Source organism: Hippoglossus stenolepis, chromosome 7 (assembly GCF_022539355.2).
Source record: "Hippoglossus stenolepis isolate QCI-W04-F060 chromosome 7, HSTE1.2, whole genome shotgun sequence".
NCBI classification, from domain to species: domain Eukaryota; kingdom Metazoa; phylum Chordata; class Actinopteri; order Pleuronectiformes; family Pleuronectidae; genus Hippoglossus; species Hippoglossus stenolepis.
In genome coordinates, this window is record NC_061489.1 from 4,095,235 (window position 1) to 4,167,323 (window position 72,089).

The window sequence follows — 72,089 nt, forward strand, 5'->3', positions numbered from 1 at the left end:
GTCTGAAGTCAGATCCAACACACACAATTCATTCTCGTTTTCCTCTCGCCCCTTACCCTGATGTCTAAACCGCAAACCATACTCACTCTAATGTAAACCCTATCTGACCTTAATCCAAGTCTTACTCCACGAAAAACCATTTGAAACCAACCAAAAAGCTCTCACTACAAGGGTTTTATACTGAAATGTGTCCATTTGACCTTAGAGACTCTTATGCAAATGTAACAGGCACAACAAGCCAAGTCACAATCGTCACCAAACCATGCTCACATACACTCGGACTAGGACGACACACACTCCTTCACACCACAGGCTCTATCCTTCACACACACACACATACACAGTGAATACACACACTTCCCACATGGGCGCACACCATCCCTCCTTCGTCAAACACCCTATGAACATTTAATTGGGCTTAAAGGCTTTGTGTGTCATGTTATCCTCCACTCCTGTGATCTACTTCTTACGGCTGAGCCTGTTCATGGAGTGAGTGAAGATGCACTTTGTGCTTGTATGTGAGTATGACATATTATTCAGCGGTTTAGCTGTCTAGTGCAGAACCCTGTTCACCAAGAACACATACGACAAATATTGCAATATGCTGTATTTATGGATAGATGGGGTGTGACAATGGGCCACTGCAATGTAAAGTGCATCTTTAAAAATGTCTTAAACAACCCCAATCTCCTGAAATTCTAATTACATTTACTATCATTACTGACAATTATGTTTTCTATAGTTTATCATGGTTCTTATGTATTAATTTTGCTACACATTAGAGTATTATGTCTTGTGTTTGGCTACAGTCTTACATTCATTCCTCTTTTCATCATGGGCACTGTATCCAAGCAGAGTCTCTGACATTTTTATTGCTTCTAGAAGTAATTCTCCTGTGTTTGGCTAGAATGTAAAAACAACTGGTGTCAAAATCTGCATGAGAGCCTGCTTAAGCAGAAGGTTTCATTCATTTTCCAAGTCTTGTTTTTTGTCTTAAGCTGCATTTGTTACACTACATGGTAGTTTCCAATTGTGAAAACAGCTGCGACAGCTGAATTATTTTCTGTGAGTAATTTCATATACTTGAAAAAGGCTAAAAGAAACATTATGTGCTTGCATGAAAAAATATAGAGGAACACTAAGTAAGCGTTTACAGCCAACTTGTTTGGTCTCTAATATTAGCATAGTGCTGCTTAGCTTCATCTTATTTTAGTCTTTTGACATGCTTACCTTTGCTACCTTGCACTTAATAAGTCCTTTATTAGTCCTGCAATGGGGAAATTTGTAATATAACAGCAGCAGAAAGATATCAGCAGTAATAAGTAGAAATATGAACAAAATATATAGAAAAATAATAATGGAATTAAACCGGTATATACAGTGTAAAGAAGTATATTGTGAGAAAATATGTACAGTGAATGGATTGCACATGAACCGTTTATATTGCACATAAAAATATGGCACAGTGAATAATGCACAGTTGAGAAATCTTAAAGTGCAGTCCATAATGGCAGTGCATTTAGTTTTTACTGGGAGCAGAGCTGGTTGTACAGTCTTACTGCTGCAGGAAGGAACGACCTGCGATACCTCGCCTTCAGACACTTAGGGTGAATCAGTCTGTTGCTGAAGGAGCTGCCCAGTGCTGTGATGGTGTCCTGCAGGGGGTGGGACTGGTTGTCCATCAGAGAAGACAGCTTCACCATCATCCTCCTCTGTCCCACCACCTCCACTGGTCAAGCAGGTATCCCAGGACCGAGCTGGCCCTCCTAATCAGTCTGTCCGGTCTCTTCCTGTCAGCAGTGGAAATGCTGCTGCCCCAGCAAACTACTCCAAGGAAGATGGCAGATGCCACCACAGAGTCATAAAAAGCTTTCTTGTGGCCAGAGATGGTTTTCCGGCCTCTCCAGACACCGCTGATGTTGTTGTGCTGCAGCTGGTCCTCCATCTTCTTCCTGTACCTGTTCTTCCCCTCCCTGATCCTCCTCCTCAGCTCCTTCTGAACAGCTCTCAGCTTCTCCTTGTCTCCTGACCTAAAAGCCCTCTTTTTCCTTGAGGAGGGCCTTTATGTCCGGATTAAACCATTGGCTTGTTGTTAGAGAAGCACAGTACAGTCTTGGTGGGTAAGAGTCTTAGTGTTCTCCACACAGAAATGGATGTAATCCGTGATGCAGGTGGTGAGGCTGTCGATGTCCTCCCCATGACCCTCACAGAGTTCTTCCCACTCAGTTGACTCGAAACAGTCCCTCAGAGCCTCATCCGTCTCGTCGGACCACCTCTTCACTGTGTGGGTCACAGCTGGTTGCCTGTGCACCAGAGGTTTGTACACAGGCAGAATATGGACCAGGTTGTGATCAGATCTCCCAAGGGGGAGAGTTGTTGAGCCTGCTCACCACAGACTGCAGGACATCACAGGCTGCATCAGCGTTAGCAGAGGGGGAACATACGCAGCTATCGCAATAACATGCAAGAATTCCTGCAGTAGATAGTGGGGTCTCAATGTCCCAACAGCAGTACTGTTCTTTAATATTGAATTAAAGAACAGCACTGCAATGCCGCTAACTTGTCCATCTTATTGGGTAGAGAGAGCTGCTGCAACAGGCACCACTAGGGAGGGGCCATTTTACATCTTACAGATGGGAATTCCATTAAATTTATCCTGAACGGGACTTTGTATCTGAACCAAGTTTCATAACAATCTACAATACTATCACATTTCAACCTTGTGGTGGACCAATCGATCTAATAATTCCAGAAATCGCTGTCTCTCTCTGTCTCGTATATTTGAGAACCCTTCTTCTTATCGGCTTCAAATGCTGTCATGTGTTTTGTTAAAGGCCCAAGGAAGCGCAGTGTCGAATTTAGCGAGATTTGGACCTCAGGTAATACATTCAATACAAATAAACTTTGAATTAATGGCCGACCGTCTCTCTTTAGCATCAGCGCCCAGGACACATTAGCCGCAGGAGTTTTTTTTTTAAAGATATTTTACCATCCTTCAACACCTGAGGGAGCATATTGACCCGTTACATGTGCAACTTTAACAGGATGCCTTCGAAGCCGGGGATTTTACTTTTTTGGAAAAGTTGGGGGAAAGAATTTAAGTTGGTTTGTCCTTGCCCATGAAGATGTGGATGATAGGCACCAGTCCCAAACATTCATTCAGTAGTCAAATAACCACCCTTTACAAAAAACCTTAGTAAAGTGTAAGAGGATATCTTTGGTTGAGTTAGAAACACTGGATCCCTCTGGATCAGGATAAAAAATGAGCCCTGCCTAACCTACCCCCGAGGCTGATTTCAGAAAGGGCTTCTGTGCTATGGTGCACCACTGCTTTATAGATATGGAAGAAGAATTGAATCAGAGATTAGACTTTAATCAATGTGGTTACATACTGTGCCTTTCTATCACTTTTCTCCTTTCGAAGAATCAGTAAACCTTCAGCACACTACTGAGAACAGATGATGAATGGAGTCAAAACATTAAGTCGGGTGAAAACTGCATTTCAATTGTCTATGTCAGAGGTCTTCAACAGGGGGTGTGCGGAGGTACTGCAGGGAGGGTCGCGACATTTTTGGTTGATTAGACAACCAGATTTTTTTTTTTTTTCAAACAATTTTTTTTCCACAAATTTAAATGTCTTTAAATACACATTAACATGAATCCAACATATTGTAGCGAACGGATAAATGGAGGCAGAAGACGTTATCTTTCAGTCAGCAATACACACATTGCAGCTCCTATACCTTGCACATGTTTAAAATAAAAACATGAATATATGAACCTGTGTATTATTTGAATAGCTTAGTATTGAATGCACAATAACAGGGTAACTATGTTTATACATGGCACTAGGCCCAGTTTAATATAAAACACAATTTTATACAATATATATAGTAGGGGGTCCCTGCTCCATCTCTCCATCAGTTTGGGGGTCCTTGGCCTGAAAAAGTTGAAGACCCCTGGTCTATGTTATAAGATAAAATGTTTAAAATTAATCTGAGAGTTGTGCTTGTTGAGTTTCTCATTTTCCAAGGGACATTTGTAAAACATGCAACACAAACCATTTGTGAAGAGACCTTTTTAACCTTTGTTAATGCTGAAAACCACTTTGTATTTTCTAGGTGGCCTCCCTTCCCCTTCCCCCCAATTGGATCTCCCAGGAATAACAAACTCCTTAAGTTTTGTGTTGGAAAATTTTGTCCCTGTTCGTCCAGATTGAACAAATTGATCAATAGACTCATGACAACATAAAAAACAATGACCGTGTAAAGCCTTGTTTAAACTAGCACAAGACACCATGGTGTGGGCCATGCATGCACTACAAACATGCACTCAGCAGTTTATGGTCAACACGTTGCAATATGCTCCAACCATACAAAGAAAATAGTCTGTGAATAAAGACCCAAGAAATGAAGGAAAGTTGACTGCCCAGTAATCACCCCAAATATTGCATTTGTGTATACAAATTATTTTTATGGTTGCTTATCTCCAAGCCAAAGTAGTTCCACCAGCTCCTCTTTTCCAAATGAAGGGGTGATCTCTTTCAAAAAATGTAGCACCATTTGATTGTCTGTGTGGTTACTGCAGTTGTACAGGTGCATGTAAAGGAGAACCTGCTCTGCCACTCTTTCCTCAAAAGGTGCCCATGTTGAAATGAGTCCATGCTACAGAAGCCGAGCTTAGGTACCTAACCAAGCACTGCAAAAGGTTTTGGAGCCCATACACTCGACATGTAAAATGCCGTAATGTCATTTCCGATGTGCGCACCCTCAATGGTTTATATTTGTTAAGGCGACTGTAAACCAGCCTTAAGAGGGGTCATGTAAAGTGAAGAATCTATAGAGCATCGATCATCCCACGATGTAGCTCCCCCTGGTTTGATGTAGCTTCATAGTGAGTTTCAGCTCAACATTTTACTGTCTGACCCACAACTTAAGTATTTTGGTTCACTCTCACTACTCTCAAAGAGCCAATTAGGGTGAAAAATCTCTGAAGGCTTTGTCCACTTCCTGCTCAGAACCAAACAGCAAGTGTCATATTGTCACATTTAGCAGCTAAGAGACAGGACTTGGTAAAAACCAAAAACACAGCTTTGCTCAAACTTTCCTGAAACTCAACCAAGTGTTTTTTAGTTGCCAAAACCTAACAATGCATCAACAGCAGGATATTAACTTCAATCTCTTGTGTAAAAATCCTGTGCTTTGTGCATCAGCTGAAACAAATGGAGACAGAAATTTCATGTGCTTCAGGATGTACTTGCAAAAGAAATTAGTGAAACTATAAAAATATCTGGTTTGGTCTTGGCAAATGCTCCGGTGCTTATGAATGATATTTTACACACTTTAATATCTGCAGTGGTGTGTGTGTCCCCGTGTGTGTGTGTCGGGGACTAATAAAGTCTCTGATGCTTTGCCTTCTCTGCATTCATTTATTGAACAAACAAGGAGCTAAATGGCAGGAAAATTCATCTCCTAATAAGCACACTAACACAGGGATTTTCATGAGGGGAAAAAATAATTGCCTGTTCAAGTGCTTTTTCATAAGTTCCACGTAATTTGGCAACTCATGAAGTGTGTCATGAGAGAGAGAGGAGAGAGGATCACAGCTCTCGCCTCCAGTCTACACTTCACCCAGAAAAGCCTTTGCCTTCTTCTGCATTTCCTACTTTTGTTTTGCTTTGCTTTGTCTTTTCCGCCCTGAATTGTCTATTTCAAAACTCACCTTCAATCAGATGTTTTTACCTCAGAGGCTTCTCCCCTTTTCACACCCCTTGTTCCCCCACTGACATCTCTTTCAACAGCAACACAAAGCTTTCTTCTTTGACTTTCGAGTGTGCCGGCATGTTGTTAGCGCCTCTTTTTTTTCTCCATGCTTAGTCGACAGCGGAAAAAAGAATGCATGGTGAAGAGCTGGCACCAATGAGTGTCAGCACGTCGTCTAAACTGTTGCGGATAAAGTATTATACAGCCGTTGTGGTTGAAAAAAAAGCTGCAAAGCACATCATCTTCAGTTGATCATCCCTCCAAATCCCCACGGCGCGGCGGTGGCAGCAGGCAGGCATGCTGGGGAATTTTGAGAGGTCAGGACATGAAAAAAGCAAAGGAAAGAGAAGTGTCAGAGGGATGAGGCACAGAGGAGAGGAAATGAGACTAAAGGCGAGGGAGAGGGAGAACAGGGATATGAAGGAGAGATGAACAGTGTAAGAGCACAAGGATGATAACGTCAGGGGAAAATTTATGCCGAGAGTAACAATCCGGTTTATTTGTGCTTTGTCGGCTGTGATGTACACCAAAAAAGCAGTGATCTGAAATCACTGTGATGGCAAGTACTGCATAAACACAACAGCAGGGGGTTGAATACATTAACCAGTGGGGGCAAGCTTCATATACATGATAGGCAGAAAGCCTTAGACAGCTAGCTGTGATACACGGGAATCCATTATTAGCACTGACCGCAGCGCTTAAGCACGGATGGCTTTATCACACAGCATATGCTCCAGATTTAAAGATGCCAGGGGTTGAATGTGTTACCGGAGGGAAACCGCGTTCACATACAGAACAGTGTTGTGTAGTGGAGCCTGACACTGGCAGAAGCTGATGCATTTATCAAGAGGGGAAGCAGCGGGTACATACAGAGTAGCTCTGCTTACAGGAGCTGTGTGTTGGTATCGATAGGATTTCTGTAGAATGCTAATTCAATGACACAGCAGATGTTCCTAAAATGGGGTTTAATATATCACTGAGGGAGCAGAGTGGCTCCAGATAGGAATTCTTACCTACAGGAAATCTATGTATTACAATAAAATACAATTATTACAACTTGGGGCTTTTTGTGGCTTTGCCCATAAATAATGTTTTACAGTCACAAAAACGTTGTAGTCTGGCATAAAAAAACAAACAGCCAAGATCTGGGACGACGTTCACATCACACGAACAAAGACAGACAAACAAACTATTTAGCCTTTAATGGCTGCCAGTTGAATTTAGGATTGATTTTAAGATTCTTTCGAACATTTTAAAGCTGAGCAACTTCTGCCCCAGTTAATTCATGGAGTTTCTAACCAACTCCCTTTGCTCCAAACCGTAATCTAAGATCTTAAGATCCAACGAACACTTGCTAGTCATTCTTAAGTCAAGGCTGGTAACTAACTGATGTTTTATCCTAAGGGCCCTGAGGCTCTGGCACTCTTTGCCTCAGGAGATTAGACTTCCCAGCACCTCACCTGTTTTTAAAATCATTGCTTAAAACATTTGACTAGAAAAGCCTTTATGTGCCTATTTTTAAATAGTTTTTAATATTTATTTTAATGTCATCTTTTTTTTGTTATCTGTTGTCAAATTTTAATACATTTGTAATCTTCTGTAGATACATACTGTAAAAAGAAATTGTTATTATTATTAATATTATTAGGTAAAGTTCAAAGTGACTGAACCCAAATGTGTGTAATAAAATACCCCACTCAACTTGAAAACCATGTACTCAACTATCATAAGTCAAATCTGAATGAAGCTAGTCCGTAGATGCTTATAACTTTACCACTTGTGGCCACTTCCATAACATCTCTAGATCTTAGCTGAAGAGGTTGGTCCTAGGGCTGTTTGATATAACCCAGAGGTGTTTTAAACTGTGAGGGCTTCGTCCCTAGAGAGGCATGGGAGAGTTGGGGGGCAATAAGGTAACAGGAAAGTTGCCATGTTGTGAATTGAGTTAGTTTATGCTGCTGCCATGGCTCACATCAAAATTCATACTCCTTCTCAGAATCAGAAACAGAGACAATATCCTCCTATCTCCGCCATAACAACCTTCTTGACTCTCACCAGTCTGGTTTCAAGGCAGGCCACTCAACTGAGACTGCCCTCCTTGCTGTCTCTGAGCAACTTCACACTGCTAGAGCAGCCTCTCTCTTCTCTGTCCTTATCCTTCTCAACTTTTCTGCTGCATTTGACACAGTGAACTACAAGATCCTTACTTCCTCCCTTCAGGACCTGGGGGTCTCAGGCGCTGCTCTCTCCCTGCTCTCATCCTACCTCAACGACCGCACTAACCGGGTAACTCGGAGAGGATCTGTGTCTGAACCTTGTCCTCTCACTACTGGGGTCCCTCAAGGTTCCGTCCTGGATCCCCTCCTCTTCTCTCTGTACACCAACTCTCTCGGCTCCATCATTCACTCACATGGCTTTTACTACCACAGCTATGCTGATGACACCCAACTAATCCTCTCTTTTCCCCAATCTGAAACACAGGTAGCAGTACGAATCTCTGTCTGACTGACATCTCTCAGTGGATGTCCGCACACCACCTGAAAATTAACCTTGATAAGACTGAACTACTTTTCCTTCCAGGGAAAGGCTCTCCCACCCACGACCTGACTATTACCTTTGACAACTCCGTGTTAGCCCCCACCCAGACTGCTAGGAACCTGGGTGTGACACTCGACAGTCAACTCTCCCTTACTGCCAACATTACTGCAACAACACGTTCCTGTAGATACATGCTGCACAACATCAGGAGAATACGTCCCCTTCTCACTCAGAAGGCGGCGCAGGTTCTGGTCCAGGCCCTGGTCATCTTACGCCTAGACTACTGCAACTCCCTCCTGGCAGGTCTACCTGCTAGTGCCATCCGACCTCTGCAGCTCATCCAGAATGCAGCAGCTCGACTGGTCTTTAACCTTCCTAAGTTCACTCACACTAATCCGCTCCTCTGCTCCCTTCACTGGTTACCAGTGGCTGCCCGCATCCGCTTCAAAACATTAGTTCTTGCGTACTGTGCTGCGAACGGATCGGGTCCAGTCTACATCCAGGACATGGTCAAACCTTAAACCCCAGCCCGTTCACTCCGCTCTGCATCTGCCAATCGGCTTGTTGCTCCCTCACTGCGAGCTACACACTCAACAAAATCACGACTGTTTACTCTCCTGGCTCCTAAATGGTGGAACGAGCTCCCCAATGACATCAGGACAGCAGAAAGTCGACACATCTTCCGCCACAAACTAAAAACACATCTCTTCCGACTACACCTTGAAAAAAGAAAAATAATAAATTGTGATTTATTAGCACTTACCTATAGCACTTTGTAGTTTGGCTTTCCTTGAATAAAATTGTACTTTCTTGATTGTTGTTGTCAGTCGCTTTTGATAAAAGTGTCAGCTAAATTAAATGTAATGTAATTTAAAGTGTGATGTCCATTCCAAATAGACCTCAGAGAAAGTTAGGTTTCTTAGTTTTAGCCCAAGCCCCCACATGGGGGTTTGGTAGTGGTCACAGTTGGTTCTGTTTTGTTTCAGACAATGTCAAACCTGAAAACCTCTGCAGATGTGTCATCCATTACAATCATGATTCATGCATCTTGTTGGATATTACCTCCTACATAAGTATGACTGTATACCTTTTATTTTGCAGTGTTTATGGCACCAGCAGCATTATCAGACCTTCAATTTACTGAGACATTGCCTGTGTTTGATGTTAATGTCAGCTTAAGGCCTCAATTAGACCAAGCACTTTTTGCAGTCTTGAAAATATCAGGTGTATTAAAATGCAATTTAAAAAAGAGTAGTGCTGTTTTTGTTTTTTGTTAGGCAACCACCATCACCTGTTCTTAGCCTAACCATGTTATTGTTGTGAAGTGCACTGATTAGTACGTGTTAGTGGTAAATATGTTACACACTGAGGATACTTGCTCTGGCTCTGATTGAATGAATGCCATATGCTAAACACAGGGAAAAAGAGATTGTGTGGGTACATGAGAGTCTAGTTGGTTCAAGGCTTTTTTAGGATGAGTCAGGGTATGCTGTAACTCTTTTAAACGGAGGTGTGTGTGTGTGTGTGTGTGTGTTCTACAAAAGCACAAGATAAAAACAAAATGAGAGAAAACCACATGAGTTCAGTATTACATTAAGACATAAATGTGTTCAATTAATCAGGACTTATGATGAAGTATAGTCTATTCGTAATAATATATATATATATAATATCCCTTGAGTTACATATAAATTATATAATAAAAAATACTATAATAAAATAATACCTTTACTGTCCGAACAACAGCAAGGATGAGAGTGAACACACATTCAACAGCGATGTTGAAATCAGATTTCCTCTGTGTATTGTGTGTATATATACTGTGAACACAAATTTGATACTTAACATATATACAACATACACAAAATCTAACATGAACATACCATTTATATTAATAACCCAAACATTTCAGAACTGTCAAAAATTGCATGCATATAGCCAGTTCCCAGCGTTTATTGACACTGCCATACAGAAGTTATTCGTGTTTCCTGCCCACCACTTTGCATGGCAAGTGAACCTGTGGCTCCCCAGAGTCCGGTTTGCGCTGTTCATTTTTTGGGAGGGGATTAAAGCGGAGGGCCCCAAATGCATAAATGTATCCAGAGACCTTGTTGTAAAGTAAAAATCAAGTTGAACCTTACCTGCTCTTATTGAGCTAATTAATCCCAAGCGTCTATGTCATGCTCCTCTTAAATGCCTTGTTTGTTCAACCTGATTATTTATGTCATTTATTTTCAACCAAACAAACATTTCAGTAAAACATCTGGATAATTTTCCCTCTTTGAGAGTCATATGTCTCCATACAGCAACGTCAACACAGATTTTTACTGGAGTGTTAGTACTACCAGCTTATTTACCATTGCTGTTTGCTACTGGCTGTATCTATACAGTAGACATGTGCACCTCTGTCACCATTGCTGGACAGCAATACCTTCTTGATTAAAAATGATATGATCCATTTTTTTTCTCAGTAATGAGTGATAGTAATGATTCATGGGGCACTGGCCCGAGCTTAATTAGCACTTAGTTAGCTCAAAGCTATAGAGCTAACAGTAAAAAAATTAAATGTGAACCTTACTGAATCAGGAATCGTGCATGGGTATTGAACATATAATTGGGCCCTCTGTGTAAAGTGTGACCTCTTTATGGCCCCTGATTTAGAAAAATTCTACATCTCCGGTTCGAAATGAAGAATTGAAGGTATTTCATCTTGATAGTTATTACATTGCATTCACTATTCCAGTAATGCTCGTGTTACTGTTTTTGTGGGTCCACTTCTTGCTGGACTGGAAGGTTGACATGAACTTAATCCGGGATGTATTTGGTGTACGGTTTGGAGGTGGCCAAACAGGTATTAAAGTGGATGTATGTAATCGCACCCTCCATCTACCTGCAAAATTGTCTTATTTGCATGTTGCAACTTGTGACCTGGTCCTCGTAAGCCTGAGCTATCTGTCGATGGCTGTCATCTCCCAACACAAATCCTCCTCATGATCCTTATTCTAAGAACTTCAGCTTTCTTTCTTGCAGGGTCAGATGCAGGACTGTTTCAAGTTGGATTGATTAAAATGTCATAACTGCACAAACATTATGTAAATTGTTTATTATCACATAAGTAGGAGTGCATTAACAAAGTTTAATTCACAAAAGTAATTTGTTAAAAATAATTTTACACTATGGAGATTGAACTCATTGTTAGAAAAAACAAGTAAAGATAAAACGTTGTTGCTAATGGTATTAGAAAATAAGAAAACCTACCTTACCATTGATCCATGGTTCTGACTCTACAAGGTAGTTTCATTGCTTCCCCAGGCGCCCACACACCAATCACAACTCTAAACGTGAAGTGATTAGTTGGTGATGAAGTAGTCAATTGTCTCTCTTTTGATAATTGACTAACAATTGAATTCCTTTTTTTAATCCACACTCTTTTGATGTTATCCGTCTTAAATTTTTAAAACAAGAAAGATGATCGCTACACTGCAATGTTTCCATCCTTTGACACCATACGTCCACATTCCACAGGTGTTTGGGAAAACAAGGTAGAGATTTTGATCACATTGACTTGCTGTGTGCACTTCTTCAATGGTTCATGTTGTTGTACATTGTTTGGAACAGTGGGTCTTCTTTCACAATTACTGTTTTCATGAATCTCTTAGAGTGTGTTTTTGTTTGGATCCAGCTCCTGCAGGAGTACCTTGTGTAAGCATGCATTCACTTTGTGTCGAAACAAACACTTTTATTTATCCTGTCTCTTTCAATATAAGATTAAAAAATACATTTTGAATCAAACTTTAAAAAGCTAAATAAATCAGATGATAAAAATGTGTTAAGATACAATAAAACATATTGAGGATTAAAATGAAAAATACATTACAGCTGGAGAGCAGTTCATTTCATTAAGGCTGTGGAAAAGAGAAAAGTTAGAAATGTAAGTTAGTTCAATGCCACTGAAGGAGAGAAACAAAAGAAACTTATTTTCCAATAAACAGTTTTTAACAGTTTTCTACACTTCACCTCTGAGATCATATGTAGCTTGTGTCAATTGTTATTCGACAAAAGCATTTCATTGTATCAATTCTCCATCATCTCTAAACTCTAAACTGCTTGGAATATTGAGCAAAATGTATCGACTTTCACTTTGTCCATTTCTTTTTCAAATTGGACTCATTCATTATTCATAATTTGAATAAAAACAACTCTTGAATAGAAGACAGAACAACAGAATTAAAGAGCACGGGATGGTGTGATAGAGGTGATGTGAGGACACTGGATATATCTACACACACTTGAGCTAACACACACTCACACAGCAGATGACAGAGCTATCTGTTTGGACCAGAACAAGGTCATGTGCTGACCGCTGGCCCTGTTCCATCTTACTCTTTTTTTTGACCCTCTGTTCCTCTGTATTTCTTAAAGAAATACACAGAGCTTTTGGCAAAGACACAATTTGATGTACTGCTAGGTGACAAGATGCCTGTAAAATGCAAACATGGGTCTTGATTGAAGATTGCATCAGAACTGGTTTCAGATTTAATTGGACTCTCAGATGGTGAAGAAGTTAATTTCATTAAATGTTATTTCGCTTGCTCCAAATCAAAACAGACGTATTATTACTTTAATGTTATAGAGAAACCACATAGTTCCCACAATGAGCAAGCACTTGGTGACAGAAAAAAACTAAGAACTCTGTGTCGCAACCAAGTTCTTACTAATCATTGGGGTCTACAGGTGTTGTCCCTTTTCAGCAGTTGGTCCGTGAAGTGAACAGCATAACAGATTAACAGCTTCATGTAAATGTAATGCAACTAATGAAAACATCTTAATCCAAAAAATTCTGAATAAGGTCAACTGTTGGAATATTGGAGTCCATGTAAATGCGATCATTGTAGCTATGGTAAAAGCGAGGTGATGAGGTATCCGTACAGTATTCACATACAAAGTCACATTAGACCAGAGAGTCTTTGTCCTCATGCTCTCAGTGTCCTTTAAATGGCGTCTGGCAAACTCATTTACCTATTACTCAAAGTGCCCTCTGTCTATCCACTCTAGCATAACGGTCTGATTGATGGAGAGCTGGTGAAAGTATTCTCACATCACTGCAGAGGACTCATAAAGCTCTGTTCGAGTGGCCATTGGCTTCGTGGTTATCTCCCTGACCAAATCCCTTCTTGGCTGGTTAGTCAGTTTGGGTGGACAGGTGATGGTAAAAAATGCCCTGGTGAATCCAAACTTCTAAGATTTTATTTTTAAGGACAAGGGACTCCAGGGAAATCTTAAGAATGGTTTTATACCTCTGCCCTGATCTATTCCCCGCCACAATTGTATTGCGGAGGTCAACAGAGTATTTTATGGGCTTCATGGCTTGGTTTTTCTGCTGACAATGGGTTTTAAGTGCAGGGCCTGATACACAGGCCTGTGTCCTTCTGAAATATGACCAATCAAAGGTGAACAACACAGTTCTTAAACAATCTCAAGCATAATAAAAGCAAAACAGGAGGCATCTGATGACAAACGGTAAGGGTCTGAATACTGTTGTAAACGAGACATTTTAGAAATTCTAACACTATTTTGTCATTGTAAATTAGAGTGTAGATCAATGGGGAAATTTAGATTTTTCTCCATTTTCAATTAATAATTATATGCAATAATAAAGTTTGCCCAAATGTGAAAAGGTCTGAATACTGTCTCAGACACATTCAAAGGACAACTGCCCTCACAATCCATAAAACTGTAACTAATTGTGGCTAGTTTGTCGAGAGGGACTCCTCCACAGGTCACAGCAATACAATATGTAGAAACCACTCTTTGCATAAAGGAATAGTTAAATGTGCATTCATTCACATAATAATGAACTGGGGTAAAGTTAAAAACACATGAATGAGGGTGAACACATTGTTTAGACGGCAGATGATCAACACATGGACACCTTTATTCTAGACGAGGAAAACACATGTTAATGCTGAGCGAAATGCAAAATGACTGGATTGGCCAGAGGACATATGAAGGTGGTCTGGATTAGTTTAAATCACAACGCACCTTCCTAATAGTGGAACGAAGGCAAACCTGCCAGGATGCTTTGTTATTAGTGGAGCAGTTAAGTTCAGTAACATTGCTGCTATACACGGGTTCAATGAAGTGCAATGTGTATCTTCAAAGAGGGGGTTCAACATGAAATTATATTGTCAGAGAAGTTTTGACATCAACCAGCTCATGTATGTTTTTCGGATCAGGAACAGACAAGACAGTTGGCCAGGGAGAGCTTGTCTGTGCTGTAACCCACAAACTGTGAAAGCCATACATCTTTATTATGTACAGCTGTAAAAAGTTGAAAGTAGGCTACAGAGTTTCACCCCACACCTGCAGGCACCACCCTCAGACGGAGAAGGTCTGGATGGGGAGCCGCTAAATAATGCTGAGCTCTCTGAGAATCAAACATTGGCCTCTGAGCTTTTACAGCCACTTTTTCACTCTCCGCTTACTGCTTTGCGCCCTCTTTCCAGACTCATTTCTGTCTTTCAACTCATTTTTCTTTTCTTCCCCATTACCATTTTTGTCACGTCTTTTCTGTGCCTCTTCTTCCTCCTGTCTGCCCCTCCCTCTTTTTCTTCATCCTCTTCAGGTAAACCACCTGACATTCTTTTTTTTGCCCTGGGGTTTCCATATTCTTTTGAACCATCCCGCTCTGAGTTTTATCTCACCCACTCTTATTCTCTATTATTCTTTCTCTGCCTCTCTCACATTAGCAGTGAACTCCATTCTCTCTCATTCCCTTGCATTTTCTCTCTGACCTGGTTCAGTTGGATCCTGCTGGAAGGCCTGATGTTCACGCTAGCACAGCTCAGCAAACACAGACAGACACATATTTAGAAATAGAAAAGATCAACACAACAAGCTCATCCAAAAGGCTTTTCAGGTCGGACACAAAAACAACATACAAATCTACAGCATTATAAGTTAGCTGGTTCTAATGTTGTGACATTTTTCTAATATTCTCTTTTTATTTCCCAATATATTGTTACTGTAATGATAAAAATGCACAGTACGTCTCTCTCACTGGTGCTCTCAGACTACATTACTATTAGTGAGATGCTTTCCTGACCCAGATCTTGAGCCTCGTTTTGACCGTTTAAATCTTTGTCCCAGCGCTCTCTCTCTCTCACACACACTTCATTTGGAACGCCCCATTTAACCACTAAATAGTGCAACACTCCAGCGATCAACATTAATTTAATTTCTGTCCAGATCGCTCAACAAGGTCAGAGCGTGTGCGTAAGAGAGAGAAATCATATGTGCAAATAATTTATTGTGGGTCACGAAGGGTTAATTAAGTATTTAATATGACACAGCATGGCAAGATTGGATATCTGGTGTCATGAGAAATGACCTGCATGTGTGTGGTGTGTGCGTCTGTGTGTCAGAGAGAGAGAGTTCTCTCTTATATGTAGTAACAAACTAAATTAAAGTCATGTTAAATGGATATTTAGTCCTGTGAGAAAAAAAAAAGTGTGTGTTGTCCAGGTATTACTCATGTTGTGGGGACCTTAATCTGTTTACACAGTCACATTGTGGGGACTTGCCTTCCTTATGCGGACAAAAAGTAAGTCCCTGAAAAGTAAATAGAATTTTAAGGTGGAGACATGTTTTAGGTTAAGCTTAAGGTTAGGTTCAGGTTCAAGTCTCAAGTTTCCTGGAAATTAATGTTAGTTAATGTAATGTCCTCTAAGGTCATGGATACACAACTGTGTGTCTGTGTGTGTGAATTTAATCCCTTGCACATTTGCATTTACAATGTAGTAATCGAATACTGAACAGCTGGAAACCATAAGAGTAACAGGCATAAATGCTATCATTTATTTATAGAATAAACAGAGGGATACACATCCTTTGCAGTGATATAAGGTCCTTAGCAACAATGTGCAGTGAAGTAAGGAAAAATGCTTGCAGGCTAATACAACTATTTAATGATCTGTATGTCTAGAGCTTTGTAGGTAAGGACAGTATTTTGTAAATAAATGTGACAACTTTTATAAGCCATTTTGGCTTTTGTGCACTTTTTTAATTCTTCATTAAAAAGCTGAGCCAGTGCATTTTAAATATGTTTAGCGTAAATACCAAACCTTCCAATCAGCATGGCTGATGTTAACCAGTCAGCTAGGCCACACACAAATCACAACAGGGACAACATGAACAGATAATGTATATGTACAAAATCATGCATTCCTTATTTACAACACAAAAACTGGAATTAACAAAATCAGTGTTAATAAGCATTATTTAAGGCACACTGTCTCTCAAGTGTTGCATGTTAAACTGAAAGGCTGCTGGAAGAGCTCATTCCTCTACCAAGGCAGATGGCGTATCTCGCAAGGATAAAAAGAAAAAGGCGAAAGAAAGTCCTGGGTCTGTTTCCGCTCTAAAATCAAATGGGTTCCTCGTTGGGTCAAACTTTCATGGAAGTCGGTTGAGTTTTTTTGCGTAATCCTTCTAGCAGACAAACAAAAAACTAGAACTAGCTCTCAGAAGAGCACATACCTACGCCAACCCGGAGTCAGCTTAAATTCAATCAAGCCGCACCAACTTGCACACACTCATAGATATCAGCCTCATGATATACCATCATTTTCATCAAGACCTAAAACAGGACATTTATTTTCTATGGGCGTCTTGTACAATGTTGTTAGTTTATAAAACTAAATATAATGAATGAATAAATAAATAATACAATAAAAACTCACTATAACCTAAAGAACGACTTAGCCAGACACTCCACAAAATGTCCAAATCTACTTATTTCAATCTATATCCAAAATTTCAGATAATGGACTTAAGTCCACAAAAACATTATAATGTTGGAGAGATTATTTTTCATAGGTAAACACAGCAGAAAGAGTTTTGTGGGTGACAAAGAAATCGTTAGTCTTGCTCCAGATTCAGTGCTTGCGCAACCTCAGTGTCAGGGACCCAGGGCATACACTGGGTCACTGAATGTTGTGACCTTAGAATCAACAAAAGCTGCTTTGAAATTGCCCTGGCTGCAGTACAGATAAAAACAGTGGCAGCCCAATGCCTAAAGCCAAAACATTCAGTGCAGTGTGTGCATGTCTAACTGGTAAAATGCTGTCTTTTTTGTGCCCATAATCTGTGTGCCTGACTTCATCTTGACCCACAGAATCCTTTGAATCAGAACTAGAAACAAATTTAAAAAAGGCAAGTTTAAAGTTGACTTCAGTTGGCAGCAGAGCAGAGTTTTGCTGTGATGAGTAACATTTTCTCAACTCAGGGATAAACAGCTGACTGAGGAGCTGTTGTTTGGGGTCACTGTAAATCTACTCATCTACACTACCCGGTGATATGTTTGATATTTAGCCCCAAAGCACAGCAAGTGCGAATGCCCTATTGCTTTTCGTTTGATTATTCAGGTAAATTAATTGCATTTTTTACGGCTTGAACATAATTGAAAACTCACCAAACTTCATGGGTGCGTCAAGCCTGCTGATAACTATCATATTCTGGAGTAATGGGTGTGGCAAAATGGCTCAACAGCGCCCCCTAAAACACAGCAATTCCGTCTGGGTTAATCGATCTTCATGAAATTCGGTACACATGTGTATCATGACCAGATGAAAAAAAAAGTAGCCCGCCACCAATTCAATTAATGCAACAGAAAGTCAGCCATTTTTGATTTAGTGGTCATTTTGACAAACTCCTCTGCTTTCAGCAGATCAACTTCAAATTCAGTGTGTCATCTTGACTCCTTGAAGATTAAAACTAAGTCAAATTGTAAGTTGTCGTCACACGTGTGACCGTGGCGTGGCGTCAAATTTTGATGATTCACGGACATACATTGTCCAACTGACTCCAAACTGGACATGTAGTCCTGGCCTGATGACATCTACACAGAAATCATGACTTACAATTACAGTGCCCTCTGGTGGCAATAGGAAATTAGTTTTTATCGCTTCTTACACTTTGATGTACTCCTCCTCGTCCATTGACCACAACTATGTCAAACTTTATCAGAAGGGCCTCAAGACGGGAGCTTCTGGTTTGATGAGGCAGTGAGCAGACATGCGAGTGGGGGGCCGCCGGTTAAACTTTTTTCTTATACTTTTCCAAATCTAACAAACTATCAGCACTCTTTTGACCGATTCACTTTTATAATATAATATATATATATACACACACACATAAATGTGCTACGGTGCAATGAGCAACTCAAAGCAGAAACAGCCGGCAACAACAACCCCAGCCTTGAGCATTTCGTCTAAGCTAGCCACTATGGCTGCTGCTGCCTCCGCTAGCAACGAGCGATTACCCACCGACAGCGGGAGCAATGCTGACCCAGTCACCAAGACTGGCCTTGAGGCTTTTCTTAGTAAACAGCGTGATAGCTTCAAAGCTGACATTGCTATCCTGATACAACAATCAACAGAATCACTGAAGCTGTCGGTTGACTCACTGGGGCAACAAGTGACATCATTCAACAACCGTCCCACTTAAACTGAAGTTTTGGTGGGTTGAAATTTTGAAAAACTCACCGATATGTAAGCCGTTGTTAAGTCTCTACAGTCACAGACCACAGTACTCCTGGAAAGGGGGGATGATCTTGAAAACAGGTCCAGGCGTTCTAATTTGAGGATAATTAACATACCCGAGGGAAACGAGAAGGATCAGGACCCGACAAAGTTAGTGTCCGATTTGCTAATGGCGGTGATGGGTCCCGGTATTTCCAACAACTCTCCGGAGATAGAGCGAGCCAAACGCTCCAGACCAGGAGATCGTCAAATTCCTCCGTTTCCAGGAGAAAGAGAGAGTCTGAAAATGAGCCAGGCAACACAAACTGGATTACCGCGGCTCCGAGTTGAGAGTATACCTGCACATCAGCGCCGCTCTGGCTGAAAAACGAGCGGCTTTCAAAGCTGTTAAAAACTCTTTTTACCTGAAAGGAATAAAATTCCGCCTACTGCATCCTGCCCGTCTCCAGGTTTCGTTCCAAAATGACAGCTACTACTTTGACTGTCCACAAAAAGTCCCAGGACTTCTACGACCAGCGCGTCGCTCCAACAAGCTAATGTATGCTGAGCCTGTTAAAGGGACGCCAGCCTCATCTGGACTTATTGCGCTCTAAAGTCAGTGGACAGCTGTCACGTATCAATTTATTTTTCTTTGAAGTTGCTAATGTAACATTACATTTTTGTTAACTTTCTTATTTTATTTGTCTGTTTGGTATGGTCTAGGCATGGTTCTCACCCAGTTGCAACATTTATTATCAACAATAATGTATATGAAAAGAGTTAGTATGTTTTATCCCAGCTGATTTTATTTATCTTGTATATTTTATATTTTATTTTTATTATTTTACATTAATTGCACTATGATGTATTACCTTTTACTATCCTTTTGTTGTACCATTACACCTGTAAAGCACTTTGGTCAACCAAGTTGTTTTAAATGTGCTATATAAATGATATATGACATTGACATTGACATGGACTTGACCCATCCAATACACCTGCCGCCAAAGTTGAACTTCTTCAAAACAGAAAAAAGATACGACCACTCGATCACTCTATCAAATGCGTTTTTTGCATCGAATGATAGTAGTAGTGCTGGTTGATCGTGTAGGGTCAAGTGATCAATCACATTCATTGCTCAGTTTTTTTGTTAGTTGCCTTTTTCCTTGCTGATGTGTAGGAGATCAGCTGTCCTCTAATAACGGCCTAAGCTGCATACCATATCATCGCAGGGGTAACAGGTGAAGCCGCATTGTCCTTTTCATATTGCTAAATCCATTGTCTAATAATATTGCAAGCAGCCTCATCTTTAAGAAGTGAAGAGTTGAATTTCCAATATTTGGTTTGGTGTGTCTGTTGAGAGAGGGAGAGTCGAAGATAGACTGGTGAATGATCTGAAATAAGAATTGGCCCTATATTGCAAGAGATTATGGATGAGAGATGTTTTTTGGGTAAGAAGAAGAGATCTAAACGAGTATGTTTTGTGTCTAAATGAATAAACAGTGTAGTCTTTAACTGTGGGATTGAATTCTCTCCAGGCATCAACAAGACCGGCCTCATTAGAAGATGTCCTTAGAGCTTTTGAGGTATAAGGGTTGGATATTACGAGTGAAGATTTGTCTAGGGTACTGTCCATACAGCAATTGAAGTCCCCAGCTATTATACCAAAGTCTGTATTGTGTTGACTAAATAGGGTAATCATATCTGTCATAAATTTAGGGCAGTCCTAAATATTCAACAAAGTGAGTTCTTGGCCATAGAGCATTCCACTAATCAATATGTACCTACCCTCAGAGTCATTGTGTTGTCCTTTAAATATAAAAGGAATATTTTATAGATTAGTATTGCTGTTCACCTTTTACTACTTGTGAAACTTGAAAAGTAGACCTGCCCCAACCAGTCTCTCCTAAGTTGTTTGTGCTTCTCACTGGACAGATTCTTTAGAAAAGTTAAAACAGAAATATAAACAACAAAAGAAACAAAAAAAAATAGGGCTACGTTGAAGCACTGAACGGGCCCGAGTACACGCAACTCGGGACCTGTTGGTGGAGAGAGCGATCGGCGAGCAGGCACACACTCCACGTTGCATGCATTTTGCGCACTGCGGGAAGGATAAACGCTTCACTTCCTTGCCTGCTAATTGCTCATTGCTACGGTCCACGGTATCAATTGCAGATCACACGGTGAAAATTGCATGTAAATCGAATAATAGTTGTAAAACAAAGCTTACTTCCTGTTGCCAGTAGGTGGCGCCATCACTATTATTACATACAGACTAATAGATCTGTTCAAGTAGGGGCTCTGATGTAGTGTGAGCAATTTTAAGTCGATTGGACAATGTTACAACAACTTAATTTTCACACTGATCAGTAGGTGGCGCTATGACCCTGCACTAATATTAATATATGGAGCTGTTCAGGTCAGGATTGTGACCATAGGTCAGAATTTGGGGCCGGTTGAATAATGCAGAGTGGATTTACAAAGTACTTCCTGTCTCATGGCGAATCAGTAGGTGGCGCTATGACGCTGAGGAAATATTGACACATGGAGCTGTTCAGGCTTGGTCTCTGATCATGAGACAGCAGTTTGACGGTGATAGGACAATGCACACTGGAGTTATGACAACATTGTCTCCTTTGGCGAAGGATGAACCCTCGCCGCACCTCAATGTTTACACGGTTTAAGTAAATGTCACAATTCTGACCATGGTCCTATGACTTGACTGAGCTCTTTTGAGCTGTATATTGTAAAGCAGCCAGGAGCAGTGCATCAAAGTATAAAACATGTCACTTCCTGTCGCCAGCAGATGGATCTGATCAGGGCGGGACTGTGAATGTGTGAATGAGGTTTGAGGCTGATAGAACAATGCACAGAGGAGTTATAATAAATCCCTCTTTCTTGGTGAATCATCAAGATTCTACGCCACGCCACGGTCACACCGTGTTATGAAATTGTATATACCGAGGTAGTTTATATATCCATCTTGTTGAGATGACACTCATCTCAATATGAAGTTGATCTGATGAAAGCCCTACGACAAGTTCGTCAAAGTAAAAATGTCTAAAATGGCCACTAAAGCCAAAATGGCGGGCTTCCTGTTTTGTCTAGCATATCTATCCAAGAGACTTTTTTGTTTGTTATGTAAAGACACATGGCCCTACCGATTTTTGTACATGTCGGCCAATCGTGGTGCCGGGGCTGCACTTTAGGGGGCGCTAGTCAGTTATTTTGCCACGCCCATTCCTTAAAACCATAACCATATGAACATCAAGGTGAATTACCAACATCCACTGTGTCTTTCAATATCCAACTTCTTCCCCATTCTGTACTGTATATCTGATTACCCTTGATATTTGATAGCTTCTCCTTCTTCTTCATTTGGTCTAGTGGCCAGTGGCCTCTATTTCTGTTTGAAACATCAATGTGCATCTACTTGGCAGATTTTTCTTTGTTCTGTTTATCCCACAGTCCCTTGGATCAAAGGATTCTAGGTCCAGTTCTATGATCTCACAGCTCTTTGATTCACAGTTATTTTATCTCAGTGCTGTTGATAATTAATAAACTCTGAAATACAACTGTCACAAATCCGAGAAAAAATCAAAATGATGGAAACACACAATAAACACCACTTGGCGGGACAATTCTGCGATGCCATCCTCCAAATTGAGGATGTTCAGTTTCCAATCCACAGAATCATCCTCTCTGATTGCAGCAGATACTTCCAGTAAGATTGTTACCTGACCTTAGTAGGGAGAATATTAATCTTATTAACAAAAATGTATACTTCTACACTACTACTACAACTAACCACAATAATAATAATAATTTCCCTTTTCACTTTGTCCGTTCTCCTTGAGAAGGGCTAAGAGTAGTTTTTATTGTTGTCCGTGCGAAAAGGTTGAATATCTATTTCAAATCCTCTGCTTTGTCTCCTTTCTAATCCTCAGAGCTCTTTTTGTACACCAGATAACCACAGACAAGGTTTTCCACATAACCCTTGTGTCTCCGGACATTATGCAGATCATTATAGAGTTTGCATACACCGGCTCTGTTACTGTGACGAAGGACAATGTGCATGATTTGATGGTCGCAGCTGATATGCTCAACATAATGGGCATCATACAAGCATGCTCCAACTTTATCAGTGAGCACCTCTGCCTACAGAACTGCATCGGCATCTGGCAATTCACAGATATCTTCCCCAGCTCTGAGCTGCAATGTAAGGCCTTCCATTACATCATGGAGCACTTTGAGCAGGTGATTAACTTTAAAGAGTACCTGCAGCTCTCTGTTATGGAGCTTATCGAAATCCTTGGCAAAGATGCACTCAACGTGAAGAATGAGAGGACTGTGTTTGATGTCATCCTTCGCTGGATCGCCCACAATCCCAAAGAACGAGAACAACACATTGCTGTGCTTTTATCTGAGGTAATTTATTTTCCTGCCACAGGTCTAGATTTACTGGACATCTCCAGCATGTATCGTAACTGCTTTAACACCTGCAGCTTGGTTCATTTAGGAAAAACACTGTTGCTTTAAGTTCTGATTCAGTTTGTTTCCACATGGACCTATTACCAACAAGTTCTGTTCCCTTGTCCCTGTGTAGGTGCGACTGTGCAAGACAAGCATTGAGTACATTGAGAACAATGTGATGACTAACCAGCTGGTGAAGCTCAACCCTGAGTGCCATGAAATAGTCAACCATTCTTTCCAAATAATGTCGTCCTTAACCAAACACAAACACAAACCCTTAAAGTCATGTTTGAGTAACACTCCTGCCCGTCCTCGTCTGCCTTATTCAATCATCTGGGTCTCTGGAGGCATGAAAGAAAGCTATGCATCTTGCGATATTGAGGTGTACGATCACCTTGTTGATCGTTGGATATACATCAGAGACAAGCTGAAGGATCCTCGGGCCGATCATGGCACCGTCTTCCTCGATGGTTATGTCTACTTTGTTGGTGGATCGAAGTTGATGGAAAACTTAGACAGCATGGTCAGGTTGGACCTGAGGACACACAACTGGCAGGAGATGATGTACATGCACTACCAACGTTGCAACTTGAGCTTAACCATACTGAATGGGTTCATCTATGCCCTTGGAGGCTTTGATGGTTATGTTTGCCTCAACACTGCAGAGCGCTACTGCCCTGAAACCAACCAGTGGACGCTTATTGCACCTATGATCAAGGGTAGGAGGAGTGCAAGCTGTGCAACACTGGATGGCAAGGTTCGTTATGTATGGTAATAATAATGAGTAGTATCTTTTTCAGTTCTAATGATAATAATCCTGAATTATTTGTGTATGACAACACAGTCACCAGTTAAAACAATGAAAAGACCAGACTAATCACTGCTGCTCCATCTCTCTTCAGATATACATTTGCGGTGGTTTAACCAGGAGTCATAGCTCGAGGACGGCTGAATGTTATGATCCAGAGACCAACCAGTGGACACTGATCAACCGTATGAACATCAGTCGAAGTCAACACAGAGTTGTTGCATATAATAACCAAATCTATGCAGTAAGTACACATAGCACTGCTGACGTCACCTCATTACCCAAAAGACTTGACTGACAGTGCTACGCCAACAGATACCTTGTATTTATAATCAGTTATATCCTAACCACAGCCAGATGTACATATTTTATCAGTTTAAATATTTGATGATAGTGCTTGGTCATTGAGTGATGCAAATGTAAGACCAAAATGTGGTGTATCTGAAGAAAAGCAATTGTTGAGCTACAGTTTTTGCAAAAAGCACATTTATCCATCAGGACACCACAGCTAGCTAAATGTTAGCATGCTAACATGGTGTAATATTCACTGTTCACCATCTTAGTTTGCTAAAGCAATTCATAGGGACATATGTCTGTACCAAATCTTATGGCAGTTAATTCAATACAAAGCTTCATGCTTCGATTTAAAATGAGGGATTTTTTATGTAATGTAAATATTAAGATATTTTTACTTAAAACCATTAATGTCAACCTCATTGTGGCACTAGACGAGATGTCAGAGGATTATCTGAACGTCTGCACCAAATTCCACCAGTATATGGAATATTTTGTTCCTGAGAGAAAAGAGACAACAATCTGGACCTTCTAATCCAACGGTCAAACTAATCCAACCGCCTTATACTTTATTCTGTGCATTCTGTGTAATGTATGTTTTTTTCACCATTCAAAGCCTTGTCCCAAATCTTTTCCTCCTCCAGATCGGTGGCTTTAGTAATGTAAACCCTCTTAAAAGCATTGAGACCTACATGCCCCTGACCAACACCTGGAGCATGCTGTGCCCCATGTGTATCCCACGAAGGAACTTTTGCCTCGAGGTGATAGAAGACCAGTTCTATGTCGTTGGGGGCTCCAATATCAGGACCAAAAGTTATCATGCAGAAGTCTATGATCCTCACACGGACAGGTGGTGTTCCATCTCTGACTCAAAGATGTCCTACGACGGCATGAGCTCTTGTGTTGTGTCCGGAATCCCCAACATGGTTGACTTTGCTTTCCCTCGAGACTCTCTACCACTTTTCTAAAAGTCACGGAATGTGTGACTAATACATCTTTTGATATCTTATATATATTGTATGGTGCATATTATACCTGATGAAAGTCATGTCTCACAGGCAGGGTTCCTACGGTCATGAAAAACCTGGAAAAGTCATGGAATTGTAAAATGTTTGCTTAAAAGTGCTTGAAAATAATAAAATCCCAAAGGTTTTGGAGAAGTCATGGAAATTTGTTATTATATTCATATTTTCATGTCGTTCATTTACGCTGAGTTTTAAATAATTCATATGCTTTTAAAAGAAATACGCTCAAAATATAAGCAGGCATACGCTTTCATACTAATTGAAAAGTTCGGTGGGGAAGCAGGCGGGATAATGCACTATGCCAGGGAAGTGTAGATTTAACCATGCTTGGCTACAAATGGAAAAGTACATGTCATGGGTTACAACAGACAAAGACCCGGGATGAGCAAATTGTAGGTTGTGTGGTGGCAAAACATTCGATATTTCAAACATGGGAGAGGCGGCATTAACGAGCCATGCCAAAGGAAGCAAACATCAGAGCGCTACTGCTACCGAAGCTACAGCAACCCCCATCACCGGCTTTCTCACCACAGCGAGGCCAACTGCTACGCCGAGCAGCACGTCTCTCTCTTGGGCTACCAAGCAGGCATCGATAACCGATGCTGTAACGAAAAATGAAATCCTAACTGCGGAGGTAATGTGGGCACTGAAGGTGACCAATTCGCATTATTCTTTTAAATCATCCGAAGATGCCAGCCTGCTCTTTCGACGAATGTTCCCCCGATAGCCAGATTGCAACACAACTTGCTTGTGGCGAAAGCAAATGCGCATATATCTCTGCTTGTTCGGGCTCGCTCCCCACTTCAAGAGTCTCACGTTGTCCAACGTGTTGAGGCAAAGGGCCTATGTAATGCTATTTGACGATAAAGCCTGAACCACTATTTACAGTCCAAACAGATGGATTTGCATGTGAGGCTATGGGATGGCGCCGATGTGAAGACCAAATACATCGGCTCTGAGTTCATGGGCCATTCATCTGCCCTTGATGTCGTTGGGAAAATGACCAACCTGCTGTCAGAGATTGGAGTCAACAACCTTATCCAAATCTCTATGGACGGCCCAGATGGTAGGAAAAGGTGAACTACCCAATCCAAAGGTGAAGTCATTTGAGGCTCTGAAGGAGCGCTGTGCAGATCCTCTCTTCACCGGGAAAGTGGCAATCTTCAATAGCGTTGCAAGAGAAGTCACTCCATTCCTCACCGCCTACCAAACAGACAAACCCATGCTTCCCTTCCTCAGTGAGGACATGTTCAAACTGATGAAAGGTAAGCATACACATATTTTGAAGGCATACATGTTCATATCTGTTTTAAGCATTGCAATAAAACAGCATTATATTTTGGCTTTTAAAAATGTCTTGTAACATTTTGACAATTTCAATAATATGTTGGATGAATGTAATAGGTTAATAGAGCACCGCCACATAACTTGATAACAAATTATGATTAAAAATATATTTCTTTGTAGAGCATTTAAAAAAATTTAAAACTTTCTCTGTACTGTACCTATTCAAATGTAGAAGGTGGGTCGGGAGGGACCCTCCCTCTTCTAGTGTAATGAGGGTTAATTTTAGTTAATCTGCATCTAGAAAATTAATTTATGAATTGGGTACTATTCACTTGTTTGGCGTGTCTGATCAGATAGTGTATCATACTCACACATGACCTTTTATTTTGTGAATTTGCTAATTAAGAGTGATCAAAATGAAAATGTGAAATATTTGAAATTAACTATTATTTTCATGTCAATATTTGCAGGGCTCATGGGACGATTTCTGAAGGAAAAACCCCTGAGGGAGGCCACCTCCACACTGAAGCTCCTCCATGTTGCTTTTCAGGACAGCAGTCTGCACAAAGACACTTCCAAGATTGACATTGGATTTGCAGCAGAAACCACCCTAAACCAACTCAAGTCTTCCAAGAAGATTTCAGAGAGGCAGGTGCTAGAGATCAAGATGGACTGTAAGAAACTCTTGATCACCCTGACTGAGAAGCTGCTGAAAAAGGGTCCAGTGCATCACCAACTGGTAAGAAGCATGCAGTGCCTTGACCCAAGATGCATGGCTGTGTCCAAGGAGCTGTGCGTGCCTCAAATGAGAAGAATGTTGCACACACTTGTTGAGGCCAAACATGTTGACGAGTCAGTGTGCAATGACATCCTCTGAGAGTTCAGTGAGTTTTGTGACTCAGCTGCTCTTCAGGCCAACTTCAGGGAGTTTGACCGCAAGACAGACCGGGTGGACACCCTCCTGTACGAGACAATGGGGTCGAAACCATCATTTTCCAGTGTGGGATGTGGTGAAGGTACTGCTTGTCCTGTCTCATGGACAGGCCAGTGTTGAGTGTGGATTCTCAATCAACAAGGAAATGATCGTAGAGAATCAGAAGGAGAAGTCCCTGGTGGCTCAGAGGCTCATCGTCGACCATGTCAGGTCTGTTGGGGGCGTAAACAAGGTAGAGATCACCAAAGAGCTGTTCAGCTGCAAGAGCCAGGCAGAAGTACCATGGGTACCTGGATGAAGAGAAGAGAAAGAAGGAGAGGCAAGGCATTGACCTGAAGGGAAAGGCCCTCACAGATGAGCTGGATGACTTGAAAAAGAAGAGGGCAAGAATGGATGCTGATATTAGCGCACTTCAGAAATCAGCAGATGAATATGCTGAGAAAGCAGAAGCTACAAGCAAACTGACCTTCATCACCAAATCCAACAGCTTCCGCCGAACTGCAAAACAGAAGAAGGTATCTCTGCTGGAGATTGAAAAGCAGATAGATGCGAAGCTTGCAGAAATGAAACGCTAAGCTGGCAAGAGACTGTTCAGTTAAAGGGGACATAGCATGCAAATTCCACTTTTTTAGTGCTTCTACAGGTTAATGTGGGTATCTGGCATGTCTACCAACCCAAAAACTCTGGGAAAAAAACACTCACGCGTTTTGTTATGGTTCCTCTAAGTCAGAAACGTCATGCTTGAGCGACTCGATTGAGCTTCCTGGGTTTTGTGTCGTAACAAGGCACTGGAATTCTCCCTACATGGTCTTGGCCCACCCCCCACCTCATCCCCCCGTCCGTCCCCCCCCGTCACGCCGGGTTTACACCGGACGCAGCGAGGCTGCGAGGCAGCGCAGCGCCGTTCCCAAGCACGCAGCCGCCTGGCTGTTCACACGGGACGAGCATTTCTCCGCTGGTCAGCCGGCGATTCACTCACATGTGGCATTTGTCTGGATCGTTGGGACTGGGAGGCTGCAGCAGTTGCTCGGGCGCGACCGCTCGCTCTCTCATGCGTGAGCTGGAATTTGTGTCAGCGCAACACAGCCAGCAGTGTGGAAGTCTTCCGCAGTGTTCAGCACTACTGTAACACCGGCCAAACACACCGAGCCCCCACACTCGTTACGCCGGGGTACACCGGACGCGGAAGCGCCGCTGCAAGGCAGCGCAGCGCCGTTCTCAAGCGCGCAGCCGCCTGGCTGGTCACACGGGACGTGCATTTCTCCGCGCTGGTCAGCCCCATAGACTGTATATATAAGGTCACCCGCCCGTGATTCTGCTTTCTCCGCTTGTTGTTGTACCCGTTGAATGTCGGGGTTCGGGGGTAAATGATGGTCTTCATAGCCCCCCACCCCTCTCTTTCTCTCTCTGTCTGTCTGCTTGTGTGCTTGTAGTGGATGGGCAGAGGGGGACATTTAATTATGTGATTGGGAAAATTAAAACTCCAGGACAACAGAAGGGGAATACAAAGTATGGGATGCATATTTGATAATTTATATCATATAAAATATGTAATTTATATCGTTTAAAATCATGGGGGGAGAGGGGGGAGGGGGGAGCTGGCTCATTAGCATTTAAAGGAACAGGCACTCAAAACAGGTCACTCTGTGGAGGGCTGTTTTATACAGGGTAAAAAGGGTGCTGTTTTAAATGATCCTTGTGGTATTTTGACCAAAGTATGTTACAGACATTTCATTAAGACCCAAGGAACCATATCAACTTGTAGTAAAATGGGCATGCTATGTCCCCTTTAAGGTCCCGTGGACAGTAAGACACAAGAAAGCACTTTTTTTTTCTCTCATTACAACTTGGTCAGGTTGCCACCAGCTATTCTCTCTCACTAGCCTCTCAAGGGGACAGAACTGTGTGTCTGTGTGAGTCAGTCAAACACAAAAAGAAAGCACTTTTTATGCGAATGTTGTTTTATAAACCTGTTTAAATGTGAAATTGTTTTTGTTGATTTATGGTCAAAGAGTTAGTTGCCAACTCAACGTTTTGTTAAAATGTGCACTACAAAAGGGAAAGCAATGTGTGCACTAGCTGGATGCTACTACCTACTAAAGCTCTTATTGATGTGTCTGTGTTATGAATGCCTGTCAACCAGAGTATATTTATAAATGTTTATTCTTTTCATCAAACTATTGTCTCTCATTCATTTGTGTCATTTAAGTTATACTGTATGCTTTGGAATTCTCATTGTTAATTTAAATACTACATTTTGTCACTTTTTCATGTATACACCGAGATTTCACAAAATGTTTGGTCATGGAAATTTGGTTTAAAGTTATTGAAAAGTCATGGAAAAGTCATGGAAATCCATTGGTCAAAATATGTATGAACCCTGCACAGGCCTCTGCAGGAAGATGCTTTAGATAGAGATGTTTCATGTTTTTTACAAATAGGCTCCATCCTGTCCCTGGTTTTGGGATGTCATGAAGTCTCCCTTCTCTAGAAAATAAAAACAAACAATAACTCCTATGTTACAATACTTTAATGTTACAGTGTGTGTGTGTGTGTAAAATACCAAATAAAATCAAAACATGCACTCCATAATGGCTGCTCAAAAGTGAAGCCAAAGCGTCTTGCTCGCCACCTTGTGACTGGCTGCCAGGCGTTTGTTTTTCTTCTTCTCTCATTTATTAGGGCCCGAGCACCGACAGTACGAAGGCCCTATTCCTTCTCGTTTGATTATTCAGGCAAATTAATTACATTTTTGACAGCTTAAACACACTTGAAAACTCACCAAACTTTGCGGGTGAGTAATGCCTGGTGAAAATGTACGTATTCTGGAGTAATTGGAAATGGTTGTAGCAAAATGGCTCAACGGCGCCCCCTAAAACACAGCAATTATGTCAGGTTTAACACATCTTCACGAAATTAGGTGCACACGTGTAGCATGACTGGACAACCAATTTGATTAACACAACAGGAAGTTTGCCATTTTGGATTTAGTGGCCATTTTAGCCATTTTAAACGCATATGTTAACAAACTCCTCCTAGAGCTTTCATCAGATCAACTTCAAATTCAGTGAAAGTCTTCTTGACTCCTTGGAGATTAAAACTCAAATTGTGAGTTTTTATCACATGCGAGGCGTCAAATTTGTCATGATTCGCCATCAAAAGATTAAGATTATGATTAGGTTTCAGATTCCTTTATCGGACATACATTGGACATCCAATCTACTCCAAACTGGACATGTATGACAAGAGTCCCGTCCTGATGACATCTACACAGAAAACATGACTTAAAATCACAGCGCCCCCTGCTGGCAATAGGAAATGTCTTGCTTTAGGCACATCTTACACTTTGTAAGACGTACTCCTCCTCGTCCATTGACCACAACCATGTCAAACTTTGTCAGAAGGGCCTCAAGACATTGATGATGAAGTCTTATGGAAAATGTGAGTTTTCATCGAATACCATGTTAGTGGCGTGGCGTCAAATTTCAACGAGTCGCCGAGACGCATGAAATTGCTGTACATTGTTCAATCTCCCTCAAACTACACATGTGTAACAACAGCCCCAACAGAGGAAAGGCAACTCGCCCTTGCCTTTCCTCAGTCAAGTTATCAGGACTGCTGCCTTCTGTTGTTCTGATACATCCCACTCGCATAACCCTGCTACATATGGGCATTAAAGTCCCAATCCAGCCCTCTAATTTGTGTAAGCTTATCAAACTTTAGATTTCTACAAGGGCTGTAGTAATTGATGGTTCTTCTTCCTCTGTTTGGTTTATTAGCAGATGGCAACCAACATCAAGGTCAATTACCACCATCCACTGTGTGTTTCAATATCCTTCTTCTTCCCAATTCGGTACTGTATATCTTAATACCCTTGATATTTGATAGCCTATCCTTCCCCTTTGTTCGGTCTAGTGGTGAGTGGCCTCTATTTCTGTTTAAAACATCAAGGTGCATTACTGCCATCTACTTTGTTGTTCTTCTTCTACGTTCCCTCATCCAACCATGAAATGTCTTTCCTCTACTGAAGGGTTATTTAACATTTAAAGGGTTATTTACCCTGCCTCTTCTTCTTCCTTGTTTGGTTTATTGGCAAATTTGTCCTTGTTATGTTTATCCCACAGTCCTTTAGATCAAAGGATTCTCGGTCCAGTTCTATGATCTCACAGCTCTTTGATTCATAGTTATATTATCTCAGTGATGTTGATAATTTAAAAGCTATAAAATACAACTGTCACAAACCCGAAAAAATAAAAATGATGGAAACACCTAATGATCTCCGCTTGGTGGGACAATTCTGCGACGCCATCCTCCAAGTTGAGGATATTCAATTTCCAATCCATAGAATCATCCTCTGTGATTGCAGCACTTACTTCCAGTAAGCTGGTTACCTGACCTTAGTAGGGAGAATATTAATCTTATTGATTAATATTTATACTTTCTCACTACTACTACAACTAACCACAATAATAATAATAATTTCCCTTTTCACTTTGTCCCTTCTGCTTGAAAAGAGTAGTTTTCACTATTGTTTTCCGTGCAAAAAGGTTGAATATCTATTTCAAATCCTCTGCTTTGTCTCCTTTCTAATCCTCAGAGCTCTTTTTGTACACCAGATAACCACAGACAAGGTTTTCCACATAACCCTTGTGTCTCCGGACATTATGCAGATCATCATTGAGTTTGCATACACCGGCTCTGTTACTGTGACGAAGGACAATGTGCATGACTTGATGGTCGCAGCTGAAATGCTCAACATAATAGGCATCATACAAGCATGCTCCAACTTTATCAGTGAGCACCTCTGCCTACAGAACTGCATCAGCATCTGGCAATTCACAGATATCTGCCCCAGCTCCGAGCTGCGATGTAAGGCCTTCCATTACATCATGGAGCACTTTGAGGGGATGATTAACTTTAAAGAGTACCTGCAGCTCTCTGTTATGGACCTCACAGAAATTCTTGGCAAAGATGAACTCAACGTGAAGAATGAGAGGTCTGTCTTTGATGTCATCCTTCGCTGGATCGCCCACAATCCCAAAGAACGAGAACAACACATTGCTGTGCTTTTATCTGAGGTAATTTATTTTCCTGCCACAGGTCTAGATTTACTGGACATCTCCAGCATGTATCGTAACTGCTTTAACACCTGCAGCTTGGTTCATTTAGGAAAAACACTGTTGCTTTAAGTTCTGATTCAGTTTGTTTCCACATGGACCTATTACCAACAAGTTCTGTTCCCTTGTCCCTGTGTAGGTGCGACTGTGCAAGACAAGCATTGAGTACATTGAGAACAATGTGATGACTAACCAGCTGGTGAAGCTCAACCCTGAGTGCCATGAAATAGTCAACAATTCCTTCAAAATAATGTCGTCCTTAACCAAACACATACCCAAACCCTTAAAGTTATGTTTGAGTAACACTCCTGCCCGTCCTCGTTTGCCTAATTCCGTCATCTGGGTCTCTGGAGGCCAGAAAGAAAGCTATGCATCTTGCGATATTGAGGTGTACGATCACCTTGTTGATCGCTGGATCTGCATCAGAGACAAGCTGAAGGATCCTCGGGCCCATCACGGCACCGTCTTCCTCGATGGTTATGTCTACTTTGTTGGTGGATCTCAGTTGATGGTGAACTTAGACAGCATGGTCAGGTTGGACCTGAAGACACACACCTGGCAGGAGATGATGTACATGCACTATCGACGTTGCCACCTGAGCGTAACCATACTGAATGGTTTCATCTATGCCCTTGGAGGCTTTGATGATTATTTTGGCCTCAACACTGCAGAGCGCTACTGCCCCGAAACCAACCAGTGGACGCTTATTGCACCTATGATCGAGGGTAGGAGGAGTGCAAGCTGTGCAACACTGGATGGCAAGGTTCGTTATGTATGGTAATAATAATGAGTAGTATCTTTTTCAGTTCTAATGATAATAATCCTGAATTATTTGTGTATGACAACACAGTCACCAGTTAAAACAATGAAAAGACCAGACTAATCACTGCTGCTCCATCTCTCTTCAGATATACATTTGCGGTGGTTTAAACAGGCGTTATAGCTCGAGGACGGCTGAATGTTATGATCCAGAGACCAACCAGTGGACACTGATCGCCAATATGAACATCAGTCGAAGTCAACACAGAGTTGTTGCATATAATAACCAAATCTATGCAGTAAGTACACGTAGCCCTGCTGACGTCACCTCATTACCCAAAAGACTTGACTGACAGTGCTACGCCAACAGATACCTTGTATTTATAATCACAGTTATATCCTAACCACATGTACATATTTTATCAGTTTAAATAATTGATGATATTGCCTGGTCATTGAGTGATGCAAATGTAAGACCAAAATGTGGTGTATCTGAAGAAAAGCAATTGTTGAGCTACAGTTTTTGCAAAAAGCACATTTATCCATCAGGACTCCACAGCTAGCTAAATGTTAGCATGCTAACATGGTGTGATATTCACTGTGTTCACCATCTTAGTTTGCTAAAGCAATTAATAGGGACATATGTCTGTACAAAATCTTATGGCAGTTAATTCAATACAAAGCCTCATGCTAAAAATTAGAATGAGGGATTTTTTTATGTAATGTAAATATTAAGATATTTTTACTTAGACCACTAATGTCAACCTCATTGTGGCACTAGACGAGATGTCAGAGGATTATCTGAACGTCTGCACCAAATTCCAGCCGATGGCTGATGAAATATTTTGTTCCTGAGAGAAAAGAGAAGAATCTGGACCTTCTAATCCAATAGTCAAACTAATCCAACCGCCTTATACTTTATTATGTGCATTCTGTGTAATGTATGTTTTAAAAAAAAAATCAAATCCTTGTCCCAAATCTTCTCCTCCTCCAGATCGGTGGCCTTAGGAATATACGCCCTCTAAAATGTGTTGAGACCTACATGCCCAAGACCAACACCTGGAGCATGCTGTGCCCCATGTGTATCCCACGAAGGAACTTTTGCCTTGAGGTGATAGAAGACCAGTTCTATGTCGTTGGGGGCTCCAATTTCAGGAGCGAAAGTTATCATGCAGAAGTCTATGATCCTTACGCGGACAGGTGGTGTTCCATCTCTGACTCAAATAGTTCCTACTCCGGCATGAGCTCTTGTGTTGTGTCCGGAATCCCCAACATGGTTGACTTTGCTTTCCCTCGAGACTCTCTGCCACTTTTCAAAAAGTCAGGGAATGTGTGACTAATAAATAATTTCTGTTACAACTTTTACAACCTTTGTTCATTCCCTTTATTTCACATTGCTTTTCACTACCCAGCGCTACTAGACGGCCGAGGCCGCGCAACAAGCGCCTACAGCCACGCTGCACCCCTCACCGCATCACAAAATCACAGGACTTATTATTTTACCTCCTTTCTCCTCTCCTCTCCGCACACTCACAATCTATATCAATGCCTATATAACTAATGCAGAATTTGTTTTAACAGGTTTCTGCTTACCTTTTGGTTTGGTGCCTTGTGAGTATGTGGATAATCGATCGGAGCGGCCTCAACCTTTGGGTCTCCGGTCTTCCTGGTCAAAACTTGCCACCAAGTTTTGTCGTGTTCTTTTGTCCCGAGGTATGAGACGAGCCGGTCTCGGTTTGGTTCAACAAGTATTTATTTAGAAGCAATGAAAAGGCACAGCCATGGGCACTCAATGCACAGCCTCGGCCATCCAGCAGCACGGGGCAGCCAAGAGTCGCCCCGAACGGACGGCGGGTGCAGTACTTATAATAGTAGGTAGAACTTCATTGGTCAATAACGAGGGGGAGTCGCCGTGGTTTATACTTGGCTCTCCCTAGATGGTGCACAGGCGTGGTCCTAGCCTCTTGGCACTGGAATCCGCGAATGATGAGGAGCCGCTCCCAGTTACGCCCCTCCTTTGACAGTTGCTGGGCAAATCTTCACATTCTGACAGTGTTTGGTTTTGTGTTTTACAAACAAGCCTTGACTCGGCTGACGCCTTGTGAGTCTTCAGTAGTTTTGCAGATCCACATGTGCTTATACGGTGTTGTTGTTCATTGGAGTGAGGAACATTGTGTTCCTGCTTTATCGGCTGTATGTTCTGTGTGTGTAAGCATGCGCATTTTCCAGACAAGACAACGCCTTTCCTATCTGGCTTCAGAACCTGGGGCAGCTGCTTGAATTCTTTCTAAGGCGTAGGTCACAGTTTCTTATGAGCACAGTGCATTCATGTATGTGTGATGTTGAATAAAGCTAAGGGAGGTAGGCTGTAATATAAAAAAGGTTAGGTATGAGAACAAGTTTAAGTACAGTGTATTGTATGCCACGGATTACAGTCTCCACAATACCTTATATATATATATAGTGCATGGTGCATATTATACCTGATGAAAGTCATGTCTCACAGGCCTCGGCAGGAAGATGCTTTAGATGGAGATGTTTCATGTTTTTTACAAATAGCCTCCATCATGTCTGTTGGGACATGGTTTTTGTGAACTAACAGTTCGGGCCTACATGGGTAGTCAAAAGTCTGAAGCCGCATGTCCTTTGTTCTGGAGAAAACCAAAGCAAAGGAACTCAGTCTCCCATGGTGCCTCAACGTCACACAGAGGTGTGAAAACACACCAGATACACAAGGGTCAACTCCTATTGGTCACTCTGGGCCCCATGACCTGTGAGGTCACCAGGCCAATATAAGGCCTGTTCCCGAGAACTGCACAGCAACCTTTTTTCCCCTTTCCACGGACGGGTAACACAACTGGGCTTAATAATTATACTAGGCTAAGCAAAGACTGTTTATTCGATTCTGTGTGATGTTTATAAGTTTGATTTGTGTTGCTGTGATATTGTTGTTACAAGTTATTTGAAAGTTAATGTTAGTTATGCTCTTCAGTCTTTCCTTGCATGCATCTAGTAACTTTCTGTAATTTGGCACACACACAGACACACGCATATTGCAGCACCTAATCTCTCTGACCCCCGCTACATGTCATAAACATTCCAATAGGGGGGAGGGGTGTTATTTTCGAAGTGGCCAGCCGCCATTTTGGAAGCACGCTGACTCACACAGACACACACACATGCATACTCACATACCTATCTTTGTTCAGTAAGTACACCGTTAGTAATTAGTGTTTTTCATAAATTATTATATTCATAATAAATGTTTTTCTTTCATTAATGTTGCATAAGTGAATTTTGCCAACCTCTACACTGTCAAGAACTCCATATCCTTCAACTTAGCCAACTATCTAGATGGTAATTTTGATTATAGTTATTAATTTAATTGTTCCAAATTTGTAGTTAGTACTTTTATGAGACTTAATCAATAAATTGGCTATCTTTTCCCTTCCTTTGAAGGGTGGTGCCCCGAGGTAACTTTCATCAATTCAAGTTATTATTTAATATTAATATTTTCAATATTCAATATTTTATTTTGATAACCAAATTTATTGAATGCCGAAAGGCACACCATTTTATGGTATCACGTTTAATGCATTATGTCCCTGGTTTTGGGATGTCATGAAGTCTCCCTTCTCAAGAAAATAAAAACAAACAATAACTCATATGTTACAATACTTAAATGTTACAGTGTGTGTCTGGGCAGCTGTCCCATCACTTTCATACAAAAAATACCAAATAAAATCACAAAATGGACTCCATGATGTCTGCTCAAAGCCAACTTTGTGGGCGTCAGGCCTGGTGAAAATGTACAATCTTAACGTAGACACGTGTGATCGGACAAAAAAAAAAGGTCCCCATCACCAATTTGATTAACAACAAACGCAAAAGGAAGTTGGTCATTTGGGATTTAGTGGCCATTTTGACTATTTTACAAGTTGTGTATTTGACTCCTCCTAGAGCTTTCATCAGATCAAATTCAAATTCAGTGAGTGTCATCTTGAGTCTATGGAGATTAAAACTAACTCAAAGTTTTCGTGTACCTCACATGGTCTGACCGTGGCGTGGCATCAAAGTTTGATGATTCGCCAAGAAAGAGGGATTTATTATAAGTCCTCTGTGCATTGTCCAGTCAGCCCCAAACCTCTTTCACCTGATCACAGTCCCGCTTTGATTAGATCCATAGTTTTTGGCATTTTTGGTATTTTTTATTATAGTGATCATACTATACTTTTTTTTAAGTAACTTTGGTTTTAATTATTTATTTTATGCAAAAAAAAAAATGCAATGAATCATCATGATTGACAGCTGAGACTAACTCACGATTGGTTGAGTGCATGTATATTCTGGGCCTTGCTATCAGGGCTCCATCCCCCAATCACTACTGTGGTACTTGTTCCAAATGTGCAAGATGGCATATCTGGGATATTTTGGCTTCATTTCTGGATAGTGGGAGAAAGTATGCGTCATATATCTTAATATATAGTTGGTGGATGAAATTGAATAACGTTACAGTTTATAAGTTATTTAACAATTTTGTATTCCAATTTATTGTGGCCTATTACAAAACAGTAACAAAAAAAGTTCAGTCTCCTACGAGCTGGTCCAATGCTTTAGTCCGAGCCCATCATGTACGAGCATAAATATACACAGAGAAAGGCAGTTATGCAACTTTATCTATTCAATGAACAATATTCACATTAATATCAATTCATATTTACAGCATCTGTTCAGTGCACAATATTTAGCTTCAGTTCAACACTGCAGCACAATGTTTTTTTACATGGCCTTTGACTTGAATATGGCCATAAATGTGACTATTTCCTTGTGTGAAAGTAGTCCCTTGTACTCAAATAAATACAAATACTATACAGTTTGAAGCCGTGCGTCTTCCGCTCCTGCAAATATTTCAAAATAAGATCTCCTAGTTAAACAAAAGAATGGATTCCGTCAACAGAAACGCTGGGGTGCTTTTATTTTTGAAACGCCTACAGAAGAGTTGCAACCACTAACGGGGATTTGATTGTTATCGGCAGACCGGAAGATGTGCGTCTTCTTTCCTTAGTATACTAGTATTTACTTTAGTACATAAACCGACTTGTTTTGAAGGCAATGCAGTCGATAAACTAGCAGCTCCGCCGCCAGCAGCGGACACGCTGCCGTGCAAACAACCGACACACAGCTGATCTGCGGCGAGACCGCAGCCAGTGAGTCCAGAGAGTTCAGGGATCGACAGTGAAGACTGCAAGATCGACCGATAGATCGCGATCGTCGGGTTGGCGACCACTGGTCTAGACTGAAAGGAATGGCATGATTGGAAAGACATCTCACTGTTGGGTTAAAGGAGAAATCTTTGAGAATTATATCTTACAACCTCGACTAATAAAACCAAACAACAACCCTGTTAAATGTAAATCCATTAAAACTTTAATCACTTCTCTTCCACTGACATTTAAAAGTGCAGGAATCAGATTGTAGCTGATCGTGAAATTTCAAGGACAACAAGTTGCAAAACAGTTTTTGATTAAGAGCCTGAAATGACTTCAGAGGATATTTTTTAAGCAGGTTACACAAATGTGTAAGTTTAGAGATATATCATAAAAGTCCTGTTTAAAAACAACAACCTGGCAACTAATTGAGTTTAAAGGCCCCACACACACACTCAGTAGACTTACCTGGTGTTTTTTTGTCTAATTTCTTAGTTTGAGTTTTTCAGGTTTAAATTCTGCACTTAGCCATCCAGTAAAGCTCATCCTCAAAAACATAATCAGTTTTCACCCAATCCAATGTTAGGATTCAGGATAAAACAGGTGTAACCTCTGGTCACTTAACATCCAGTATGAAACATGCCATGACATACCAATCGGTCCGAGCTTTAAATAATGACATCTCACCCTTTTGATAGCATTAAATAACTATTTAGACCAAACCTATCAGAAATGTGAACACTTAAACATACATCAGTGTGTGATTCAATTCATTTTAAAAACCTGTTTGTAACTTTTGAAAGTCCTCTCCAGTGTCCTCAGCCTATAGGTGACAAAAGATGACTTCTCTCTCCATGTGTCTCTGACTCTGAGTCTGATGGCTCCCATATTGATTGGTGAGTTTTTTACCTCTGTTCAACTTTTTTTTCCGAGGGCCCTCTGAGCTGAATGATGGCTGCTTGCTGCTTCTCTCATCGACCTGACAGCATTTCAAGGTTTATCCACAAATCCTCAATGTACGCTCCAACAGTCTCCACACCATCTATCCTGATGGCCAAAGCCCTAGAAGTTGATATATAGGAGCAATCTTGCCCTCAGCTGGAGACAGGGATGGATGTGAATGGATCAATGTGGATCACAAGCACTGTGGATAACAATGTGCCCCATGGAAAACAAAACTATGACACAGAGGATGTAGATGGTCAACATTGTTGGTCACATTGAATGATGGTTTAATGCTAGCTATAGACAAGCAAAACTTAGCTGACTTTCTTCTACAGTGGATACATACCAGGTCAAGTAGCACTTCGACATCAATTAGATGATACCTAATTGCAAGCCATATCTCTTCTTGCATCCCGTCCTAGAATCTGTTGTTTCCTTTTTGCATTTCTTTTGTAATTGACTGCCCACTAGTGGTGGTGACAGGTTGTTGTCTCTGGTTTACGAAAGCTCCTCATCATTTCTCTCATCATGCCATTTGTGTGACAGCTGCAGTAGCAGATTAGAGCAATGAACATAGATTCCTTATCTCTACATAAGACCTGCAGTAAGTCTGACAAGTTTGAGACAGAATATTGTTTTGCAACTTGTGAAGCTGCTTTAAGGTATAGGGAGGTGCATCAAACTTGGCTAGGCAATCCTGGAAATGCTAGCAGACAACTTTTTTGTGACTCAACCTACCTCTAACTTGTGAGCGTAATAGCCTAAGTGGGTGAGAGAGAGGATGTGTGATGGTGAGACTAGTGACTGGAGTAGAGAATTTACATTTAGCAATATAGATGAATTAGCAACACACTATATTTGCAATTCAGGCTGTTAGTCAGTAAATAAGTTCCCGTTCTCTCACTGCTGTCATAGGTCACAGCTATCAGAGCTGCTCTCACATACTCTGCTCCACCTACAACTGCTTGTAAATATAGCCATGACAACAGTTTCTGTGTAATTCACTCATTAACTCACCCCTGCCATCTTTTATTATATAAGATGAAAGAACAAATGTTGTACTATCACACACTAGTCTGCCTTAATTCTGTGAGAAAACACTGAGAGAGGTGATGGCTTCTGTGTTCCACACTGACCAGACTTACTGTGTTCTTGGCAGACTGATAAGTGACAATGTCACTTTAATTCGGGATGTTTTGGAGGTCTCTAGCTCATTGGCTGTTAAAACTAATCTGAACATATTTTGCTCTCCTTTTTGTTGTTGATAAGGAGCCATCCTTGCCACAATATTTCAGTATGACATTGCTCTCTGAGGCAGCCTTGACTAACTGCCTTACAGTTGAATCATTCTAATCCATGTGTTGTTTTAAAAATTCCTTGACTGAATTATGCAGCAGCGGCTGGGACAGTTCACACATCTGTAAAAGTTGCTGTATGACATCTTGTACAGAACTTTCTGGAATGTGAAGGATGGTTTGCATCTTTAAAAAAAGAGCAGCTAGGTTGTGCTCTAACTGACTGCCTAGATGATTGAGCTCATCGTTGCTGGAATCCTCACTGTCCTCTAAATCAGTGGTGTCATTTGAAGGTGCATGCTCTTCCTCAGCAGTTTCAATAATTACTCTTGAAACAATTTCTGTCTTGAACATCCTCCAATTGTCTGTTCTGTGCTTCTTACTTCTATGTGCCTTGAATGTGGAGTAAACAGAAGTGTGGAAGTTACATCCTTTGTACGGACACTGAACTCTGTTATTAACTTTTAAATGTGTACTGCGCAGGTGAGTCAAAAACACTGCTTCTGTGCAGGGTGTAGAAAAATCACATAACTGACAATGAAAGGTCACTTGGTGCCTCCTGTGCGTTTGGGTGAATCTTAGATAAGTGTACCTTAAGAGCATTTATGGAATTAAATGTGCACAAACATTCTTGGTGTAAGCAAGGGAATGCTACAGTTCTGGTGTAGCTCCCATGTTTTAACCTGTAATGTTTTAAAAGGTGACCCCTTTTCTCAGATATAAAATAACAGTACTTACAGTTCCACTACATTTTCACAAGAAAGATAAAATAAAAAAACTTCAGCCTAACACCTTAGTTGCAGTAACATTAACGCATTTTGAATAGATATGGTTATGAACAGAAAATAGCTAGCGTTAGCCACAAGCACGTGCTATCATAATGCCCCTCACTAACACAAAGCTGTCATGGTTTTGTATTTTTGAGTGTTTTTCCGCCTCTTTAATAAGAGTGCTTTCTGTTTAATTATTACCTTGTGTTTCTTGTACATCCTTGTGTTTGTTTGTCTATGAGTTGTTTCGGTGTCGCATGTCTTCTGTTTCCTGTTTTATTTTGTAGGCTCTGTTCCTAGTGTGTTTTCTTCACTTCCTGTCTCTGTGATTGTCTGCACCAGTCCTCATGTGTTCCACCTGTGTTAAATTGCCCCTGCCTTCCCTGTGTGTGTATATAAGTCTCTGTGCTTCTCGTTGTCTAACTGCCTGTCTTATGTCCTGTCATAATCGCCTGTGCTTTTTGTATCCCTTGTCTCCTGAGCTCCCCGCCCCTGCATCTTCTCGTAAGCTTCTGGTGTTTTCCCCTGTGTGCTTTTGTTTTTTCAGTTTTGCCTTTTGAGATTCCTGCGTTTGTTGTTCCTGCGTTTGTTGTTATTTTTCTGTTCAAGACATTCACCTATTAAAAGGACACTTTTTGTTTAAACTCTGCATCCTGGGTCCATCTGCTTCACCGAACCTGACAAAAGTCACTGTTCCCGGATATATCCGCAGATTGTTTAATTAAACACTCGCCATCCCACTTGGTGTAGGATTAATAAACGCTGCTTTAAAAAAATAAAAAGGTTTTCAGTCAAAGGTTTTTTTTTGTAGTAACATATCCCAGAAAGCTACCGGCAATTACATTTACCATTCCACTTGGGTTAGGCTTTCAAACTGGCGCAGGTTTGACACAGTCAAATATCCCTTCTGAAGCAGCAGCCGTAAGACTCCTCACACCGGGCAAGGCGGGCATGTCCTAACATGCCACTGAGCAGAAATTAAAATAGGCCCCTCCCCTTTATTACAGAAAATAAAAATTCTTAGTCACCTCTGCTAAACATGATTAGTAACACTGCATGTTACAGGTGAATAATGCAAACAGCTAATTTGATTAAGTAATGACATACTGTTTTCACAGAACAAGACAGTATAATTAATGACCACTAAACAAGTTTACTGTGTTCTATATCAGTGTGTCTCTCTGTTTGTCTCTTCACTTCTCTTTACCAAACTGAGTAATTGGGGGGAAAAGGGTCTTGGCCAGACAGTTGAACAAGAACCCAACTTCCAGAAGAACAATCACAGCCGCTCTCCACCAATCTGGGTTTTATGGCAGATGGCCAGATGGATGCCTCTCCTCACTGAGAGACACAGTAAAACAATTTAGCTCAATATAGGATTTGTCGGACTGTAGCATCTTGTTTCCCACAGTATGAGAGACTATTTAATTTAGAATGGGGTGAAACTTTTTTGTTTGACTTTGTGATTATTTGTTTAAAGTTAATCCTGTTCGTTTCTGTATCTACTTATTCCGATCGGTTGTTTATGCCTGTATGTTGATAGTTTATTTTGGTAGTTATTGTTGTATTTTTGATTAGGTTTCCCCTGTGTACCTGTCTGGACTGCTCTGCCTGTGTGTATATATATACCCTCTGTGTGTCATTTGTAAAGAAGCTCTGTTAGTTATGTTGAAAATATAGTTGTCTTATTGTTTAGTTGACCTTTTTAAGTAGGGTCCCTGATTTTGTAGTTTATTTTTCTATTTTTGTAAATTGTGTGGATTTGGTGGTTTGTTATTTGAAAGAAGAAGAATTTTTCCAACTTTATTAAAAAGGGAAAGTCCTTTCTACATCTTTGTCCTTCGCCTTTCTGCTTGGTCCCCAACATTTATACAGAAAAGGTGTGTTCCTTTCCAAATCTCCATCTCCAGCCAACTGGTGAACTCCAGTCAAGGGGCAGAAACATATCAGGGATGAACTAAAGAAATTGGGAACACTTGAGCTAAATTTCATTTATCACAGCAAAGAGCCTGAATACTGTGATATGCCAGTTTTTCCTTTAAAATAAATCTGTATTTTTTTTTAAACTTTTAATTTAATTAATTTACATTTTTTTAGCATAATGCTAAAACACAACTCAATGTGATGAACGTGAAGGGGTTTAAATACTTTCTGAGTGCACTGTATACTCTGACTGTCTTCATTAGAAATGTGGCTGAATAGTTTGATAAACCACATATGGTTCTAATTTAAGTCAATATCTAAAAAATACATTTTACAATTACAATACAGCTCCACTTCATCACTCATCACTAACCCAGTCAGCAAAGACGATAATCAGTTTCAAGGTTCATTCTGCGAGCTGAACTTCCACACTGTAAACCCGGATAAGTAGAGTATTCTTAAAAAATTTGAGGAAATAGGTTGCCCTAAAATTTTGAAGTAATGTATAATGAAAATGTTGATATAACTTAAAAGCTGTAAAGGCTGGAATCGTTATTTTAAGTTCAATACACTAAATTCCAAGTTGATTTAACTTTAAAACATTTGTAGTCACTGTACCACAGATACGTTGAATATACTTAAAAGAATTGAAGAAATAGGCCTAACAATTTTAAGTAATATTCAACGCAAAACACAACTTGATTTAACTTTAAATTATTTGTAATATCACGTGCTTTTCTAAATTTCTATACATTTGAAATGTTACAATTTGTTTAACTAAACCAATAAAAAAAGGACAAATGCATAATTTTCTGTTTTATTCTGTTGTCTTATTCATTTGAACATACAACATAAATATAAAGGCAAATAATGCCTTTGTTTTTTACTGAACAGTCAACCTTTGACTTGTGAATGAGTGCCTGGTGTGCTACTTACAAACTAACGAAGCTACTGGTAGCTCCCAAGTTACAGAGAGGACGCATTTGCCTTCACACACCAACAATAATGTGTGCATATGTGTCCCACAAGACCTTCCAATGTTGTCTGTGTCATCGGATCTCAGTGAACCATAATGGGAGCTCCCATTCTGATGCTACTGGATGGGTTGAGGTGAGGATTGTCTTTATCCATGCAGGATTCCCATTGCAGTTCGTTCGACTATATGATCCGTTGCCATTTACATCCTAACAGAGCAAGAAACAAATGGACTCCTTAAACTCCTTAACAAGGAAACTTAGAACTCGGGTTTGTGTTTGGGAACCAAACATTTGCGTAACTTCCAAATGGTGACAAAAAAAAAAATTAAATTTCTGGGAGCAGTTTTTCCACATCTTTTCAGCACGATTGAGACTGAAAGCAGCAGTGCAGACTGCAGCAGATTTATGAGTTTGCTGTGTCATAAATCAATAATGCAGATATTCAAAAATGTTTGTCAAATTGGAAGTCCAAGTCTGATGCTATTTAAATGATTTGGAAAATTTGTAGCAGACAGTCTTCATTTATGGCTTAAAATTAACTACACCTCTCAAACATTTACAACAAATTATGTTACTTACAGAGCAGGTCCTGAATAAGGCAGTGGGACTGCCGGTCCCCCAAGACGACCGGCAGCCCCGGAATGAGGCACTTGATGTCCGTTGGCTCATTGGCCTGAAAGATAGTGGACCTAGAATACAACAACACAGCACAGGATATTCTGGATATTCCCCAATTTTGTATTAACTTACTCGAAAGTGCAGGAGAGAGGACTAGACATGAAAGTAAGAGAAGAGGAAAAGGACAGGATTGATGGTTAAAGGATACAAGAAAAAGGAGAGGAAAAGAGGGGAGGAAAAGAGATGAACGAATGGAGAGGAAAGAAGAGTGACTTGAAAAAAGGAAAGGATAGCAGAGAGCAAAATGAGAGAAAAGAAAAGATATGGATTAAAAAATGACAAAGGAAGAGGAGTAGATTGATGTAGACAAGTCAACTCACCTTTGTCTGATGTAAAGCTCAGTCAAAATCTGGCCAGTGGGGCCCGTCTTCTTCCTAGAGGTCCATTAGGCTTGTAGAGAAATGGGCAAGTGCATCAAAGAAGTTCTCTCTGAGTGTTTTCCCCACCAGTCTGTTGAACTTGCAATAGACCTGAAACATAAAACAAAGCAAACAACGGATAAGCTTATGCTTGAATAGCCCCATCTGTGACCCTTTACACCAGATTTGGTTCACACAGCGTTAACCTCTCTCAGATGGTTGTATATAAAATCTACTACTGTAAATTTGATTTAACATTACATTCAGAATACAAGAAGTTATTAAATCGTTTTGTGAACACTCAAGTCATACAAACCTGGCTTTCTGTGAAAAGAACTGGCCATCGGTGGAACATCTGGCTGATGGGAGGCTTGTTTTTGACAACTTATTTTCCCTTTTCCTTGTCTTCTTGATGCCTTTGTTGGGAGGGTCACCATCTGTAGAGTTTGTCTGGTATATCACAAATATATATTTCTAATTATGTCAATTCTGTATTTTCAGACTGTTACATTAAAATGGCCCACATTAAGGCCATATAAGTGAATGTTTGTCTAATGTTCCATTCTGATTAGCAAATCTACCTAATGTTAGTGAAAATGGCAGAGTCGCGCAGACATTTAATGTTCACTCTGTCACAGGCATAAACACCATTATGTCTGCTTATATTTAATTGGAATCTTTTAAAGGCTCACGCGCCGTCCCTCAGAAGCAATTTTACACTACGCCAGTCCTGACTGGCAGGCAGACATGACGTCTGCCACTAGAGGAGGGACTTCGTCCTGCTTTATATAGACCAGACGTCACGTTGTGACGGCTTAAAGTTACCTTGTATGTGTGCTTGGTTCTGGGGTGCCAGCCAGGGAGAACCCTGACAATATTTTATCTAAATTAAACTAAGCTAAGCCACCACAAAGGAGGTGTGAACAATAACCCACGTTACTCCCACACAACCAAAAGAAAACCTATCAATAGAAAAATCCCAACAACAAAAATAGCTGTCTTTCAGCCCTAAACATGACAAAACACCGCAGGAGATGCACCGTTCTTGTCCATGAGTCTCTTTTATTTTTTCAATGGAAGAGACGAAAAACTAGGTCCATGCGAGAAAAAACAAAACCCAAACGCCAACAAAAAGAGTCCACTTCAGGATATGTCCAAGAAAAAACAAAAATATGGAAAAAACCCAGATAATACACTCCAACAAAAAAAGAAATCAGGATCGCATCAGTCACTCCGTCAGTCCGCCCGTCAGTCACTCCGTCAGTCCAGTCCATCAGCCAGTCAGTCGGTCAGTGAGTCAGCTCTACCGGCAGCGATACCGACAGTAGCTGACTGTTTAGCGCTTACTTCTTTTCTTCGGTTGATCTCTGTCTCTCCGAGGTCCGGTTGCGGTAGTCCCGAGGGATTTCACTACCTCCACTTTAACTATGTAAACCGCCGATCCGCCGAGCTGTCACCCAGCCTTCCTCCCTCCCTCCCTCCTTCTTTGGTGCTTCCGCCTTTACCTGCCCCTAGCGACTCATCTTCACCCAATCAAAACGGCTCGACCCCCTACGTCACTATCAGGCGACTGCTAATAAACAACAACAAAAACAGGGGGGGGGGTCTGTTGGTCCGTTACAACGTCATCACCTCAGTCTAAAAAGCAAGCACACCTCTTCCTCGCTCCAGGCAAGGAGGGTGATCTGGTGAGATACCTCACTCATGTTTCAGAGAACCGGGGTTAATTCCTTAACCTAAAGTTATCTTTCAACATTCGTTTCGGTATCTCACTATGGGATATAGTGAGAGCTGCTCCACACTATCAGTCTGTGTGCCAATGTGTGAAGATGACATGAGCGCAGCCCCCCCCTGTCTGTTGATATATGCCACCACGGTGGTATTGTCTGTTCTGACCAGAACATGTTGCCCTCTGAGAAGGGTCAGAAAATGTTTCAGTGCCAGCGATACAGCCAATAGTTCCAGACAGTTTATGTGAACGGACTGCATTTGCAAACTCCATGTTCCACTCACTGTCCTCCCCTCGTACAAGGCTCCCCAGCCCGCAAGAGAGGCGTCTGTTGTAATAACTCTTCGTGCCAGGACCGTTCCCATGGCATCGCCTTTGGTCAGAAAAACTGTGCGTCTCCAAGGGCGCAGCCATGGAGACTAAGACCTCGCGATGACCGTGGTGTGTCGGGCTCAGTTTGAGCGACGCTACCCACCGCTGAAATGGTCTCATGTGTAAACGACCTAGTGGAATGACCACCAGAGCTGAGGCCATCAGCCCTAAAGGTCTGAGGCACGACCTGAACTTTAGCAAGGCCCCCCTGCGAAAAAGTGCCAGACAAGCTTGGAAAGCTTTCATCCTTTCTGCTGGGTTGGATTCAGAACACACCTTTCCCAGTTTATTGTAAAACCCAGGGCCACCAGATGCGATGTGAGCTGACTGGTGTGGGCCTGAATTTGCTGGGGTGACTGTGCCGCTATCAGCCAGTCATCTATATACATCGCTAAGCGCATACCCCCCTCCCTCAGGGGGGGCCACAGCTGCCTCGGTGCATTTCACAAACACCCGTGGGCTTAATGAAAGACCGAACGGGAGCACCAGGTATTCGTATGTTATACCCTGAAAGACAAACCTGAGATATTTTCTGTGAGGAGGATAAATAGGGATGTGAAAATATGCGTCTTTTAGATCTATGGCTGTAAACCAGTCGCCTGGACGCACAAAGCGGATCAGTGCTGTATGTGTCAGCATTCTGAACTTGTACCGCCTCATGTATGTGTTTAGTGCACGCAGGTCGACTATCGGACTCGCTGTGCCATAAGTGGAGCCATACTGCCCCATTGTGGTGTTATGCGAGCCTGCACCACCATGTTCTGTTCCTCTATCATTTTGTTTGTTTTTGTCATTTTTTGTTAGTTTTTTATGAACAAGTGAGGTTGCACCCTCGGCACGTGGTCTGGATGCGTACCGCATGTGACATTTATTGAACATTTCACCGAGGGGAAAGAAATTTGGTGTTTGTTTGGGCACGGGTTTGTGCTTGTGCACTGTGTGCTTTTGGAAACACTCGGCTGCGGCCCCACAGAGCTCTCTGTAGCGCTGACCTTTCTTTTCTTTGAGTCCACGTGAACTGTGAGTGCCAACATGGCCTCTGCACGCCTTTTGCGGGTTCTGGAACAAGCCCCTCGGAACTGAACATCTTTCGCCGGGAGGGACGCAGGCATCTGGCTGAACCCGTCCCCCCCGACTGGAAGAAGCACACTAGGTAACGCGCCTCTTCTTCTTCTTGGCACCCAGAGTGGCAGGATGGGCAGCTGGATCTCCCACTGTCATGCTGGAAGCGAAGGGGTTCTTCGCCCAGGTGCCCTTGAGCTCCGGTGGTTTGCTCTGGCCCCGACCGCCAGCCTGAAGGTGAGTCTGACGCTTCGGGATGCAGGAACTTGGCGGTGCCACGGCTTGGACGAATATTTGCCAGTGTGCGGCTGGGGGAGCGGCCGGCGCTCTCCTGGGGAGGCAAAGCTGGAGCGCTTCCCCCTCTCTCCTTACAGCGTTTTTGCATGGTGGCTACCACCGGGCCGAAGTCGGGTCCACGGGAACATCGACGAGTTGGGCCTTTTCCTTCTTGGAGAGGCTAGATAAATTTAGCCACAAAGCTCTCTCCTGTGTGATCATCAGGGCCATGGCTCTTCCAGATGCCTGGACAGCGCATCTGTGCAGATGCAGGCAGAGGTCTGTAACAAAGCACAGCTTGGGGAGGGTGAAGCCACCATGTCATCCTCCAACTCAGCCTGGTGGGCGAGCAGTAGCGATGAGGCGTTCAGAGCTTTCACCAATGTTGCCACCGCCTTGTAGCTCTTCTCCGTCAGCGACGACTGGAAACCATGGTGGGGCCAGCTGAGGTCATGCTGGACCTCTTAGTCGGCTGGAGGTGAGTCGCCAGTAAAGGTTCGACTGGGGGCAGGTGGGAGAAGCCTTTTTCTTCCATATCAGCCCAGTCCAACATCGCCCCTCCCTGGATGGGGTTCTTGGCGGAGAGTGGGTTACTCCAGGACTGTGTCGCCTCCTCCAGGCACTCGGAAATAGCAGGCAGAAGCTGTTTGGTGGAAGCTTTTGCTCTGGGGAGCCTTTTACCCTCATAGCGGGACATGGTGGTCTCGATGAGGGCTTCAGGCCACGCAATTCCAAGCTTAGCGGCCGCTTTCTTACAGACCTCGTGCAGGTCCATGCTGGAAGCCGGGTTTGGGCTGCATGTACCATCTTCGGACGCCAGCCTTGCGGCTGGTGGGGTGAAAGTGGATTCCACATCCACCTAGTCATCCTCGGAGCCGAGGCTAATAGACTCCAGTGAGTCGGAGTCACCTCTGATGGTTACGCCCTGTCCGGACATTAGGTCGGTCATGTAGCAGTGCCACGGCGTCGAGCTGATCGCCCCAGCTGGCTCCCGCGGGAAAGGTGTTTCCCTGGGTGCTCTCCGCACTATCCTTTGGACGGGGGACGGCTACCCCTATCATAGGATCCACTGCTGACAAGCTAGCTTGGCACGCTAGCGGGTTTTTGTGGAAAGGCGTGCACAGTGTTCCAGCCCGAGGCACGTCGAACATACAGATTGGGTATCTGCCCCCGAGATTTTGTTACCACAAGTGCACAACCTTGGCGGTACCTTGCTTTTGTCCATGGTGAGGGCAGGAGCAGGGTCCATGGTTGCCATCTCTTCCGATAAAATTGGAAGCGGTGAGTAGCTAGTATGGTGACTATCTACAAAACTCGGGAAGCTATGCAGCGTTCAGGTAGCGCTCGTCGACCGAGTGGTTAGCTCGTTCCGTGAACAGTTTTGCTAGCCCATCAGCTACACCTGCCGTCTGAGAGGATGCTTCTAGGAGCGAGAAGAGGTTTTAGACTGAGGCGATGATGTGACGTTGGGTCTACAGTATATATAGCAGGAGGAAGTCCCTCCTCTAGTGACAGACGTCACGTCTGCCTGCCAGTCAGGACTGGCGTAGTGTAAAATTGCTTCTGGGGGACAGCTCGGAGGGCGTGTCCCATAGTGAGATACCGAAACAAAGGGGAGGGGAGGTACCTGTTCTTGTCGTTTTCTTCCTGCAGGTAACAACGTTATAGCTGCATGTCGCCACCTACGTCTGAGGGTGTGTAACAGCATGATTTTGACCTCAAAGTCATAAACCCACCTGGACTTCGTTTAAATAAAGCTCTTTGAACTTGTAACTGTTTGTTTGGCGGGAACATAATGACTTTTCAGAAATTAAATGAAACTATTTAATGGCGGCCATGACACAATTTGCAGTATCATTCATTTATCCACAAAATTCTTGTAATATTGTGGCTGTCATTAATGGTTAATATTTAATTTCAGTTAGTAAAGTGGAAATACTTCTGAATACAGCTTCTCCTCGAGATAAAGATGTGTGGTCATGAAATAAAAAAACTCAAGTTTATACAACCAAAACTAAACAATTTTAGTATATTTCACTTAGAAGTTATCCACCCACCACATTACTAACAAATGTAAGTTTACTCTACTTCAAATTAGTAGAATGTAATTACATTTGATAGTAATGCTATCAAACTTTAATTGTTTGTGTACATATAACTTAGATTTTCAAGTACTTTCTTTATCTGGGTTTACAGTGCAGTCTTCTGGAACAATGTTTTACTCAACTACTCCACTTCCTGGTGAACTTTGAAAAGGCGCTGTCCTCCCAGAAACCCTGTACAGGCTTGTTATCTGCATGTGGATACATACAGGCGCTTAGATCATACACTTTTCATGGAGCTGTGTTCTTTAATTTGGTGAAATCAAAGATATGTAGATATCTGAGGAGGGATGGAGGGAGGAGAAGTAGACAAAGACAGAATAAAGAGTCAAAGTACAGCACAAGGGAGAGGGGAAGATGATAAATTATTCTGTTTTGATTTGAAATAATAAAACCATTTGATCAGTGTCCCCATTTTCTCCCCCTGTGGGTACTGTACAGCTCCCTCCCAATGTCTCTCTTCTGTTCATTCCAAGGCTGAGAGTCCGGTCGAGTGGGGACAGAATAAAGAATAAAACAATATTTGCTCCAAAGCCAGCACTGCTCAGCCCTGGAGAATGAACTGTGGGTTTTTTGTTTGACTGCAAAATCACTGAATCTACAAGCATATGTATGTCTGTTCTAGAGCCACCTGGATGAGATCTCAATTCAGATACCTGTCTGTATAACTTTCAAATGAAACCATCACACCACTCTGCATTAAAATAAAAGGTCACAGTGATAATTAAAATGTCTGTTAGTTTGTCTTCCCTTCAAACACCTCTCCAGAACCACTCTACAGAGAAATACCAATCTGAGTCCATTTATCTACACATTAAGCCTGCAGTTTGACACTTTTGAATCAAGAGCAATGTGTGCTTATGTGGGTGACCACTTCCAACATAGATAAACAGTGGCATGGTTAGTGCTTCCGAAGCTGCATCATCAGTGTGTGAATTGGTGACTAGCGAGAGACATAACACTGGACAAGAGTTGAAATTGAATTAACATTTGAAAAATGGGTGTTGCTCCAAATATTTGGCTTCTGCCATTAGCACAGCAAGACTGTTCTTCATCACTAATCATTACTTTGGTACAATTCACAATGTAGGTGGAAAGGTCCCTCTAAGTACGTTTTCCCCTATAAGTTACATTAAGTATTTATTATTTTAAAAAGGATCACATTGAATATGACATTTGCAAATGTGATTCAGGTCGTTTTTTTATGTATTCCCAAACAATGTTTATAACTGATTTGCATTGATATCAAAGAATAGAAAGCTTTTATTGGCATTGTATTGTGTACGAATACAACACAGTGGTGCTCCTGGTTGAAGTTGAATAAAAAAACTGCCCATAAAATAAAGCATATCTCAGTTACAATATCCCAATATAAATAAAAAACAATAAATACAAAGTGCCAGAGTCAGCTGACCTTTGTGTATATTAGATGCGATTCAATAGTTGATTATGATCATTATTATTTAAATCATGGATGGCGCTGGACAAAATGACAAAGTTGAGGCTTCAAAATGGCTGTTCAGACACTACTGGGTGATATCAAGGTGAGTTTCATCTCGGTTATGACTAAAACACCCCTGTGATTAATTTACCAAACAAAACAACAGGCTACACAGACAATACTTAAACAATAGCAATGGCAAAAAAATTGACAAATATAAAGAATATCATTAACTAGATAGAAATCATTCCAGAGGTTATTTAAGTTATGAAAAGAGAATTTCCCGGAATATGCAAAGCTAAAATTATTTTAAATGGAAATCAGTTCATCCCAATTGACTTTTTGCATTGATTCATGGCGGTTGCCTGGATTTGATTAGATATTGCATTGAAAAAGTAGTTATTAATGTCACATTCATGCTACTACTTTAATAGCATTTTTATTTGATTTAGTTTACCAAATTCAACAACTTAGTATTTTACTTTCCTGCAGCACAAAAAAGTATCTGGTACAAAAGCAGGTCATTGACTAAGAAAAGGAAGGATAAGGTGGCCCCTTATTCAGAAAGCGAGAGTGAGGGAGCTTGGGAGAAGGCGAGCAGTGGGCCCTATGAAAAGTCTGTGCTGAAAGAAACAGCGGCAAAAGATGCAGGAGAGAAAGAACGTGGAAAGAGAGAGAATAGGAGAAGGAGAGAAGGAGAGGCTCTCTTTAATAGAGTCTTATAAAAGCTTTGTGAATGGCCTCTGTCTGCCTTTTCCACACAGGCCGTCACAGAAAGATCCTCTCCACTTGAAAAAGAGGTGGCAGTGAATAGACTCGAGGTCCACTTCAGCCTGATGAAGAAACATTCCAGCTTTCACTGGAGGAGCAGCAGAGACTCGATTTCAAGAGCGACAAAGGGAAGAGAGTGAGAAAAGGGAGGGTAGAACAAAAGTAAGTGACATAACAAGAGATTAGAGTAAAAATGAAGAAAGACAGGAGAAGAGGGCAAAACAATTGTCAGAAAATGATGGAATAAAAGTGAAGAGATGAAAACTCAAGGACATGAAGGCTCTCTAATTCTGCTTCCCCAAAAAGGCATTTCATTGAGAGCGGAGCAGCCCAACACTTGTTCGAGGAAAGACCTAAACTTTATGGTGTAGCTGCAGTTGGAAGATAGCACAACAGCTGAGTGGTTACACAGACCAGAGAGGAGCACTTTGAATATGAATGTGGCGGCGTAAATCAGTGCACAGTCAAATAAAATAAAAATATCACATATACAGCCTGGTCTCCCAGTCACATAAACATAAACAAAACTAGCGATTGGGTTTTAAAAACATGCAAATGAACCCACGTGCACATGCTTGACACACACACATGCCGAAAGAGTTCTCTCACGTGCACGCAGACTCTGATGTGAAAAGCCTTTTAAAACCAGTGGAGTCTTCTGCAGCCAATCAAATGTAAAAGGTCAAAATGAATCACCATTGAACATAAAAGTTCTTCAAGTTCTTTAAAAAGTGGCATTTAATGAAACATAATGACGGGGGGACATCCAGCTTTTGACATTAAGGGACACATTCAAGGAGAAAGAGGACGGAAGAAAGAAAAGGACTTCTTGAATTGAGGCTGTTTGATGATTCAGAGGCTCCTATTCAAAGACAAAATGTGTTGGATGGAGGATCCTTTGAGGCTCATTAATGGTGAGAAATGGTGGCAACATGGTGTGCGAGGCTTTTATGGCCTCTTCTTTTGCTTTCGCTTGTAGCTTCTTGGCTGTGGAGCTGTCAGGACGAAACATTTTGACCTGACAGAGATCCATTCATATTTAAATATTTTACCCCTGAACACCCACCCCTTGACTTCTCTTTATCTTTTAGATGATGTGAACGGCAGCACCTCTTTTTTTCCTTTTCAGCTACTTGGAAAGTTCTCGTCAACCGTAACAGAATGTGTCAAAAAACAGGGAGATAGAGACTATGAGCACAAGGAGGAGGGTGGCAAGAAGATCTGTAATTTGAGTAGATTCATTTTCTCTTTTTTCAGTTTCTGTCATCAAAAGGTTTTCAGCTGTGGGAATGGAACGCAGCTGACCTTGTAGAATCAGACTTTATTTTTGAGGACAAACTCTTATATTATGAGACGACCAAGGCCTCAATAAATGAATCCCAAAGCTCAGGACACGTGGTTAGAGTAAATGCAGAACATTTGTTTCATTTTTAATGAATGTAGAATGTATTTTTCTCTGGAGTTGAGGCAGCTCTGTGGAATTTTTGCAAAAACAGAACTAAAGAATAATATGTTTCAGTGTCGCAGCCACGGGCTTCAGTTTCCTGTGTTACATGACACTGAGCCTGGTGGGATTTGAAACCTGCTGCAGATAGTAATTCCATCACAGTCATCACTTGGCCAGCTGGATTTATCTGTCGCAGTTATTGTTGTCTTAACCAGTGTCAAGGGAAGAACATTATTCCTTTTGTTTGTGTGTGTTGTGTTTCGGGATGCTCTGACATCTGAAGTTCCTTTTATCTTTTTTTAAATCACTTACTCTAAATTCCTTTTTTTAGTAAGCTCATAAGCAGAAAACAGTTCACTTTGACGTCCATGACACCACAGCTGGTTTCGAAATTCATGTCAGACCATACTTTAATGCACCAGTATGTTTCAAAAAGGCACCTCCGGGTGGTACTTGTTGTGACCAAAATGTTGTTCTCTACGTAAGAACCCCTATGCGGACGCTGGTGTGCAGCGCAAAATCTGTGACCACATTCTATGTAAGTGTCAACTGTGCACGGTCCAGGTACAAGATGTTCTGTTATCCAACACTCTCTAGTCCAGGTGGTGGTAAACACAGATGAGGGGAAGAAGATGAAGAACATGAATGCTTGTTTTCAAGAGAGGCTGTGTGAGGAGATCTGCCTGCATGGGTGCATAAATGTGGGCATTTATACAACCTATCTATGAAGCAATATAAAGACACACAAACAGGGGTGGACTCTTGGAGAGAAATCACAGCAGGTCGATATGAGTCTTCTTGATTGAAATGGTGGTTTTTGAAAACAACCTGATTGCGTATTACAGACACCTTTTGAAATGGAATGAAATGTGGCATCAGGTGCGCTTTTGTGAAATGCCAGACCGACTCGTTTCATCCTCATTTCAGCACAAATTGCACCGTAGGCTTGTACGTATGACTGGGACGATGAGGCAACTCTCAGTGGATACGCAACAAGAAAAGGATGGTCAACCCCGAAATCAAACTCTCATACCATGCAAACATAATTTAATAGTTAAACTTGTGTCTTTTGATTGTGAAGAAAAGCAAGCCAGAACCTGCCTGAGAATCTGAGAATTTGATGTTCTCTTCCAAAGTGATACAGTAAATGTTAAATTGACTCAATATAACTCGTGTTTTAGTCTTAACAACCACTCAAATCACGTTACACTATAGTTTATGAGGAAATCAACATGATCAGTTGGTCTTTGTGACTTAAAACTGCCAAAATAACGAGTTGAAAATGATCATTATCCCAAGAAGAGCAGAGCAGAATTGGCTCTTGATTGCTCTGGATTTTGTGAAGTCTGTGGACGGTTTTATTCTGAAACTGCAGGAGTAAACTCCAGTTTTAAGGTGAAACGGTTCACTGTTGCTGTGTCTTGTGGTTTGTATGAGTTTGCGATTAAATAAAGGCTATTCATTACTTCAATAGCTCACCTAACTATCAAGACTAAATCCTTACAACAGAGGCTTGTATTTGCATCAAGCCCTTTGCTGCATGTCATCCCCTCTTTCTCCTGCCCTTTCCTGTCTCTCTTCACTGTGACTAATAAAGCAGAAATGCCAGATAAAACCTTTAAACAAATCATCTGTGCCCTCTATCAAAGAGATAATCATTGATATTCTTTAGAGGCTCCATTAGCCAAAGAGCTTTACAGAAATAGCATTACAGAGACATTCAATCAAATGTTTCACTCTGGCATCGTCACCCTCTCTGTACACTTGATCATTTTGTAATTGATGGTATTCTATGTGACTGTGCAGATAAAAGACGAGAGCTTTAGAAGCAGGTTGGCCCTTATATACCATCCTGGTACTGGAGTTGCTTCTCAAGCTTGTCGTGAGGGGGGGTTGGTGTTGTATATATGTTTAAGTTATGGCTTGTGGAGCTTTTCCCAATAGGACAGGATGGGCAGTATCCAAACAGTAGGTAGGTTCATTCAGAGTCAAACAAAAGGATCAACATTTATTCTAAATGTCTTTGTAATTTCACACAAATGTATTCAAAGATGCTCTCATATTTTGGCTTTGTGCTTATGGTACAAAGCACCAGTTTTTACCGAGAGACACCTCGGAGGGTTGTGAGGTTGAAGAGGCAGGTCACACTTTTTCAAAATGATGGATGACGGTGGATGTGTAACCACAGACGAGGACGTCCTGAGTGCAGAGATACAGGAACTTAGGATGTTAAGTGTTTAATCACCAGACCGCTGAAATGGATTCAACACAAAACAAGATGGTGGTGATACTTTTCCTCAATGACTGTCATCACTGAATATTGTAGAGAGGAGTTTGCTGCCCGTTGTGTAATATTCAACAATGAAATGTGTGACGTTTTCCATTTGCTCACATGCTTAAAATAATTTCATCGGAAATGAATGTCCATGCAGCTGCCATGAATAAAAAGTCAGATCAGTTACACCACAAGTGGAAAATATAGTTTTTATACTTTGGTACTTTTTAGTTAAAACTGTCTCTTTTATGAGCCATTTGAAGACATGGACATGTCCACACCATTGGGTTTGGACATTCTCTGGAGTTTGCTTTTCTAATATGAAGCTGCAGCAGATTTTTTTCCACATTTTCTTCCTTTTTTTTTCCTTTTGCATCCATCTCGAGTTAGAGTCCTCATCAACTTGCTCATGGGGACTTCTCTCCTGGGGGGCTGGTATGAAAAAGGCTACGTATAGTTTTAAAACTAGTTTTAAAAACTTAACGTTTGTTCAGAAGTCTGTTGGTGTAAATTAAGTAATGGCATTGTACGTTGTATTTTTGTTTAAACATACTACACAAGGAAACATTTTCATGTTAAGAGAAAAGAGATATGGGTTTTTTATGAAAGTCTGTATATTCTAAATCATTTGGCATAAATAGATAGGAGCAAGGACTAAGAGGCACAAATCAAATAAAAAAATCAACAAATGAGAGATATAGATTCAGTTTTCTTTTCATTTGTTGACAGTATACTCAAGTTTTTGCTTCTCAATGAAACAGAAAGAAATACACATGTTCACTCTCTTACAGTGTTCCTCTGCCATATATTAAATGTGTGACTTCTCCATTAACCCACCAACCTGCATGTTTTCGTAGTTGGATTAAGTTGAGTGTGAAACGACTTGAGATCACTGATGCGCTGCACGAAGTTGAAAGTATCCGACTTGATGGCTGTGTTTTTAAACTCCGGCGCTGCAGCCATCAGTAGATCATGTCAGCATATGGAATCAGCCGCAGTCAATTCAGCCATGTTGAAATTCATTCAAAATGTTGCAGGTCTGTAGGACAGCCAGCATGATCCTTGCGAGAAATGACTCGGGTACGTATTACCTCCGCCAAGAAGATTGTTTTCACCCCAACCAATGCTGTTTGTGGGTGATTGTTATTCATCAGGATTATGGAAAAACTCCTAAATGGATTTCAATGAAACTTGGTGGAAGGTTGGGACATAGGTGAAGAAAGAACCCCTTAAATTTTGGTGGGGATCCAGAAAAGGGTCGGATCAAGGATTTCTTCAGGGAGTTTTTTTTTTTTTCTTAACATTCTTATAGATTTCTTAGTGAAAAATTCATGAATCTTGATGAAAAAAAGCTTCCATATTTAAGAGAGTGATATATTTGAGTGTCTGTAATTTGGTGTGGCTTGGTTGAATTTAAGGTGACTGTTGGAAAATGAAACCACAATATTTTTAAATACTGTCAAGGTTATAAAGAGGACTCATGTCTGACAGTGGCTTCAGTACTTGGAGCAAATCATTCTACTTACCAGTCAGCCAATTGTTAAGATAAAGAGAATAAAGAGAGAATAAAATGATTTTATCCATGAAGGTCTGCTTAATTCTGCCTGTTATTCGGACTGATATATTGTTCACTGTGTTGATATACATTTTTAATATGTTTTTTTATTTCATTTCAAGTGCATGCTGAATAGATAGATAGATAGAGTTTTTGTGATTAAAAAAAAAAGTCAAACTTTGAACGTCATGGCAAAGTTTTATTTGATCTTATCCATTATGGTGACATTAATGTCAATGCTGTGAAGGGCCATGGGAAGGAATGAGGGTGTCATACTTCCCTTCCAATGTGATCCCTGCCCTTTGAAGGACAGGTACTAAAGTATTGCACCTTGAAATGATAAATGGCGTTTGCATATTTCTCTTCGAATAAAAAAGTTCCAGTTTTATTTGGGCAGCAAAACTTTTGGAGGGAAAATTCTATCAATTAAATACATGAAAAAAACAAATATAACCAAAGTTTTTTTGAGTCTGGAACAATTAATTGGTCTATTGGGAGAATAATTAAATGTTAAAGTTATTTTTTATGTGTCATAAACGGCTAAATCAATTGTGTATGATAAACTGTGTGTTCAACCTTATCACACACACAAAGGGATAACAACGTGTCTAAGTTCAACGTGCTTTCCTTTTCAGTTCCATTAGTTGAATTTATCCCCACAGCAGCACGTCACTTTAATTGATTGGGTTGCAGTTAATTACATACAGTGTCGTGAAAAAATAGGGCAGAGATGACCTTCTTGCCCCTCTTAGCCTTGCTTTAAAATCAATACTTGAAGTACAGGGAATAAGGGGGTTACTGCTATTGTTATTGGGTCTGTGAGGAACTGCACCTGGAGATGAGTTTAAATTGCTTTGGGATTATTAAAAGGTTCTGGTGGCAGGTCCTTTGGAGAATAATATCGGTGAAGGAGGGAGGAAAAGGAGAAAGTGGGGAAAAGAGGAAAAGGCTGAGGAAGGAGGAGAGATAAGTTATCTTTGACTCTGCTGATAAGAGCGCCCATCCCTTCCTCCTTGTATTTCTGCCAAGACACCTAATTAAAGGCCCCCCGAAATAGAGGTGACCACACCTGGCCTGATTATTAAGCGAGGTCATTAATCTGGATTCCACATCTGGTTGAAGACCAGCGAGAGTTGGGGGTAGTCTCAGCCAAGCTAACTTTGGTCCACGCTCGAGTATTTTCTTTTCCCTCATGTATCCTCATCTCCTCATTTACCAAAACAAGTCAATAGTCCTTTTAGGCTTATTTGTTTGATAGAGCACAATAGTGATTGTGTAATCGCACACTCAGAGAAAAGAGCAGGGCAAGCAATTTCACAATATACAATATCCTTTAAAATATCACTTACTTTAGGCTGCCACAGGCTTTGGATAATGATTAGAGTTCAAATAAGTGCACCCTCATTAGAATTCGCCCAGAGGTAACCTATGAATTTATTTTCACCACCTGAACTTTGTTCCTTTTGCAGGATAGATTGTACGGATACATCATCCTGCCTTAGAAATGTTCCAGCCTCACTGACGCGTTGAAGAATCATACACGATTATTTTGGTGTGATAATTGCCAGTAGGGTTTGGTTGGGTTCATTAAAAGTAGTGTTGGTAAGTTGTTTCTGAAACACTTCTCTCATTTGTTAAAAACCTCTTCACGTCCCGATAGCCATCAATATATTAAGTCCCTTGCAAGATTGTAATAAACACAACCAATCATGTCATTCGAACCAAATTAGTGGCTTATTTTTAGGTGTGTGTGTGTGTGTGTGTGTGTGTGTGTGTATTGTAGTTTTCAGTATGCATGTATAAAAGCAAAAAACAAACCATGAAGTAACAACAATCAAAGCCTCGCCCCTAATCTCCACTGTAGTTTCCGCAAGGCAGTCATTTGAGGATTAGACGCATATGGGATCTTGGCAAGGCACTGCCTGTGTGTGTGTGTGTGTGTGTGTGTGTGTGTGTGTGTGTGTGTGTGTGTGTGTGTGTGTGTGTGTGTGTGTGTGTGTGTGTGTGTGTGTGTGTGTGTGTGTGTGTGTGTGTGTGTGTGTGTGTGTGTGTCTGTATATGTGTGTGCGCATTTGAGTAAAACACTCCAGCGAAGAAACACAAAGCTTCCTCTAAACTGTTTTGACTTCCTTAAGGGAGGGATTGTCAGTTTATATAGGATTGGGAATATATGGGCTTCTTGGCAGGGCTGGGTGGATTAACACAGCGAGGGAGAGATTTGATGGGAGGAGAAAGTGCATGATGTGAGTGCATTAGGAATTCTGATTGACAAACAAAAAAGATTAGCCTGCCGTCACTGTCTCTGCTGCTCTTTTCTGAGGAATAAAAATTGTTGGATTGTACCTTTTACATTTAGTTTTCTTCCTTGGCAAGATGTCCAAACTGTTTCTTTCTTGTTTTTTCTCCTTTGTCCTTTGCTACACCCCTACTACTTTATTCGGACACTTGACATTCTGTATCCTCTTCTTTCACTTTTCTGCATCCAAACTTTTTCCCACCTTCACTGTCTCCTCCTGTCATTTCTCTCAGGGATTATCTGAACCCTGGCGTCCTGCAGCTCCGTCTCTAAGTAGCCTCACAGCTGCTACAGGGCCTCAGCTTTAAAGTCCGGATGCATAGATGGGAGAATAGATTTTTTCTCTTCCTCTGCCTCACGCTGAGTCCTCTGCTATTTTTTCTTCTGCTTCCATGCCACATCTCAACAGGAAAGGAATGTAATGTTCTTTGATCCCTCTTCTTTCCACTTCTCTTCCTCTCTCTGTCTCCATCGCTTCTTTCCCACTCTAAGCAGAGATTACTGGGTCATGTAGAAAAAGGCAGTACTCTCAGAGTTTGCCCTTCATCCTTCCTCCATCTTCTAAAAAACTTCATTTCAAACCTGCAGAGGACCTTTATTTCTTCCAACTATTGAGGCCTCTCCATCCTATTTTCCTCTACAGGTGTTCCCTCTAGCCCCTGACGTCCTCCACTTAATGGTCCTAACCTTTGTGCTTGTAAAGGTCACTGTTCATAAAGCAAGTGCTTCTGCAAGTCATTAGCGGAGCACTCCTGGTGTGCTTGCAGTGGTGGCGTGTGTATGTGAGAGAGAGAGAGAGAGGGAGATAGAAATTACGGATCAGATCTACCCTGTAATATATTTTTGTTGCTTCATGCAACACAGGGCTCTTGTGGCTGAAATGTAGTGACAGGAACCTTACATGGCCTTCCTGTTACTCCACACTAGAGTAAGGTGAACTAAAACAGGACTTTAATGTCAGTGCATACTGTGGCTGAGTTTCCACCTCACTTCTTACACAGCCTTATACGAACACTGTCAAAGCTGATACATAATTGAGATGTATGCCCATGCATATAAATCATGAAATGTTAAAATTATATATTAGTCACATTAAACCTACATTTCAGATCTGACTTAAAGGATTTACAGGTTGTAGCAAGAGTAGACGTGGTGTAATTTAGAATAAACATGACAGACATTTTCTGCCTAAACATGGCCTGTTGTGGTTCTGTTAGGGTATATAACACTGTTCTCCACTTGTGTGGCTGAAGTCCCGATTGCGTCATGAATCAATTGTTTATCAATTTTGCAAAGACCCCGTTCGGACCTGGTTTTAACATCTGTCCTGAGTAATCGGATCTTAAGTGGTCAGTTCTAAGTTCAGGTCTGAATGCACACATGCGTCCTGATCACTGAAACCACATTCAGAGGTGGTCTTGGAAGTACGTGGACACATTCTTTCCACTGTGTGAACACAAATGTGTCCTGGGCCACATATGAAGAACCACCTACTCAACTGACGTACCTGACCCACTGCTGTTTTGTGCCCACTACTACAATAGCAACACTGATCACCACATTATGATTGATAGTTTTCTTAGATTTAAAAAATCTTTCTTCATTGCAAAGCTAGGCGCTGCGCATTTATTCATTCAGTCCCTGCTCTCACACTCTATCTCTCTCACTCTTGACAACACACAGACACACACACAAACAAACATCATCAGACACATCTGTAAACTCAAACTGGGTAAAAGCAACATCTTTTGGTCTTAGTGAACACAAACGACAGTGGTATTTATTTGCATAAACAGGGCAGAGGTCCATTTCTAGTAGAATTTACATCTTACACAATTTACACAACAGTGTATGTGTATGAGCTAATACTTATGTTCCATCCATTGTAAAGTGAAGAATTTTTCTGCTTTTGGACATTTTCAGTAACTTCCTGTTTTATTTTGTGACTTAGCCTTGTGTGTCATTACAGAGAGCTTGACTTTAGCTCTTTGTCTGCTTTCCCACTCCCCGCTGATTGCATGTCCCGCCCTCATGAGTTTCACATGTGTCTTGTTAGTGTGTGTATTTAAACACCATGTTCCCCTCACCTCGGTGCCAGTACTGGTCAGTTCTCAGTGATCTTTATAAGTGTATGACCAAGCTTTGTTTCTTTGACCCTGCCTCTCTCCCTCTGCCTGATCCTTATTGACATTCTGTACCAAACCTAGACTGTTTTTGAACTTTTACCTCATGTCTGAGTCTGGCACTTGAGTCTGCCTTCTTACTTGTGTGTGTGTGTGTGTGTGTGTGTGTGTGTGTGTGTGTGTGTGTGTGTTGTGTGTGTGTGTGTGTGTGTGTGTGTGTGTGTGTGTGTGTGTGTGTGTGTGTGTGTGTGTGTGTGTGTGTGTGTGTGTGTGTGTGTGTGCACATTTTAGAGTGTGACACATTGTGGTGGAAATTCTCTGTGAGAGGAATCAAATAAGAATTCTCAGATCGAACTGTTTTTTGTGAATTTATTGAAGCAGGAAATACAACAGAGAATCTGAGGTCTCAACATCACAGTAGCAGTAACAGATGCAGAAGTCTGACAGAGGAGTTCACTCCTTCGGATATTTATGATATTCTAGTCATACAACCATCATCAGACAGAGGAAACACTGAACAATGATTCTTCCGTTAACTGATCAGTACTCAGGATGCCGCGGAGCATCAGCCTCTTTGTTTCTTAAAAGGTCAAGGAAGGTTCATGGAGTACAACGACATTACATACAAGATATAGCAGACAATTGAAATTTCTAGTACAGTCATGTGTAACTCAAATAAATTAGACTGCTTCACCTTAAAATGAAAATTTGGTCAATAATCAAGAATTCTGAGGACATTCTCACAGCAGAGAAATGTTTTTAAGTAAACAGAGGCTTTGAAGTTGCTTTCTTGGGAGTTTCATATCTGAGTGACCTCAGAACTTAAAACAGTGTGTTTTTGTCTGGAGATTTGGACACGTTCAGGGCATCATAATGTCTGTTTGGTGCCTTTGCAGATCAATATGTTAACGTCACACAGTTCCAAATATGTTTTCAACAGAGCAGCTATTACTTTGCGTGGTTGTTGTTGCACTGTAAGTGCTTCTTTTCCTTGTTGGCTTAAATGCTGAGGTCACTCCAAATGCACCCATGGAGACGGCAGTTGACACAAGCTCACCTCTGTTTATGTTTTGTTTTTGAGCAGGTTTGGACCAAAGTGGATTCTTTGGTGTTTAAGGCCCCTCTGTGGATTGAAAGATGTCTGACTTTGGTAACTACAAGTGTTAGTATCAAAGCACCATAGATTTGTCTAATTTTTCTACAAATATCCTCAGAATAAAATGCTACGATGGCACACGGGACCCTCAAATCACAAACTGAATCCTTGGCACTTCTGTGGACCCGGTTTACCTGCAGAGCAATTTAAAGCTGGTTGTAGTAGAAGCCATATATAATTTGAGTGAGTGTGACAGGGACTTGTACTAAAACAACTAATCAAATATCCCCTTTTCTTCCTCTGTAACGAGAATGTGCTCTGTGTCACGGCACTCAGCCAAATAGGTGACAAATGCACCACATTGTGGAACATAATACATTTTTCCCAGAAGTTGGCAGACGTAATAACATCACTGCAAAGAACCCATTAGAGCAAAAGCCATCAATCATTTAGAAATGAAATTTCTGGGGAAAGAAATACTTTTTTTTTTTTTTTACTCCATGAGTAACACATTATTTTAGTGTGCAGTTATTTGATTCAACATAGACTGACGAGAAGAATGTTAATAGGCGTTATTACGCTTTTTTTTTTTTCTTCACATCCTCGTAGAAGACAGTCATAATGACACCCACATGTACAGTAACATATACAAAAACATCATCAGACTTATTTTGACATTTAAATTGGATTTAAAACCTATTAAACCAGCACCCCTTTACTTTTCTTTAAGCTCCAAAACTCAAATCAAAGAAAGACAGGAGCGTTAAAAAGCTTCTTGGAGCACATCCATGAATACAGATTTGCCAGGCTGTGTCAACGTCCATTCTGTTTTTAAATAGTCTCCAAAATGATACAGCCCAGAAAGAGCGGAAAAAAGGCCATTATCATTCTAAAGGCACATTGGCAGATGTTCAACCCCTGCCACTGCCAATCAGGAGGGCGAGAGCAAGAGAACAAGTATTCAGGAAAACAAAACCTACCTCATTCTCTATGGAAGTAAAACACAAATGTTTTTATTAACATGAGATCCAGAGATAATGTTCCCTGAAGTACAGCTCTACTGTGGTTTATAATTAAAGACAGATTTACAAAAGTCAGTGTTCTTCATTGTTTTATTGAGTGTTGTGTTCATATAGAACGTATTTTTTATTTATTTTTTTTAATTTTTAATTTGATCAGTTTGGTCAGTAGTGCATATGAAACCAAAACACAAAAAACTGAACTCTATGCTGCTAACAAAACATTAACTCGAACAACTGACCTAATAATTGAGACAAAGGTGAGATGTATAAACTGGCTGATCCAACCATTTGGAAATGATGGGTGAAAAACAAAACTTCATAAACAGAAACTGCAACTGCAAGTATTTAACCAGGCTCCACCCTCAGCCACTTTTGGCCAAACCAGGATAATGTGAGAGTCTGTAAAAGCATAAACTTCAATTCAATCCATGTAATGAGAGTGGTGAGACAAAGGCTGTCTCTCAATTGAGGGGGCGCAACCTTCAGAGGACCCAGTCTACGCAGCTGACATCGGCCATGTAGAACACTTTGGATGAACCAAAAAGTGACTGTCTGGTCTTTTTATTTTATCACCAGCTTGTCTCGCCCTTACAGCCATCGCCTAGCAACAGAGAAATGGATTAAAAACAAATAATTTTCAGCTGTTCGGTTGAGTACTTTTACAAAAACATCTCATGACGTTTTTTTTGCCGCCATTACCTTAAACAGTTCATCACAGAAGCAAAATGAATCATTGGTTGTGTTGGGTCGGGAAGGATCCACCTGCTGGAGCCTCCGTTGCTGGGGGTGAAAGGACACATTTGGTTGCCGCATATGGAGTAGCTTTTGAATTGGGACAGCCTAGTAGTGTCGCGATGACACAATCGGGTCTTCAAATGCAGCCTCTGAAGGATGCGGCCCCCAAGACGCAGCTAAAGTGAATATTACCATGTTTTTCAAATGTGTGGCTGTAGATACGGCATTGACATGGAAGGTAAGGAAATCTAAACACGAGTGGTCAGCTGGATACATCTGAGCTGCATGGTAGACACAGGTGAACAGTACATATGCCACTATGTCTTTGCTGTCCACTTGTGTTCACATCAACTCAGATGCATGTTGATGCCAAACAGACTCACAAACATCCTTCATTCTTCATACTTCCCCCTGTGCTTTTGCTGTGAGGGACTATTAGGGCATTTGCATGTAGTTTTGGAAATGTTTAGTTCGTCTTAATTTAATTTACACATACCTCTTTTTTCACAAACATAGACTCTTCTGAGGAATCTATTTTGCTGTGTCATGTTCCACAAAGCAACAACAGGAAGACTTAACCATTCACACATGCTAATATATTCCATTGATCTAGCTGTTCCTGTATATAGCCACCGCTGCATCATCCTCATTCAGATCACTGTGTTCCTTGTTGTAATTTATATTTTATAAAGGTGTTGTTTGGGCCAAGCAATTGAATTTATAAAAAGCGAACGCTGCATTGATGTGAGGAATGCAATCTGTGGCAATGGTTTGTCTTGGGGAAACTATGATCCTATCTAGCTCTTTTGTGTACTGTCTCAACCCACACAACTTTGAAGAAAACTGTGTACACATACCCAGGTTCAGGCTTAAATCTTTCATCTCCTGGACTGGCTGTCAGACTCCGCAACTGGCACCACACACAGAGAGAATGGCAAAGAGAAGTGAAACTTATAATTGCCATCCCCTGAAAAAGAAACCGAGATCAGCAGTGTGTGATCAAGTTGGATATACACAGTAGGTGATTTGTATGGGGAGGAGGGCAGATGCCATCCCCTTTTAAACCCCAAAAATCAGCCCCCTTAAACAACCTGTCAGCCATCCCCCCCCCCCATCACCTATAAGAGTGAGAGAGCTGTTTTTGCGGGTAGAGAATTTGTTTGCAGGTGAGCATCCTGTAGTTAATGCTTCTACTAAATCATGGGATCCACACTCTATTTAAGTTGAACATAAATGGTACTGAAAAGAACAGGAGGACAGTAAGCTAACCTGTTAAATATCACCTTTGCTGTGCACATTTATAAGAATACAGTCGTCTTCTGCAGGGGGCTTGTCCCCCACAACCCCACCACCAACTGATCATCCCCAAAAGTTAATGATCTGGAAATCCGCCTATGCGTTGTTGAGTTATTCTGCGTGTGCAACACCGACTCATGCACAGACAGGGGTGAAAACAATACTCTGCTGTGCGCAGGGTGATAAAGCAGGGATGCGAACTGTTTAAAAATCAATCTATACACAGCAGTAATCTTTAGACTTCTCATTTCAACGACAAAATATGACAACTAAGTGAGTAAGGCTATGTTCTCTTTCTATATTAATTGTTTATTAATATCCTGTTGGCGGTGTGTAGTGGTGGTCTGCATGTCTTTGGACTGTGGCAGAAGATTTTTTGTCCAAACAGGCCAAAGAATGATTGTGAAACACCATGAAACCATGATATTATCTTAAATTCCCTTTTTATACTGTGGAAATCGAAAATTGTTGGAAACCAAATGCAATTGTTTCAAAGAAAAAAAATTCTAGACAGGAAAGTAATGGTCAGAACGAAGGAGCTGTGCACTGCTTACTTTAGGATGATCCTGTCTGGCAGGAACAGACATAAGTGTGAGAAATCAGTCCGGCTGGATGATTTGGAAGTTCAGGGAAAAAGAAAAAGAAAAATTCTCCAGATTAGTTGTGAAATATTTAAGAAGTATTTCATTGAGTAGTCTGTTTATTAATGTATACTTTGTTTTCCTCTTTTTTAAAATATGTTTGTAGAACCTAATAGTCTCTTGATTGCGTGACGTGATTTCCTAGTAAATGTATGTTTAATGCGTCACCTTCGCTCTGTGGATGTTCTTCATGAAAGGTACACCACGTCAAAGCAGAGCAAGGAGGGAGCTCAATCTTGAACTTAAAATTAAATAAATAATTTGAATAAGGTTGAGAACTGCCCCGGGGGTTGTGATTTTAAAAGTGTGGAAAGGAACCGATACTGCGACTGAAAATAGTTTTATGTCAGTTACGTGTGAGTAAACTGTCACTGGTGTAAACAACTGTATTGATAAAAGCTGGGACTACATTGGTGTCAGATGTACAGGATGGAGGGATGCTGAAGCAACATGCTGTCAGAAATGTCAGTGGCCAGTTAGTGGACCTGTGCCAAAATGTGGTGCTAAAGGTGTCACTGCACTTCTATCAACGTCCATGTCGGATGCACGCGTCCAAATGCATAGTCAGATTTGAGGATCTGTCAACACAATTTTTTAAAAACTTTTTAAAAGTCTGTTCGAGAACATTTCTGTTTAAGTCATCTTAACTTTCTAACTAACACAACACTTGACAGAACAGTGTTTGTTTGAAAATATAAATCTTTCAAAATGAAGTTCTGGTATTTTTCATCACTGGGTCCATGTTTATAAATATGGCTGTGTAAATGAATGGAATCTGTCCAGTAGATCACCTCTGATGACGGCTGCGCAGGTATTGTTCTGATTACTCTTCACTGGCTACCCATTAAATGTCACCAGCAGGTCTCTAAGGTCCTCTGGTCGGGGTTTGCTGGTTGTTCCCTGATCCAGACTTAGGACTAAGGGAGACTTTTGCGGTTGTGGCTCCTGAACTTTGGAACTCTCTCCCTTTTGGTCTTAAGATCTGTGGACACTGTGGAAACCTACAAAAAGCAGCTTAAGACTCATTTGTTTAAACTAGCCTTTGTGTAATTGTCTATTGTTTTTATTGTGTTTTCCTATTGTGTTTCCTATTTATATGCATGCATGTATATGCTTATTTTACCCTGTAAAGCACTTTGTGATGTCTCTGCCCTCGAAAGGTGCTATACAAATATTTTTTTCTCTGCCTCAGTTGAGTGACTTTCTCGTGATGCCTCGTGTTGTTTTGGGTCCTGTATTATTTTGACATTCTCTGTACTTCCTGTTCCACCTGTGCCTTGTTGTTGGTGACGTTATGTATTGTGTTTACCGGCCTTGAGATTGTCTGCACCTGTTTCCCTTTTGTCTTTCTCAGTTTGTTGATAATTATGGATTCATCATGTGTCTCTGTTCAGTTCAGATTTGCAGCTGCACGTTCCTCAGCGTTCGTATCTCATGAGGATAATATGAATTTTGACATGAATTACAGTGACCTAGACTAGTATCTGTTCCCTCCCTTTTGCTTCAAAATTCTCCTTTTGTACATTAAACCAAGAATCTGTTAACTCATATATGAACTCATATATTCAAGTAAAGACAAGTGAGGCTCATCAAGTTAATTTTATTATTCACCACTGTGAACACCTATTAGAAGTTCAAAAATCTTTCATCAAATCTGTGCAGAAAATGTATTAATAGAAAACAAATTAAATATAAAAAATACTACAAGGTTGAATAGCAGTATTCTCCTTTTAAGGTTGTCCAAGCTCCCCCTGAGATTGTCACCATAAAAGCTCCAAAGTTACATTCACACAATAAATCAAAGACAGCCAATAATTACCACTTCCCTCACAAATCGGCACAGCTAGACGACCTCAAATCTCGTCTCATTACTCCTTATCTCACCTGCCAGCCTCCTGGATTGGTAGAAAACACTTTAAATTGCATTTGTAGAGAATATAATTGGTCTTACAATTAGTTTTGCTGATACTAACAGCTCATGTCCACTCCCCACCTTTCTTAAGTTCAGGTGTGTGAGTGACAGAGAGAGATAGAGAGCGAGAGAGAAGGGGGAACAAAGGAAACCAAGGAGAATGCTCTAAAATAGCAAGCTGTGTTTGTGCGTGGGTGTGTGTTTTTCGCTTAAAAATACCCATTCGTTAAATGGCAATACGAAACTAGCTTTTGTTCAGGTCAGGGGGACCCCAGGGTGCCTCAACCCTGAACTCACACTTGCAGTGTCAGTGTCCTGCATCCCCCCCATAAATTACCAACAAACAAACTGCTTTTCTTTGCCCGTGTTAAGGTGTGAAAGGGCTGCCAACCCTGCTGCTTTCAAATAAAAACGTCAGCCTAAATTCCAGCACCTCGTTTGAAAAGTGCAGTGTTTTCCATTAAACTTTAGAGCTGGGTGAGTTCTTTGAAAAATACCCTTTTGAATTGAAAAAACGGTCTCATAGTGTTACTGTGATCGCTCATGTGTAAATCAAAGGCAGGAACAGGCATACAGTGGCTACTGAGTTGTCACAGCATTTATCTCTGCAGGATGGAGGCGGAAAAAAGAAAAAATACAGCAGCCCACACAAACAAGTCCAGGAATATAATGCTGTCCAAACCAGTAAACAAAAGCCTCATTTGGAGAGGTACAACAATGAACATGATCACTGTGCTTATAATTAGCTCCTCAGTGTGACTGTTGCATCTCCCCTCAGCTGTAATATAACAACAAAATGCAGCCAGGCATTTAGAGAGCTGTGACTCTGCATATGCCTGCCAATAGTTAAGTCTTTATTACGTTGATGTGGAGGATTCATTTTTGTCCCAGTGCCATTCTTTCTAAATGCATTGAGCTGTCTGATTTTCCGCCAGCAGCTGCCCCATATGAAAAAAGACAAAAGAAAGAAATGTAAAAGAACAATCAATATTAAGACACTACAGCCACTATGTAGCTATATTCACTGCTGTCACATCATGAAGAAACTAGTTAGCTCTACCAGCGTACATTCACCAACAACCAATTCTGTTTCCATCCATCACAGCAGATCCAAGAAGTCCAGTCCAACCTTTCCTGTTTAGCCTCTGTCAGCTGCAGGAGCACTGACCAGAAGTGATGAATGGCCTGGAAGAGCGTTGGGTTACCATTGCCACTGAGGATAAAAGTAAGTCGTTGCATTGGTAAGCACTACTGTGATGATACTGATGTCGGTAGCCAGCAGTGATCACCTCAGCCTGTCGAGTGTCACAAAGACTGTCTATCGTCCATAGCACATTACTGCTTATTGTTTGGTCACAGCGAGTTGGACCACATTACCCCAAAACATGGGTATAAGGTGATAGTCTTTTTTAGGGCTACTTCAGGCAGAATGATATCAGTCCTGTGTTGAAACAAGGGTTGCGTTGCTGGGGGCATGTTGTCTCATGCACAGTTGTGATATAAAATAAGATCTAGTCAGAGCTGACCCTTCCTACACTGATAAAAGTGATTCTGAGAGCATGTAAACGTAACACAATTATATCTATGATATTAACAATAAATATGTATGTTTTCATTTCTACAAAAAAGTATATAGTTGTGGACTTAATCTGCATCTGTTGAAAAGACAAGAGATTATGATTTTTTTTTTCTTAACAAAATGTATTTACGTCATCTCAACCAATCTTCTTCCATACAACCATGCAACAAACACTTTATTGTTGTATTTATGCTGCAAAGTGGCGGGAGTCACGTGATATCCTTCAACTGCGTAGTGCTCTGCCATAGGCTGTCCCTATTGTGGTCTGAGGTCAGGAGGCGGAGCCCCATTTTGGCTCAGAACTTTCCAGCATGGCGACGGGGTCACATCACCTACATTGATCAGGTAAACTTTGCACTAAAATATGTTTCTGAAATATGCACTGCAGTAACAGAATCTTGTTTCATTTTAATCAGCACTGACTTGTTTAACAGTTTCATTGGACTTTGTGCATTGGGAAGCCATTTTATCATCAACGGTTCGACGACAACTTCAAGGTGAGGTTTTCACATTGTTGCAGAAATACAAATAATGTAAGAGGGTTTTTGTGAAGATAATATTAGTAAGTGGCTTTACACAAAGTATATTTAAAGAAAAGTATTCGCCACACTAACAGGGTTTTCATGGTGCCGCACTGCCTGAGTTTGCTCTGCAAACGGCTTCGTGTTGCGGTTGTCAGTTATTCACA

General features: G+C 41.2%; 2 protein-coding genes across 2 annotated transcripts; both read left to right on the forward strand.

Annotated features, from left to right (window-relative positions):
* Window positions 1–22,422: 22,422 nt before the first annotated feature.
* LOC118112656 (kelch-like protein 10) lies at window positions 22,423–25,363 on the forward strand. Its single transcript, XM_035162154.2, has 5 exons — window positions 22,423–22,544; window positions 22,768–23,248; window positions 23,427–24,050; window positions 24,196–24,345; window positions 25,040–25,363. The coding sequence occupies exons 1-5, from the start codon at window positions 22,423–22,425 to the stop codon at window positions 25,361–25,363; spliced, it is 1,701 nt and encodes a 566-aa protein (XP_035018045.2).
* Window positions 25,364–31,900: 6,537 nt separating this feature from the next.
* LOC118112657 (kelch-like protein 10) lies at window positions 31,901–34,853 on the forward strand. Its single transcript, XM_035162155.2, has 5 exons — window positions 31,901–32,019; window positions 32,239–32,719; window positions 32,898–33,521; window positions 33,667–33,816; window positions 34,512–34,853. The coding sequence occupies exons 1-5, from the start codon at window positions 31,901–31,903 to the stop codon at window positions 34,851–34,853; spliced, it is 1,716 nt and encodes a 571-aa protein (XP_035018046.1).
* The last annotated feature ends 37,236 nt before the right edge of the window (window positions 34,854–72,089 follow it).

Coding starts and splice junctions, on each gene's coding strand:
- LOC118112657 (XM_035162155.2), top strand. CDS start 31,901: ATGGAAACACCTAATGATCTCCGCTTGGTGGGACAATTCTGCGACGCC. Junction 33,522..33,666: donor GTGCAACACTGGATGGCAAG/GTTCGTTATGTA, acceptor ATCTCTCTTCAG/ATATACATTTGCGGTGGTTT. Junction 33,817..34,511: donor ATAATAACCAAATCTATGCA/GTAAGTACACGT, acceptor CTCCTCCTCCAG/ATCGGTGGCCTTAGGAATAT.
- LOC118112656 (XM_035162154.2), top strand. CDS start 22,423: ATGATGGAAACACACAATAAACACCACTTGGCGGGACAATTCTGCGAT. Junction 22,545..22,767: donor GATTGCAGCAGATACTTCCA/GTAAGATTGTTA, acceptor TCTAATCCTCAG/AGCTCTTTTTGTACACCAGA. Junction 24,346..25,039: donor ATAATAACCAAATCTATGCA/GTAAGTACACAT, acceptor TTCCTCCTCCAG/ATCGGTGGCTTTAGTAATGT.